The sequence below is a fragment of the Abramis brama genome, assembly GCF_963993115.1.
Source record: "Abramis brama genome assembly, chromosome: 10".
In the NCBI taxonomy this organism is placed as follows: domain Eukaryota; kingdom Metazoa; phylum Chordata; class Actinopteri; order Cypriniformes; family Leuciscidae; genus Abramis; species Abramis brama.
In genome coordinates, this window is record NC_139972.1 from 22,002,231 (window position 1) to 22,072,172 (window position 69,942).

Genomic DNA, 69,942 nt, shown 5'->3' on the forward strand with positions numbered 1-69,942 from the left:
ATGCCTTGCAAAGATGCTTTTCATGCATTGAATCATGTCATTCGATGTTGTATGATGGAGCTGTTCAACTTCAGGATAATTGGAATAATAATCGATAACCACCAGATAATCCTTACCATTCAACTGGAAAAGATCAGTTCCTACTTTTTGCCACGGTTCAGTAGGATGAGCAGCTATCATCATAGGTTCTTTGGCCAGTTTATAATGATGACTTAGACAGACGTCACACTGATTGATGTATTTCTCAATGTGCACATTAATTCCAGGCCAGAAAACAGCTTGTCTAGCTCTTCTCTTGCATTTTTCGATACCAAGATGTCCCTCATGAATTCTACGAAGCATGTCGTGGCGCATTGATACTGGAATGACAATTCTGTTAATTCTCAACAGCATTCCCTCAACCACACTCAGTTCTGCCCTTAAAGGAAAGTATTGTGGACACTTGCCTTTGATCCATCCATGTTGAAGGTGTGCAATAACCCTCTGCAATTCAGCGTCCTTTGCAGTTTCCTCTGCGATCAGCTTTAACATCTCATCTGAAACTGGTAACGCTGAATACACCATACTCACATGTCTCTCAACTTCGTCCATTTTGCTGATCTCCGAAGCTACTGGTGCTCGAGACAGTGCATCAGCCACAATGATATACTTTCCAGGTGTATAGACAAGATTCAGATCATATCTTTGTAATTTCATCATCATGCGTTGAATTCGAGGTGACATATCATTTAAGTTCTTTTGAATGATGGAGATTAATGGTTTATGATCCGTCTCTACTGTAAAAGTAGGTAATCCATAGACATATCCATGAAATTTTTCACAGCCAAATACTAAACCCAAAGTCTCCTTCTCTATTTGTGAATATCGTCTTTCAGTCTCTGTCATAGATCGAGAAGCATAGGCCACAGGTCTCCAGGAATCCTCAAAGGCCTGAAGAAGCACCGCCCCCAATCCATCCTGAGAGGCGTCTGTAGAGATCTTAGTTGGTCGTGTGTGATCAAAAAAAACAAGGACAGGTTCAGTAGTAAGAGTCTCCTTTAACTGCTTCCATTCTTGATCATGTACTGAAGTCCAGACAAACTCCTGATCATTTTGTAACAACTTTCTCATATGGGTAGTTTTAGCTGACAAATTTGGCAGAAATTTTCCCAGGAAGTTCACCATTCCCAAAGCACGCAGAATTCCCTTCTTATCCGTAGGTGGAGGCATATCAAGGAGGGCTTGCACTTTTGCTGGATGTGGCTCCACACCTTTTGCAGACAGCTTGTCCCCTAAGAACGTGATCTCTGTGACTCCAAATTGACACTTTTTCTGATTGAGCTTTAAATCATGTGCTCGAACTCTTTCCATCACTTTTACTAATCGCTGATTATGTTGTTGAATGGTGGACCCCCACACCACAATATCATCAATATATACTCGAACACCCTCTAGACCTTCAATAAGGGTTTCCATGGCTCGATGAAAAATCTCAGGAGCTGATTTGATTCCAAAAGGAAGTCGAAGAAAACAATATCTCCCAAAGGGAGTATTAAATGTACAATACTGGCTACTCTCAGAATCCAATCGGATCTGCCAGAATCCTTGAGATGCATCTAATTTGCTAAAAAACTTAGCTCCTGACATGTCACTAATGATCTCTTCACGGGTGGGTATCTGGTAATGTTCTCGTTTGATGCTATCATTTAGGTCTTTAGGATCTAAGCACACTCTTAAGTCACCATTAGGCTTCTTCACACAAGTTATAGAATTTACCCAGTCTGTAGGTTGTTCAATCCGTTGTATTACTCCAGATTGGGTCATGCGATCCAATTCCTTTTTCAAGGCCTCACGCAGAGGTGCAGGCACCCGCCGAGGAGCATGTATGACTGGAGAAGCATCATCTTTCAGTTGTATTTTATAGGTAAATGGCAGTGTGCCTTGACCTTCAAAAACATCTGGAAATTGTTTGACAATGTCAGTTATATTGTCACAGACAGGCTGTAAGACTACGGTTTCCTTGTTGACTTGATACACTCTTTTAACCAAATGAAGATCTTCACACGCTTTATCTCCTAAAAGAGATTCATGACCATTGGGAACTACAACAAACATCAAACTCTTCATCTTTCCTTTTACTTGTATGTTTAGTCTGCATATTCCTCGCGTTTCAATTGGTTGTCCATTATAGGCTTTGAGGGGAACTGTACGTTTTTTAATTAGAGGTTTTTCTTTCAGTGCTTTCACATCTCTGATGTTAATTAAATTAACTCTTGCACCCGTATCTAATTTAAAGGGTACTACGGTCCCATTAGCCACAAGAGGAACAATCCACATCGAAGACTTGACTGAATCATCACTTGATACACACGTTTCAGCATCCGGATTTACTTTCTCTTCAGAAACCATGTTCACATAAAATGAGTCGCTCAAATCACTGTCATCTGCCTCCTCCACTAAATGCACTTTATTTTCCCTCTTCATGTCTTTTGAAAAACACATTTTTGCAAAGTGGTTGGGGCCATTACACTTAGAACATCTTTTTCCGAAAGCTGGGCACTGTCTGAACTTATGTTTGGTCCCACAGCGCTTGCATGAGAATGTTTCATTGTCATTATCTCTGAAACCTCTTGTGTTACCTCTTCTCTTGTCTCTGAATGAAATGGCGTCAACTTCTACACTCTGAAATGACATAGCGGCTGTATTAGTCCCATCAAACTGCTTCACTTGCTGTCTCGCTACTTCACTGGATTGGCACAATTTGACAGCATTATCCAAGGTGAGTTCTGATTCTCGTAACAATCTTTCTCTCAGTTTCTTCTCATAGATACCAAAAACAATCTGATCACGAATCATTGAATCTCTCAATTGGACATATGTGGTATTTCCGTGGTACTCCAGGTTCATTTCCACGAATAAACTTAAACTATTAAGTAACTTACTTACTTCGTTTTTTCTTTTCCAATGTTAGTCAGCGAGTTTAAAAATAAATAAATAAATAACTTAATTAAACCTTTTCAAATAACAAACTGGCATTTTCTTTGGTAAACACGCTCGCAAAATAATCCAAGCAGCATACACTGAAAAAAAAAAAAAAAAATTAAAAATATATTTTTTATATATATATATATATATATATATATATATATATATATATATATATATAAGGATATAATTTACAAAAAATAAATACCGAAATATATAAACGCAAATTAAACCTTTTCAGTTGCTTAAGGATTACTTTTTTAAAAATATTATTTTAATTATAAAAAAAAAAAAAAAAACACAAAACAAAATGAACAAATCTACATTTGTTTAAATAAACTATAATCAAAATGTTATTACACAAAAAATTAAACATGAGGTTCCTAACAGCTTCTGTCAAACAAAATTATATATCAGCTGTAGCAAAATATTCTGCTCATTTTACATTGTTTTTTTTGTGGCAATTTTGATATTGCAACCTTTGAATTAGCTAGTTTGGGATACAATTTTAGTTTGTAGCGTTTACTAAACTTAAAGAACAACATTTAAATAATAATAAAAACAATAGTTTCATTATTTTCTCTTAGCTACAACACGAGTCACAGACTAAATGGTTGAGCTTGATGAATGCAGCGCTGAAGTTTCTCTATGGTGAGAAAAATGGAATGAGATTATTTACTTGTTTTCCAGCCATGTTGTATAAAGCGTCCAAATACATATTTTGTAATGGTGGAAAATCATGTGATAAAAGGACTGTAAATAAAAACTGCCATTACATGTTTGACAACTAAAAGAGTTAATAATTAAAAATAGTTTTATATTTAAATTAATTGAATAGGACATTTGGTCTGAATAAAGTTGTGCCCAGCCCCTCCAAAGTCTATTTGTCACATGGTTTAATGGTTGTTGTTGTTGTTGTTTTATTATGTGGACTCTTGTTTTGTAGTATGTTGTATTCCTGTTTCTGGTTCCTGGTTGTTCCCCAGGTATGCTTTTCACACTATTCTATTTGGAATACTTTATCCGCAGTGGTTTACAAATGTTTTATGGAATATGCTTTTTTCAGTGTGTTCTCTGGGAGTTAAATCCATGACACTGATGTTGCAAGTATCATTGTCACTAGATCGTTGTTAATTGGTCTTGTTCATGTGTTTGTCCTTTAAGGCATTTTACTTTTTCTTTGGGGAGTTTCAGTTCTTGTGATTTTGATATTTCTGATTTCCCATTCTGGATTCTTGTCTTGCTTTGTTTAATAAAAAAAAAGAAGAAGCTTCAAACAGATTCTCAAACTTTGCTCTCTGAAATTCCAATTTGTGACATTATAGTGGTTATACGTGATAGTGCTGCCATGGTCCTTGTTTTTTTCTTTTCTTTTTTCTTTTTTTTCTTATGCAATGAGAAATGTTTCAGTATTTTTCCAACTGCTATGACTACTACAGGCCTACTTTATTTGATGGCTTTGCCCAATAACCTTTCAGACTTTGCCCTGAAAGTCTAACTTCTTTTTAACTTTGGAATTGTAATAAGGGTGTGTGCCACTTAAGTCTGAAGCATAGTCAATCTTATTTCAGTAAAGCAAAGGTAACAAGGTTGAAGTCCATTACAAGGTAACACATTTGCAACATATCTGATTCTGCAAACAGCAATAGTAGTTACCTTGTAATGGACTTCAACATTGTTACCTTTGCTTTACTGAAATAAGATTGACTATGCTTCAGACTTAAGTGGCACACACCCTTATTACAATTCCAAAGTTAAAAAGAAGTTAGACTTTCAGGGCAAAGTCTGAAAGTCTGTGTGTGTGTGTGTGTGTGTGTGTGTGTGTGTGTGTATGTATGTATGTATGTGTGTATATATATATATATATATATATATATAAATGAATATGATAGTAAAGTATATATAATACATATATATAATATGATAGTAAAGTATATATAATACTATCATAATCTTTACTATTATAATCATGAACACTAAGGGAAAATTTTAAAGCAAAAAAAAAAAAAGATGTTGTGCAACATCTGCCCTCTTGTGGCTGTAAATTTTACTGTTACATGAAAATTACAATGAAATGTGACTACCCTTTTGCCACAAGAGGACAGTAACCTTGCGTAACCTCCACAGCTGCACTGACTTAAGTAAATACAATGTTTCTTAATAGCTTATTATCAATTCCAAGAACGTTGTTTTTTTTTAATAGTGTGGATGCTTTTACTGATATGGAGCAATTACTGCATTGCTGTTGTGTTGTAGTTCACATAGACAATGTGGATCAAAATATGAAGAGAGTTTGAGGACAGAATAAAAATGTGTATTAAATTTAATTGTTAGATCTGTATTTGGTGTGTTTGTCGTCTCTGCAACCTTTCATTCTGACAGGAAACACTGGACAAAGAAGCAGCTCTTAGCTCATCTCAGTCTCTTCGAGTGCTTCCATAATTCACCCACAAGATGGAGACTCTTGTGTGTGTCCCAATCTGACAAACAAATGATTTTATATTTATTATTCTAGCTGAGGCTGATATTAACAATGTTTAGGGAGTAACTCAGTATTCTCATTGGGTTTATTAGTTGTTTATTTGTAAAAACAACTCGATAATGATTCCTAAAAAGCTAGTTTGTGCCAGATTAATTATCAAATACCCTCGTCTCCTTTTAAACCTGCATAGTGCCATGTTGTTGCTCATAAATAAATGTGGAATTGAATGCCAGATGTTGCCCAGTCTGGCTAATTCTTAAGGTTTTTCTGTGTTAGTTGCAGAAACAATAGTGTGGGTGCTCTTCATAGAGAAGGGGGCAGATGGGGTCCCCTCTTCAAACAATGTGCATTGCGTGGGGGAGGGTGTGATGCATTGAAAGTCATCCTTGACGTGATATCACCCTTTCACTGGTGTGACAGAGGGGGAAAACTGCAAAGGTTTATGTGAAAGCTCATAAACCCATATTACAGGAATGGAGAGCTTTAGCCACCACCATCTGTCCGAAATTAACATTTGCATGCAATGAGTTGCTGGTAAACAGAACGGGATTTTTGTTTTGCTTGTTTCATGGTATGTAAATATAGACTTATGAAGTCTATTATTTATTTGTCAGATTGGGTATATATATATATATACGGTGCATATGAGTGTACATATCACACAGATATATTTAGTTTAATCTTCAGGAAAATAAACGAGTACACTTTTATATATATATATATATATATATATATATATATATATATATGTATATGTGTGTGTGTGTGTGTGTGTGTATATATATATATATGTGTATATATATATATATATATATATACATACATACATACACTTTTTTGCAAGGATTAGAGTAGAATAAATGAACTAAATATATTTGCCTTGTATTTAGTTCATGCAGCTCATGAGGTTCCTCTGAGGGTTTTTCTTTCTTTTTTTTTCTTTTCTGTGGCATCTGCTTATATCGGTTAAATGTAACACGGATAAACCATAGCATATGTGAACATGCTCTATGATTCTAGTCTGACTACATCCCATCCCTGTATTCGGCTGGATCCGTGGAAGCACACACCATTTTCAAGCAATGGTATCATGTATCCTAATTCTCACATTACTAAAGCTTTGTAGTTTAAATAAAATAATCACCCATTTTATTTCCTGAGTAATGAGCTTTTCTCGAATGTGACTGGTAGAATAAACAAAGCAACTGAGTTTGATTGTTTCACATTGATTGCATTTCATGGATGGCCAGACTCAAAAGAACACAAGTGTTTTATAGTCATTTATTTTGCTCAATTTTCCCGCTTTAAATAGGAGTCAAATGTCTCAGTATCGGCCACATACCTCCACTCACACTGAGCATAGGCCTATGTATTTCAGAAGACACTGGCGCACTGCTGAGTTTTTCCACAGAAATGTGAAATTGCGTGAGGGTGGCTCTTTGTGTTCATGCAGTAGACGGCGCAGCATCACCTCGATGCGAATCTGGAATATAGAGAAGTGCTCGCCTCCGGCCCTGATGTGTTGACACAGGAGGAGTGTGAGTGTGTGACAGGAGGATACAGAGACTCTTACTGGGCACTGAGGACACTATATACTGTAAAATATGTATTCACTGTGTTTGAACAACATCCTTTAGTCCATCCAGTTAACATCCATTTATTTATACTCAATTTTATTTTAAAGTGATTTTTATTAGTAATTTAAATTCAAAGTTGTCAAAAAATGTGTAACCATTTCTTTTTATCATCTTTTATCAACCATTTCTTTTTATCGTAATTGTTGCTTAAAATTGTACAGATTTCAGCTTTAGTTAAGTAGTATTTTGTTCATTGGTACTAAGTTTTCAAAGCTCAAATACTGCAATAATGATAATAATAATAATAAGGTCAAATTAAATAAATATAAAAATAAAAATGACATTAAAATTACATTAAAAATAAAATAAAATGATGATAATAATAATAAAGTTATAGTTAATAATAATAATGATAAATAGTTATTGTTAATAACATATGATAATAAAATTACATTAAAAATATTCCTAATATAAAATATTTATATAAATACATGTACATATTTAAATATATATTCAAATATAGGCCTATATATAAAACATTTGTTAACAACAACAACAATAATAATAATAAGGTAAAATTAAATAATAAAAAATAATAATAAAACTTAAATATTAAATAATGATGATATAATAATAAATAGTTATTGTTAATAATAATCATAAATAAAATCATAATGATGATGATAATAGGTATTGTTAATAATAATAAAATTACATTAAAATATACCATATAAAATATATTTTAAACATATATATTTATAAATAACAACAACAACAATAACAGGCTAATTATACCCTAATAATAATAATAATATACTGTGGTAGAATTCTTGGGTGTTAGACAGAGACGAGCTGCGCATTTAGAACTACGACTATTATTTTTCACAACCCTGCGCCTATTTTTCAATGATGCTCTCGCATTTTTATCACCACCACCTCCTCCTGTCTGTGTTGTCATGTGACAAGCAGGATTTATACTTCGCTTCGCAGGAGAAAATCAAATCTCGACCAATCGCAGCTAGAGGGGGGCGTGTTAGTTCCTCCACATTTGACAGGCGCGCGCTCGGCTTCGCATGACGTCACCCGCGGCTCCGCGCTCCAGCAGCAGAAACGCGCAAAGATGCTCTGAAAGCAAGACTGCAGCATCTCCGAGTCAGAGCCTACAAAAACATCGCATCTCCTTCAAGCGCTCGTCCAGCTGGCGCTTCAACACCGTCCAGCTCTATCTGCAGGGGTTTGTCCACCTGCATGCGGGATCCGCTGTTTTTCCCTCTCGACTCTTGCACATTTCCCGTTGCTATTTATTATTCGCGCATCTTCCCAATTTTTAGCAGTGAATCTTTTGAGTTCTGCTGACCACTGAGCCTGAGGTCTCATATTGTTTTCAGCTGGAGAGCGCCATCGCAGAGCCACGAGTGAGGACGTTTCCCACATCACTTGTTATTAATAATATCAGTAGCCTACAGCCTAAGCAAAATCGAGCCACTGGATATCGATGCGTCTTTCATTCTGTATCTAGGCTGCCACGGAGGATCGACGCACCCCAAACATTCATATCATCGTGGTTTCACATTCAGAAACAACATATCTGCGTATCGCGTGTAGGGGAAACGAGAGCGAGCCTAAAGCTTCTTTATAAAAAATGATGGCCGGTGGGGCAGTGCAGCAAAACGGGATTTTTTCCAATCCGCATCATCACAATCAACCGCCGCACATGGAGTCTGATCCCCCCGATTCCCGCAAAAGACCCCTGGAGACCCCGACGGAGGCCAGCAGCACCAAACGCACAAACACAGGAGGTAAGAGCCAACTGCTGTCTACATAGGCAACTCACTTGGCAATGAATTAGCGACTCTTCCCAAAGACAAGTGCTTTGATGTAAGTCCCAATGGCAAAGATGAAAGCAAAAATCGTTCATGGCATATTCATTCATTTTCGATTTCCACGGAGCATCTCACCATCTAACGTGCTCATGCTTCACCAGACACGTGCATCTGAGATTTTAAATTCATATTTACAGTTCGCGTCCATTTTAAGTGACCCTGAATTGGTGGTTGCGTCTACTTACGCACTTACGACAGTCGTTTACCAAACACATCCTCAAGTATTCCTAAATTAAAGGCTTATGTATGGAATAAACGGGTTGTGTATTTCTAAATATAGGCTAATATCATGAGCACGTACCCAAACATTAGAAAACATGGCTCGTTCACGCATCCTTTCTATCACCACAGATGACCTTGCTCTGGTGCCTTGAATCTACGTATTCTTTTATTTTATTTTCCCCTGAAAACTCAAATTATGCATGATAAACGATAATATAATATTTGGATGAGAAATACAAATATAGTGCTAATAATTGTTGTATCAATTGTATTTATGAATTTTATTACCAGTTGCAATATTTAATATAAAATGTTGCTCAAAATTTGGTACACACTTGCATGCTTCACCTGCATCACTGATATTCGAAATTTCAGACTGTATTCAGTGCTTGAATGTGCACTCGATCCTTCAATATTTGACTGTAGTCTATTGTTTATAGCCTACTGGACCCATGCTTGCTTGTTTATTATGCATTCCGGCAGATGCCATAAGAAGTCTTGTGTGCACTACACATGTCTGCTAAACTGTTATGCAGACTAGTCATCGAATTAATCAGTTAAAAACAAAATAAGCTTTAACTCTTAACTGTTTTCGGCCGATTGGTAGATCTTAGTTTTTTAGCAGATAAAAAGTTTAAAACATTGTTTTTCTGATCTGTGATGATTAAATCCCCATCAAGCAGGAAATCTTATAAATCTTATTTAGGTCTTTTTGAACTCTGTGACATATTAGGAATATTAACAATATCTCAACTGATTGGCTGAGGTCAATATTTATTTTCATTAAAGGCCAACATTTGTTTTGTTTTTTAAGTGCAAGAATCTCTTATTTCACTTGCTAAAGGGTTTATAAAAAAAGAAACAAGTATTTGTAGAGTTATAGGGTTAATAATGGCGCATAGATGAAGTGATTGGCGGATGTTTACATGTGAAAGAATCGATGCTGAAAGCGTAATGAATTGTCAGTCAGAAGAAGCATGCTGGACCCGTGGGAGGCATAACCTGCAGATCCATTTGCTCAAATGAAAAGACTTTGATGCTTAAGAGATCTAGGCTTCACTGGAATTTATTTACCAAGGCATATTATTCTATGGGGTTCTCACAACTATGGAAGGACAATTTTAATATTGTCATTTCCAGGGCTGCAAATGACCAAAAAATTTATAAAATCTTGAAATGTCATGGAAGGATAATGGAAATTTCTATTGGTAATAATATACAATTTTGTGTTGTTATGCTTAGCTATCAAAGATCACCTGTTAGAAATTGTTCTTTGTCCATGCAATCTCTATAAAATGATTTTTAAAAACCTTAGCCAGTTACGTAGTATAAAAGCTATTGAAATGTATTAACCAAAAGCTGTAGAATCCCTGATTCTATTCAAATACTCAATTCATTTATTTCAATTTATTCAAAATAATGTATTTATATTATAGGATGTATAGGATGTATTAATATTAATATTATAACGGTTAACTTAATTTAGTATTGTAATATGACATGTTTAAGCATATTTATATTAATTAACTTACAGGAAAATTATCAAATGCAAATGCTGAAATAATTTTTTATTATTAATTTAGTGTTTTGTATCTCTAAGAGTTGGTAAGGCATGTTGATAAATATGTGGAAGGGAATTTATATTTATATTAAAAAAGAGTCAAATTAGTTATGGCATGTAAAAGAGATAAATATGGCACGTATTAACATACGTTTAGAGTCGACATTTTTGTGGTTCATATTTAAACACCAGCAGTTAAACAGGCAGATCTTTGGCCAAGTTAGTGTGAATCTGAACCATTTATGTAGTTTATTTTTTTGGACTATATTTGAGCATGGCGTACTGCATGGATCCAGCTTGGCATGCTGAAAACGGGAAAAGCAACTGACAACAACAGTCCTACAACACTAATAGGTCTAATTTGTTTTCTCTCATTAAACATTTACTCTTTGATTTGAATGTTTTCATACATGTAGGATTAGTTTCATATTTTGTATGACTTGCATATTGTTGGAACTTTTTTTAGCGGATTAAATCATGATGTGGCAGAAGATGAAGGATTTTATCTTAAAGGCTGCCTGGAAAGAAAGTTATAGACATTAAGATGAAAGTCAGTTGGCTTAAAAACAATAATCATTATCCTGCCAACTGATCGTTAAGGCTTCGACGGCTTCAAGTTAACCAAAGAGCCTCTCTCCGCGTTCCCGAGCTGTCTCATAAGATGTAATGTTTTAATTTTGTAAATGGATGAATTGGCACAGGACAGTGCTTCCATTTACAAAAGGTTGTTTTAGGGCATATATGTCCTAGCTGGACGGCGTGAGGGGACTGTGACCCTCTGAGGCCGCAAGAAAACGTGGAAATGTGTGTGTGTGTACAATCCTGTGTTGTTTTTACTATATAAAGACATTTTCGGATGCTGCTCGGCACCAGTGAGTAGCTTCTTTTTTAGATTCTCTCGCTTGTGCATTTCTACCCGCAGGATGAAAAATAGACGCAGGATCCGTCTTCGAAGGGGTCGTTACGTAAACATGATTTGCCAGCTGTGTTTGAAGATTCAGGCATTTATACGGGGGACCAATAAACGATTCTTCGCTGTCGCCCACCTTGTTCTCTCACATCCTACAATGCAATACTCCCACCAGTTTTCAGATTAAGTGCACAGTTTTTTGATTGGCTCAGCAGAAAATACATTTAGGGTGCGCTGCGTTGTGCTCCCCCATCATTTGTTTGTTTCGCCTCTAATCATGATTATGGGTCGAGGCAATCGTTTCTTCCTCCTTCCCGGGTCCATCTCTCCCATCTTCCATCAATAGCGGCAAGCCATTGATTATCCATGCAACCCTCAGCCTATTGATCACCGTACGATCACTTCAAAATGAAGGGGGCGCTGCTTCAGTTTTTTCTTTAATGCACTGCGTCAAAGAAAAAAAAAATCTCATGCAGGATGGCGAGGATTTGGGAGGGCGTTGTGAAAGGCAGCCCCACATTGGACGATTTGCTCGCCTCTCTCAGCTCGTCTGCCGTGGAATGGAGGAAGGGACCTGAGATGAATATGGATGAGATGAATGAAAGAAGCAATGCGAAAGCTTTTCTTCGAGCCTTCGCGCTCGTTAGAACAAAGCATGCTGCTTTCTCTCACGTGCAGCAGAAAGCGAGGAGTATGTTTGCAATGTTTATATCGGAAGGCATTTTTGGTCAGGCAGTTGCTTGGACAGCCATGCAGGGAAAGTGGTCCTTTCATCGCTCCACTAAAATTAGATGTTTGTTATGCTTAAGCAAAAATGCTGTCTAACCCAATGATGCATTTGAAATCTAATGCAGTATAAATCTATTTGTCAAAGACTAAAAATCAAAAGCAAATGAAAACAAAAAATTCATTGCTTTGTGTCTGTTTTTGAAAGGCCCCCAACATAAGCTCTCAGGAACCATTAATCCTCAAGGTGACGTTGCTTTTTCTGAACCACAGGTCTCTTGGGAGTCTCTTGCAACCAATGATTTGTATTTACACCCACTGGTTTATTATAAATAATACCCATTTGTGCTTTTTTATTAATTATTCTGACTTCTCAGTGTAATCATAGATACATGCAAGATGAGAACTTAAGATATGAAGTAAGTTTGAGGAAAGAAAAACAGCATACCAACTTGTTCTTGTTTTGTTCCCGGTGTAGCACAATGGGAGGGACTCATTTCCCTCAAAGGCACTGCTACGGATATGCGTGGAGTGTAATCCACTGATTTTTCTCAGCCAGGGCTTTTGTGTTGACAAGTGACAGGAAATATGCTTGATCCAACTCAAACTTGGGCTGTAGATGCTCCATGTTTTAGAAGAGAATAAAATGAGAATGCCTTTTATTCTGATGTACTGATTATGGTTGATATATAAGTTCAAGTTAAACTCAATTGACAGCATTTGTGGCAATATTTTGTTATTGACTGGTTCCTAGTTTTCTTTTCTGTTTTAAAGAAAAGAAACAAAAATCAGTGAGGCACTTAAAATGAAAGTGAAGTAAATTTAAAAGCAGAAACATGCTTAACAAGCTTAATATAAAAGCACTTACATGAGTTCTTGTTTCTCTTCATTTTTACAGTTATTTTAGGGCTTTAGACATTTCACGGCAACTAAGTTGAAAAATTGGAAATAACTGTATACATAAAAGTTTAGTTAGGGGTTTTTCCCACACTCATGTTTCCCACACTTTCATGTTAGTACGCATATTGTTTACTTGTGGCTAAACAGTGATTATATCAATGTTTACAGATTGGCCCTCTTTACTAATTTGTTTCTTTAAAAGAAAATTAGTAATAAGTTAATCCATTAATTTTTGTGGTAATCAACATTATGCCACAAGTGCTGTTGTTAATTGAGTTTAACGTGTATTGAACCTGGAATAATCTTTGAATTTACAGTGCCATTCAATGTAGAACAATTCAATGCCATTGAACATTGTTATCAGGTCAGAAAATAATTGGAAACCAAGAAGTCATTATTTTAAAGTTCATGATTACAGCATCTTGTATCTTTATCCATGACGTAAACATTCACAATCACAAATTAGAGCAGGAGGTTTGAAGGTAGACTCTTGTCATTGACTCTGTCATGTTTCACTTTGTTTTGTTTTTCTATCTGACATTTCCACAAAGATTAATTTTCTCATTCACATTCTTTTAGAGAGATGCAACCAACCGGCCATCCATGATCCTCCATTTTCATCAGATTTTGTCGGATTTCACGGTAATGTTTAATTTTCTGCCCAAATTACGTACAGATCTTGTTATCTGCAAACCAGAGTCTACCTTTAACTCTATAATGTTTATTTCTTTCTTTATTTTTTACTGCATAATTGCCACACTGCTTTGTAATATTTTGCTGCTCATAATTAAAGTAAAATATGTAACCTTTAAAACAGCCTAATATTGTTATGAAAATGTGATGCTTGACATAATATCTCGTGTCTATTGTGTTACATTAATTAGAGTAGATAATGTCAATTATAGCCGGTCTGGATGCATCCGTGATCCAGTTTATGACAGACTTTTGTTAGATGCTTTTTGAAGAGAGAATACTTATGTATGCATGATACACATTATTTATGAACCCCACGCCATATTAATCAAGGTTAAATTTAGACTCATCCAAATCAAAAGGAGGACAGTCTTAGCTCTGTGAGAAATCTGGGTCATTGCAGAAAAGCATGTATCTGTAGTGTTCTGTAGACACAGTTTGAACCGCCTATTCATAATGTGTGAAAACAACAGCAATTTTTAGTACGCGAGTGAAAAATCTAGACTTGTCATTTAGAGCTGTTCATGAGCCTAGTTCTGAGTACATTTATTTATGTCGCAGTAAACCTCCATTATTCCCTTGTTGTTTATGTAACTCATAATCTGGTGGCATCCAGCACTAGTGTGGCTAAATATGAGACTATACTTCTTTAGTTAGAGATCCGCTTCATTACACGTCCAGATCCATTGGCGTGTGATTCTAACGAGATTATCTCAAGAAGACTTAAACATTGTTAAAATCAACCCATTGCCTACTTTTAAAGGGATAGTTCACCCATAAATAAAAGAAAATTCTGGCATCATTTACTCAGCCTCATGTCATTCCAATCCTGTATGACATTTTTTCTTCAGTGGAACACAAAATGTGATTTTAGATATAATAAAAGTAAATGAGGACTGTGATTGTCAAGTTCCAAAATGACAAAAAAGCACCATGAAAGTATCATAAAAGTGGTCTTCAGTCTTCTGAAGTCATAAAAGCTTTGAATGAGAAACAGACATTAAGTCATTATTCATTAAAAATGGAATTTGCTTGTTTAAATTATGTCAGAATCATTAAGAATCATTCTGCCAGAGTCAGATCTTTTCAATTATCAGTAGATCAAGTTCACAAAACCAATCTGAGTGATTCCTTCACGAATCAGATTCGAATTCAGTTCTTTAGCCTCGTCAGTTACCAGCTCAGTGGAGGCGTCAACTGTCAGTGAATTACGAATTCAATTTCGCCACACGAACCTGCGCACAAATCATATGGACTACTTTTATAGTGCATTGTTTTTCAAGCTCGAAATATCTCCGGTCCCCATTCATTGTAATTTACATGGAAAAGAGAGATCAGTACATTGTTCAAACTTACTCCATTGTGTTCCATGGAATAAAAAAATAAAAATCATGGTAATGAATTCTTAATTCGTGGCCATGATATACATCTATATATTTGTCCACATTTCATGTGCAGGGCTCCGTAATTAGGTGAGTAAATAATGACAGAATTTTTATTTTTGCCTGAACTATCTCTTTAACCTTAAACCAAATCTGCTGTATTAATACTAACCCTCTCTATGGTTTCCAGCTCAAAACAATCTGATCTGTGACGTCCATCTTGTTAACAGAACACTAACACTTCTCTTATTTTGGCTCACACGTAACTACGGACATGTGTCATTACTTTGTCAGTGATGCGGTTAAGTCGGGCCTTCGACCAAAACATGCCACGCATCCCCGCCGTCGTTGCTGTTGTTAGCTTGTTTGCTTGTCCAGCTGCACTCTGAGATTAATACTCCATAGTCTATATCATTTTTACCCAATCATCAGTATTAGGCTGCAACTGCATGTAGTTTAGCCTAGCCATCAGCCTAGCTTGACAAGATAAACTGCTTCTCCAGAATAACAATCTAATCTAAAGCGGCCGTCTTCTGGGAGCCGACACAGATTAATTGTGGTGGAATATTAAGCGCGTACCCAAGCGGCCCAGGCAGAGGGATACAATGTCATGTTAAAGTCACGGTGTAGGGACCATGTACTGTGCTTCTGCTGACCTGGATATGCTGCAGCCAGGTAGAGCCCAACAATAGATGAAGCACTTTACTGCCCCACCGCTGCTCCACTTTCAAGAAAACCTTTGCTGACCTTCCTCTAGAGAGGGAAGGGAAATCAGGATGTCTTGTGCTATATTTTATGTGCCATGCTCTTCACTTGCTATAAATGGCTACTTCTACACATTACAATGTCTACGTTGAAATGGCGTCTACTAATACGTCTTTTGAAATTCACCCTCTCTTGCATTTATTTTGATTGACGTTTAACAAAATGTACCCTCATCCCTTTCCTACTTGCATAGCTTCTAATTTTCTTGTACCTGCACTGGAGTTTTTGTTCTGCTTTTGACTGGTAGCAGCCCTGCTTAACTTAAGCATTAATACGTGTGGTTCAGCTTTAATTACAACTCGTTAAGTCCACTGATCTTATTATAGTAGTCTTGTAGTTCTTTGCTGGTCTAGTATTTCAGCTTGACTTTTATTTATAGCTACCTCGTCTGATTGCCATTTAGGCAATATGTGCTTTTTCTCATAAGTCAGGCATTAAAGTGTCTAGCAAAAATGTGAATTGCTCTGTGCAGCCATATTTTATAACCATGAGGTCTTCACTTCAGTTTGCCAACTTGGTAATAGTTGGATATTTCTGATCAGCATATGGTAAAACTTTATGTCATACTTTCTTTTTTTCAGATAACAATTCGATGCTTTAGGCCATAGGAAATAAAGCTATTTAAGAATTCACTACCAGCTAAAATTTGGATGCACTTTCTCATTCTTTATTACTTTATTTTACATGTCAGAATAATAACAGTAAAGTCATTAAATCTATGATGTAGCACAAATGGAAGCATGTGAATTATGTAGAGGCCAAAAAACAAAAAAAACAAAATCAAAATGATCTTATTTTAGCTTCTTTAAAGTAGCCACGCTTTGCATAGATTACAGCTCTGCACACTCTGGGCATTCAACCAAATTCATGAGGTGCCACCTGGGATGCTTTTTAAACTGTATATATTATTAAAGAAGTTCCCATGTATCCTAGGCATTTGTTGACGGCCTTTCCCTTCACTCTCCCTGGTAAAATTCATCCATTAAAATATTAGGTTGTAGACATAATTTATATTTGTCTACAAAACTGATTGCATGCATTTAAGCGCATGCATTTTTTAAATCTCAAATTTAAAAGTAAATGTCAGATTACATAAAAAAGTTTAAATCCATTGCAAATATTTATTATTATTGTAAATGTCAGATTAATGTTTCAAAAATGCTAAAATCTATTGCAAATATTTATTATTATTATTATTAGTAGTAGTAGTAGTAGGAGGAGGTATTGTAAATGTTAGATTACAGGAAAAGTTTTATTTTTTTTATTTTTATTTATCTGTTGCAAATTGATATTTGTATACTTGTTTGTTTATTATTATTGTACGTGCCAGATTTTGGTAAATCTATTGCGGAGTTAATTTTTTTCTCTTTCTCTTTTTCCAGAGGAAGGCGAATATTTCTTAAAGGTGCTGATTCCAAGCTACGCCGCAGGCTCCATCATTGGCAAGGGTGGTCAGACTATTGTCCAGCTACAGAAAGAGACAGGGGCCACCATCAAGCTGTCCAAATCCAAAGACTTCTACCCGGGTAAGTCTCCTAATTCCAGAAAGCCTTGAAGGGAACCCTCATCAACCTCCTCTTGTTTACTGCTCTACTCTAACATCCAGTCATTAAACGGCACACATTTCAAAGCACCTGGATTGCTTTATATCTTAATTAATCTATGCTATCAGTCTATGCTAATACATTACCAAAGGTACCTCGTTCCCAAAGTCACGGCGACTCGTGCTTAATGAGAATCATATGGGACGCTGTCACCTTTGGGCTTGCGGCCACACCATATGGCCTTTATCGGAGCTCAGGTTGCACATAGTGCCAGATCAAGTTAGGACAATGAGCTGAGAGACTCAGAATGGAGTTCAATGTCTGAATGCTCCTTTTCTAGCACTATTAATATTTAGGGAGAAGAAGAGAGATGTTTTGTGTCTGTGTGTGTTGGAATTCTTTCAGATGCTTTTAGGGAGGGGGTGACAGAGGAAACGAGAAGTGGTGGGGGGCTTCTGGGCTCTTACTTAAAAGGGCTTTGTGCGATTTGCTCATCCTCCCATCATTGGCATGTCCAACAGGGTACCTCTGTCCCTTTTCCCTTGGGATGTAGAGCACAGAGCGATGGCCAGCCATGGCAGATGCCAAATGCAAGACACCTCCTACCCACCCCCCCCTTTTCATTGGTTTTGGCAACCTTGAGTGCTCCAATGTCTAGAGCGGGGGGTTGTGATGGCTACTGAATTCAGCGAGAAGTTGCCGGTGCTGTGCTAGGTTGTTCGAGTGCTTAATGGGGGGTTCTTCCTCTCCAGTGAAGGGGGCATCTGTATGGAAATTAGCTTGAGCTTTTCCTTGGGTGCGAGTCAAAAGATCCACCTGCTGTGCTGCTCTCAGGGTGGGGAAGGAGGGAACTCTTTCCCTTTTCAGGAGAGAAGTGTCCGGTATAACTAAATCACTAAACTGTTTTAGGAAGCACATCACATCTCTGAAGACATCATCTGTGATAGAAGCCGCACTGGCATTTAATTTTGGACAAAGCAGCGCTGGCCAGAGACATCCATTATTTCTGCAGAATGAATTTATTAGTTGTCTTCGCTCCAAGTTTATCTCCTGCTGCATTTATTGGGAAACAGACATATTTGACAACAACCTTGCATCTGTAAAGAACACTGTTCCATCTTAAAGACACCACAAGATGATATTTTGATATCAATATTATTTGATACAATGATATCTTCATTGTATGGACAAAAACAGTTAAAAACATTCCTCAAAATATGTTCTATTCGTATGTTCTTTTGTTATCTACAGAAAAAAAAAGTCATACAGGTTACAGAAAAAACAGCACAAGGGTGAACAAATGATCACAGAATTTTCCTTTTTGGGTTAATTGCTCAAAAAAATACTTTGAATTTAAAGGCTTATGTTCCACAGCCATTTGCATGAAAAAGAAAACTGCTCTAAAAGTCACATTTTAATGCACAAGACTCGCTCGATTTTTCTCACAGCATTTTCAGATATGAGTCCAGAGAGTTGCATCATCCTTTTTTTCTTTATGATTGGCCAGCGCTCTTCATCTCAGGTTTCCTGACTGTGTGTACATTCTGACTTTTCCATGTCCAAGTCACTGATCCCCATCCAGCCTCTGTCCCTTTCAGCAGTATGCAGCACAATATTAAAGCTCGCTCCTAATCTAGCACCGTGATTGCAGTTTTCAGTGTTTAATACCCAGAGAGCCATGCTGCCCTCCCCCACACATTATCAACATTACTGATTTCTCTGCTGTGTAATCTGCTTAAGACCTAAGCTTTGTGGCCAAAAGATGAAAAGCCGCAATATTACAAATCTAGGGGTAGAAATTTGATTTCTGTGTGTGTTTATATTATTTGTTTTTGCTCCCTTTCTTCAGTCTCATTCACTCACAGCTCATACTTTTATTTATGATGAGCTTAGTTTAATTCAAGCTGATTTATCTTGTGAAAAATAATTAAACTTTAGAATTCTTTTACAAAGAGTACTTAGTACGGAAATAATGTACTTTTAAAATAATTTACCCAAGTGAAAACTGAATGTAATATTTACAGACACTTGACTGCATGTTATTTTCAGTTAAATTAATGTCTTATACATTTAAATTAAATGCAATTAATTCAAGAGTACATTTTGACACTTAATTATGACTTACTTAATTAGTATATCTTTATATATAAATTCATAATTATTTTTGAAATAATTGTCTTTGCAATATGGTTAAAGTGTAGCCTTCTGCCAAGCATTTATAGTCAACTAAAATATACTTAAATGTAGTAATGTATTTTTTGAAATAAACCATTTTTTTAAGATGTTGCTGTTTAGTATTTACTTTAAATGTAATATTGAATAACACACTACAATTAAAATTAAAATCATGTACTTTACATGTGTAGTATGTTAGTCAACACATCAAAATCAGTGCACTTTAAAGTATGATAAAAGATTGTTAAAACAATGCACTTTAGAGTAAATCTTTTAATTTTACATTTTACAAAGTATTATTAATATATATTATTTGCGAGGACGTACACTATTGGGCATTTATGTTTTTTGGATGGTGTTTCTACAATGTAAATACCATGATTTATATCAAAGTACCTTGTAATTATCATCACTGTGGATACCACCACAGAATGTTTTTGTAAGGGATTGCTAACACTCAAGGTTCATGATAGAGTTAGCCTTTATTGCTAATAAATTAGCAAATGTTAGCAAGTAATTATGTGACTTTTTTTGTGTGTGTCTTGATTCGGCCTGTGGAAGACGGATAAACTTAAAAGATTCACACTTGAGGAGTGTTACGTTTAGAAGGTGAAGTCACTCACTATGCTAGTTGCTCAGTATGCTACTTGAAATTGTCAACTCCTAAAATGTCAATAGGCCTATGTCCTAAAGCTTGCGTGTTCTAATTAATGATTCAACACATTTTAGTGCTTGTTAATCAGTCTGTCTGTAAACTCTATTAGTGCTATGTGCTAGCCTACATGCTAATTGTCTTTAGCATGTAAAAGAGCCATTGTCAGAGGCGGTGGGATAGTCGGCATCTGGGCTGTGGAGGAGAGACGAGGTACCCTTAATCCCTGTGGCTTTGTTTTCTTTTTCAGGCACGTGACGTCATCTTCTGTGGCCGCTAGCCCTCAGTGCCAGCCAGTGCCTGAGACTCACACAGTCAAACCGTCTTATACAAAAGAGCCTTGCTTTCCAGAGCCAGTTTGACCGAGTCTCATCATAGACAGAGCGATATAGAGAGAAACACTTAGCGAGGGGGATGATGGGAGTGATGGCGCAGACAGTGATCTTGAAAATGATGAAGATGCTAGGACATCAAAGTACATTTGTGATATAATTAGCATGTTGCCCACTTAGCCTGCTGACGCTTCCAATTAGGTATGACTAGACCTTTTTCAGGGATCATCAGGAAGATCTTTAGAATGTGACTTCTTTCTTTCTTTCTTTCTTTCTTGTATTAAATTGCAACTTCATCATAACAAACATAATATTACAAATATATTTAAATACAAGACATACAACTAACTGCATTTAATATATATTAAATTCTAATACATTTTTATTGAATTTCACATAATAATTAAGTGTCCGAAAAGTATATTCTTTAAGGTATGTTATTTAAGTACTCTTTTTTTAGAAAAGCTAATGTGTAGATCTTTTTCACAAAGGTATCTTCCTGGATACCCCCTCTCTTTCATTTCTCTTTCCTCTTGGGTGTTGTACTTTTGCTTCTGTAATGTGTGGCTTTTCCGCCAGATGTAATAAAAAACCTCAGAGGGACTTACCGTTAATAGAACACTGCAAATTTATTCCAGGGATCAATTTTTGCATCATGGGATTGGTGCCGTGTCCTTTACTCCACCCTCCCCCTCGGCCGACCACCATCTCTAGTGCGTCTCTATGAGGCTTCAGTACAAATACTATTGATCGATCCTGCCACTGCAAATAGACAGGATAAAGGATAAAATTCACCATGAGAACTGAAGAGAATAGCAGGTGCCTTCCCTTCAATTTTGAAAAGCCAATCTCCTTCCACCCAGGAAGTACACTGACTAAATCATTTTGATAATTTTTACCTCGATTCAGTAGCGCCGAGAGGGGATGCGTGTAACAGAACATTAAAGTGTGATCTTTCGCATTACTGGTTCAGAAACACTGAGGCTTACCTGCAAACCCACACTTCAAAAAATGAAAACTCTGTCATTATTTACCTACCGTCATGTCGTTCCAAACCTGTATGATGTTCTATCTTCTGAGGAACACAAAAAAAGATAATTGAATGAACATTGGGAAGTAAAAAAAAACTATTGACTTTCATTTTATGGACAAAAAACACATTCTTGAAAATATCTTCTTTTGTGTTCCCTAGAAGAAAGCCAGTCATATAGTGGCCTACCGATATGCTGACCGATATTTAACTTTTTTTTTCACATTGGCCAATACATTTGTCTGGATGAACTGAGACTTTTATTTTGACAGAGCTAACAAGACGCACAGGATTTTCCATTCTCCGTCTTCATTAGTTTACTAGAATCAAGAAGTTACTATCCAAAATGTAAATCTTATCTATTTTATTGATTTTTTTTACATTTTTTTATTCAAATATATTTTAAATATGATTAATTTTCAAATTATTTCTAATTTTGTAAATATAATGTAAAATAAATATACATTTAGTTGCAGCATTTGTTATTTACTATCTTTATATTAAATCGTGTGATATAATTTATATCGGATGGCCGATATGATGTAGATCATATCATATGATATCGGCATACATATTGGATTGGATACATACAAAAAACATATTGGTTGACTACTACTGATATGATTATACAGGTTTGGAACAAGACAGAATTTTTATATTTGGGTAAACTATTACTTTAATCTTTATTTTTTCTTCTGAATTTCAGCACCAATTTTGACTGATTGACTGCTGAATTGAAAATTTGTTTCAAATATGTTAGAATCATCAAATCAGTCAAAAAATGTGAAATACACACAGCTTTCTGAATATCGACCTATTCAGATCCTCCACCGGGCAGCGACTGCATACGGTCCTGCTCGTCCGGAGCCAGTATTTCGCATAGCGCTTGTTATATTAGACATTCTCATCATGCAGCTTGTTTGGATTGTTTTTAATAGTCTCTCATGGAAATGGTAAAAACAAATGAGTTGATGTCAGTTCTAGAAACTGAAGCCAGTTATGAGATAACGGTAAACCATTTTGTAGATCTGAGAGCCTTTAATCCAGCATTCCTGTAGGTCTCAGTGGCATTCCCTGTCTGTCATCCCTCAGACTGTGCATCATTAGACCAGGCACCGAGTGGGCGAGAGCTTATGGGCACAGAGCTTAGGACCTCAATAACTGTCCCATGCTTGGGCGATGTGCAGAATAGTGGATTCTGACAAGGAGGATCTTGGATTTGAGAGCCAAAAATATCCCTCCAAATGTTTGACCCATCTGTAAGTCCTTCCCATGGTCTATATAATAACCTCTGACACTGAGCTTACCGCCTGCCACTCCTGTCATTTCTCATATTAGACTCGAAGTTGTGAGTGTTTGTGTCTCTGTCTGAGTGTATCAAGGGATTTGATATATTTATGACGGTGCAGTTATGTCTGGTCCCTCCGAAACACTAGGACAAAAAGATGCAGACATGGAAAGAAGTTTAGAGGGGAATGACACAGTGAAGGGGGAGGAGTGATTGAATATCTAATTGTTTGAATGGTCAATGATGGGTCTAAACTGTGTAGGACAAAGAGGAGTGGTGGGCCACTCATAATGACAATAGAAGCTTTTGACATTGTTGACGACACAGCTCCTCAAGTTTGGGGGGAGGTGCAGGCGCGCAGGCTGGTCTCCCATCTGCCTGAGGAGGTGTTAGTGTGTGTGTGTGATGATGCGGAGACAAAAAACAAGAGTGTATAGGAGACTGGCAAAAGTGAGAGTGCTGTGCACCGTGTAAATCTCAGTTGACTGAATTTGTTTAACACGATGTACATATAGCAGTTTTTAATTGCTGATTTCGAGATTAACAGCATTATTATTAAATTATATGTAATAAATGTTATTTATTTATAGTATATATCCATATGGTTTATTTTTATATAAATATATTTTATTAGATCATTATAATATAATATATAATTCATTTCGGAATACAAATCTCAACATATAATTGCCATCATTAAATGATTATGCATACATCAGCATCTTATCAGACATCGACCAATCGTATCAATCATATTGAATAGCAAATATCTGTTAACTCATAGTAGTGGTAGTAGTTGTATCGAACAAGTCCCTTTTTATGTAGAAATGCATCCAGTGTGTCAGTGGGAGTCCTGACGTGTTACATAAGTGGGCCTGTCTCTGTGCTTTTGTCTGAGTCTGTCAGTGGTGTAGAGATGATGAATGTGTCAGTGGGAGACAGCCATCCTCTTCTCTCGCTGCGTTCACTCTGTCATCTGCTGCACATTTTATGATGAGCTCATCAGTAAAAGCCAACCCCCCACGCTCAAAGCTCAGCAATGCAGGAGCTTAACAGATTTGATCTATATGCATGGATATTTACATAATTTTGCCGAGAGAAGCTTATGTGCAACTTTTGGTAAAAGTGAGTCGCTTTGGATAAAATCATTTATAAATGTAATGTAAATGTATATCGATTTGGATAAGTGGATATATTTTTTGGCACGAGTACAGGAAATTGATTTAGTGATACTATATATATAAGGCTTGTAAATTTTAATTTTTTTCTTCTCAAATATGTAATACTTAAATTTTTTAATACCATTTTTTTTTTTTTGCTTTACATTGGTACACAAGTCCCTACTTTGTTATTGTAAACAAAAGCTTTAAATTGTTCAAATAAATTGTAAACAATTTAAAAACAGCATTAGATTTTCCAGCCATGTCTAGATTGTGACTTTCATGTCTTATAGCTGCACGCAAGGTGCACAGGATCTGTCCCACGAAGGTGGGACCTCTCCTGGGGTTTGGTGCAGAGCTGACGGGGCCGACACCCCCCATCCCCCTTTGTCACAGACACGCCCTCCTCCCTACGGGTTCTCACTCCCCCCTTAGAGACAAAGCATGCTTTGTTAGTCTCTACACTTGGTTGCCTAAGAGATGGGAATTAAAGTGACGGCTCTAGAGGCAAGAGGTTCCCCTCTACCATCATCATTATAGCCGTCTTTCTCTGTTTCCACAGCTACAGCAGGCAGGTAGACAGGCGACAAAGATGTCTCTCGCTTCTGTGCCGATGGTTGCCTCTGGGCTTAGGGCGAGACAGAAGCGTGGTCTGAGAGAGTGAGAGTCAGCCGCAGTAAGGATGGATACTCTTGCAGTCCAGTCACGTAGAGAGGCCTTAGACTCCGGCAGCCAATCGCATAATGGCATGGCCTCCATTTTGAAGTTCCCGCGAAGGAGAAAAAAGCGGTGGCAGATGTCCTGTTGCTCTCACTGGCCGATTAAAGCGTAATGCAAACACCAACCGTATTAAAATAAATGTAATATTTTTTGTTGTAGCATTGATATATATATATATATATATATATATATATATATATATATATATATATATATATATATATATATATATATATATATATATATAGAATAAAACATTTTTTTTTAAATTTACTTGACCAAAAATAATATATTCAACAAGGTTCTCGTTAGATTTCTGAACTAAAATAATATAAATATTCTCAAAATTGCCAATAAAATAATTATAAATATGCAAATAATTTTGAGTAACATTAATATTAATATATAATTAATAATAAAAAAATATTCTGACACTTAATCAACAGAATAATTATTCAGAAGCCATCTTTAATCAAAACTCAAACATCACCATGTTAATAAAGCCATTTGATTAATAATAATTTTTTCACTGAAGCACAATCAAAAGACACAAAAGCCTCCAGCACATTTCTTTAATCGTAGATCCCCCATCATGACACCTGGCTTGCCGGTTGCTGTGGCATGCCCTCCCGTTGCATAATGAGGTTATAAGTGCAAAATCATTTAATGCCTGTGTCCTGCATTTGGGGCAATTTAGCATTTGTGCTGAGACATTTGGGGCTTAAATGAGAAAAGCCCCTTACATAAGATTAGGACAATGGAAAGCTGCATTGTGTAGAATAGGGGGGCACCTTTCCTCTAAAATGGAAGGTGGTGAGGGATGACAAAGAAGAGTATTGAGTGTTGGCGGTGGGTTTCTTTTTGGAGCAGATCCAGCCTCTTCGCAGAGGGGACAAAGCTCCCCCTCTGTGCCTCAACAGAGCCTCTAAAGGCTCCGCAGCTGCCTCCCGCTCCGCCCATTTGCCTCCCAAAATCTCTAATCCCCACTGAATGACCCCCCAAACTCCCTTTCCCTCTCTCATACACTCGCTACCACCTTGAGCCCACCAGACTAGTGATTCATTTCTCCTTCGTCCCCCGTCAGCTGTCGGAACGTTCCCTTCAACACACCGGCTGTATGCTCGTATTAATTGCAACAGATCGGCCATGGCTAATTATCTTTGACCCCTTTAGTCTTGTAGGAGTAGTGTGTGTCTATGCGTCAACTATGGGTTAGAGAGGATACAATTGGGAATTTGCATGCACAGATATCTACATGCAAGACTGCTATTTGATATATATCCAGAGAGATTGTACAGCCTATTTGATCATCTTTGGCACTAAAGCATAGGTTGCTAGAGCTGTTTGTGGGTCAGCTTTGGATCTGGGGAGAACAGTTGTTCCTCAAGGGGACCTCTTGAGATGGTCATGTGATCATGGCCTTCTAGAATTATGTAGCATGAGGACTGGGATGGGTGCTGCCTATTGACATCAACCAATTGTCACTTTGATTTGATATCTTTTGTTGTTCTGAAGATACAGCTGTGTCTGTAATTTTTTCCATCAACAAAGAAATCATAAAAAAGAAGTAAATTATATATATAATTATATAGTTAAAAATATGAAATATAATAATTATATAGTTAAAAATATGAAATATATTTGGTTGTATATTGTTTTATATGTAATTGTTTATAATCATTGACAAAATATTTTTTTTTATATATATATATATATACAGGCCGTGCAGAATTATTAGGCACGTTGATTTTCCGATAATATTTTATTCCCAGGAACATTTTGCCAATTCCAAACAATATTAATCTTAATAACTACTATTAATTTTGTATTTAATCATTTATAAGTGATATATAATTGTTCATGAAGGCTGGAAATGAAAAATACCTTATTTTCAGGTGTGCAGAATTATTAGGCAAGTTTTCTTTTTCAGATAAAATAAGCCAAAAAAGAGATTTAACTCAGACTTTCACAACACTTCAGCTTGTGATTCTTATTAAGTGGGGATCATTTTTTAGGATTCTTTGCCTAACCCAAGTCTCTGAGACCCTGACACCTTGCACTTCTGGAGACTCCAGGTAGGTTGGAGTTCTGGAAAATGGTGGCGCTGAAGACTAAAGGGTTCCTGATGGTTTCACACTTAATTCTTCACCTTAATTCTTCATTCTTTTGCAGTTAACATGTGTCTTTTCTTCTCCACCTGTTTTTGTCTGACCCTGCTGACCCAATGAGCATTTCACTGTCCAATGGTCATGCCTTAACTGCAATCTCTAGTATTGCATTAGTATTGCATTCTTCTCATGGGGATTTAATAATTTTTGACTTTTCAGTCTGAGTTAAATCTCTTTTTTGGCTTATTTTATCTGTAAAAGAAAACTTGCCTAATAATTCTGCACACCTGAAAATAAGACATTTTTCATTTCCAGCCTTCATGAACAATTATATATCACTTATACATGATTAAATACAAAATTAATAGTAGTTATTAAGATTAATATGGTTTGGAATTGGCAAAATGTTCCTGGAAATAAAATATGATCAGAAAATCAACGTGCCTAATAATTCTGCACACACTATATATATATATATATATATATATATATATATATATATGTGTGTATGTATATATGTGTGTGTGTGTGTATAAAATTAAATATTTTTTTCCTTTGGTCAATGATATAGCCTATATATGTATATTTAAAATCAATGACAAAAGTAAATATATATGCAAATGTATCAGTGTTTTTTTTTTCTAGTGAAACAAAGATGCAGATTATAGTTTGCTATTCTTGTTGCAACCAGGCTGTATGATGTTGCCTTTTCAGTCACATGAAACCTTCGACCGCAGACACAAAGGAGATTGCTAATTGCTATTTTGCTGATTGCTAATTGCTATTTGCTTCTCAGCTATCGCCAAAGCCAAATGTTCCCCAAAACATTTAGTTGATGCACCACTTGGGCTTTCCCTAAAAAACTTCAAGTAAATAAGCAAGGATAAAACACATTAAAAAGATTCCTGTTTGTCTTTAACTACTAACCTCTCAGTTTTCAAGACAAAACTGGAAGCAGAGGGGGGAAGATCCACACGTGCACTGAAGACTTCACAATCAGTGCTTTCAACCTTCGTACCCACTGTTTCACCTCCCTTGCCCACGCAGGGCAGGTGCAGGCAGAGGGGGCAGCGTTTCAGAGCCTCCTTTGTCATGAAATGTTAGCACTTTACTGCACAGGGTTTGGCTGGCCAGTGCCAGGAGCTCTATGCCAAATTTCAGGAAGGAGGATGAAACCAAGTCAATTGTGAAGACACCCACGCCCTTTAACCGAAGAAACAAGCGTAATGCTTCTGTGTTCCTAACGGGGAGCTTCTTCATTCGGAATGGCGTTTGCTAACTCCTGAAAATCCCTCAACAGAGCTGAATAATGGCTCTGGTTACGTATGCATTTTGGCAGCCGCAGCTAAATGAAACTTCTCCTGACAGGCAGTGCTGATCACGTCCTTTTAGACATGAGCTGTAGGTTTACCTAAGGCGGCCTAAAGGGGCTTTGGAGCTGAATCCTAATTGTACAGTAAGTAAAGTGACTCTCGGTTGTGTCTGTAGAGCTGCACTAGCTGACTGTCGTAATGTTGACCCAAGGCAGTGTCATGATTGTCTGTGCTGCAGGGTTGTGCATTGTTCACAGTTAAATTGAGAATGCCTTTTAAATTCTTGTTTACTTTCTAAATTTGAATTGACTTGAAATTGAGGTAGCAAACAGGATGCACAATTGCAGTTCAAATCCAAATGTAAGGAAGTAGGTTTAAAAAGAAGTGAAATTGAAGCTGGGTTCTGGAAGTAAAAATGCCATTCATTTTCTCCAAAGGGGAATCGATATTTTACAATAACATAAACTATTAAAGACAGACCCACTATGAGTTATGAGGTTGTTAATTAACGGTATATGCTTTTGTTGAAGTCATGTATTTTTGAAATAATTGTTTAACAGCTGGCATCCTGGTGAGAAACTACATTACCCATGTTTCTGCAAAGGAATCTCTTCCAATTAGAGAATAGATCAAATCACACCAAGGCTGCATCAGAAATCGCATACTTCCCTACTATATAGTAGGAGAAAAACAGTATATGACAAAAGAAGTATGTCTGAATTCATGGTACTCATAACAGAGTTGGCAGAAAGTACCCGGATGATCTGCTTCTTCAAACCAGTATATATATATACAGTATATATTTATATTTATCCATCATTTTTTATTTGATTGTCATTTGCAATGCTTCATGGGATTGTAGTTCTTTCCCTCATTGAAGCTGTTAAATACACATTCTTGTACCTTTGTCTCTTCAATTACTTTTTTGCTTCAAATCAAAGTTCGTTGTGTTGTGATTCACCTCGTAACTGGTAGGTTTGGTTCATCTCTTTAGCAAAGACTTTTTAAAAATTAATGTAAAGAATACCGGAACTGTTCTCTGTTCTGTTCCGGAACTGTTCTGTTCTCTTCTGGTCATTCCAGGTCAAATTTCAGTTCAGCTTCTTGTGCGGTGTAGCCAATTCATTTCAGATTTAGACTCAGATTTAGTGACGTGGCTGCTACTTGGACCACCAGCTCTGTATTACACAAACGCCTTCTGTCTGCACATCTGCATGCACATGCGAGATCCATTCATATGTTGGCAATTGCATTCAGTGCATGTTAATTTCAAGCACTCTTTATTTCTGCGCGCCTGTCAGTATATTCTCATGGTGCTGAGAGCCTTAAAAGGCGGTGGGGGTGTCTCATTTTCAGGTCGACTTCTCCGGCCTTGCTTGGCTCCTTAACCCCATTGCCTCACTCGAATTCCAGCTGTACGAAATGGGGAACAGATTGTGTGCATGATGTAAAACGGCAGGCATTCTCCCGTTGCTATGGATAAGGTCAACTGTTGAGTAAACTCAAGCAGATTAATACACATTATGAAAAGTAGAAAACTGAAAACATGGCACTGGAGAATAAAAACAGAAAGCTCTTCTAGTGGTCTCTTGCAGCAGACAAATAAATAAATAAAATAAATTAGTGGTAAAGGGTTGCGATAAGGAGTGGGCTGGAAACTGAATCTTGGCTCAGGGTTCGGAGACACTGAAAGCGCTGATAAAGAACCAGAGCAGAAAGCTGGCCCTGGACCTTCAGGCCTCGGCGCCTCAATCGGCTCGGAAGAGATGACTCACAGGCCAGTGGAGGAGGCCCAGACCGGAGAGGACTCTTAGCAATTAGCAGTGCTTGGACATGACAGCGTTGGGGGAAGCGGCAGCAGGTTTGGATGGTCTTGTTGTAGGTTGTTTGGGGCAGCCATGCCAGCTGACTCAATCTGCCTATCGTTCAGGCGGGCAATGTTTAGACATCTTTGATGGACAGCAGGCAAGCCGAGACAGGTGTGTGTTGGGCTCCGAGCACTTGTGTGGAACCCAATACCTCCGCAGGGAGATGCGCTCAACGAGTTGAGGACACGGAGTATGTGGACGGGAAAAGCATTTAAATGCAGATTTAAGAAGGAAGTGTTTTGAGAGTCGCAAACAGGCTATGCTATGCTATGTTAGCATTCTGATATTGTAATAATAATGCCACGTTTTCCTGTTGCTCACCATAATCTTACTCTGTTAGCTTTTCTAATTCGATTTTTCTGATCCCGTAAACTTAATCCTCCTCCACTCTCATTAACTTGCACTTTATGGTTAGCAAAATGGACTAATGATTCTAGTGCACTGCTAAGTGTTTTTACTAAGATACTTGGTTCAAAATTCAACTCATTTTGCAAATGGAGCTCTCTTTGTTTGGTGCTTTCATATAGTCTCTCTTATATTATAAGGCACAGTGTTAATTTTCCAAGTCACAGTCCCAGTTACACATTAGCAGCATACACCTAGTTGGTTTTCCCTCCAATTTTTGTCCTTAGATGATCATGTACCTGATTATGGAAACATTGCAAATTAGAAATATTTGAAAGGCACAAAAATCTGTAAGTAGACAAAACAGAGGGACTGATGGACATTTACCAAGCGCCCCGAGAGTTAACTGGAATGTGATGACAAAAGCATTGTGACACAACCTCTCCAATATCTTGCTCAGTTTTCTCCTCTCTGCAGCTTTCTTACAGCTTCATTATTCATATTAAAGGATGGAAAGAGGTAGAGGAGGGATCTTAATTGCGTCGTCCACACACTATGTACTGAATTATGGGGGCCAGTGGGTTACTTTCTTCTCTATACCCTAATGTAGATGACCATCAGTCACTGTTTGAATCATTTGTGCAAGCCTGGAATTCACACCAGCTCCAGTTACCACACCGGCCTTTAGAGATTGCGAATGCACTATGGGTTACCAGGGAGTGTACATGTGTGAGTTTGAGCGTGATAAAATTCCTGCTCTAATGGCTTAATTCAAGCACGTTTTGAAGTGAATTGATACATGGTGAAAAATGAAAAGAGTTGTTGTAGGTGTGCGACAAGCAAACAGTGTATTACTGTATGTGCATGTTGACACGCGGGTCAGGCATTGTGCTCTGGTTACCGTGCGTTCAGTATAACAAGCCGTTAGACGTGTGTTGGATCTGGCTGAGCAGTTTGGTTGCTCGTTACAATAAGTAAGCTGAACCAAAGTGCCAACTTAACATCCACAAGATCCTCTTGAGGATAGATGGTTTTGATAAATCTTCACAAACAGATCCAATGGATTTGTAATAGAGTCTCAGTCCCAGTGTTAAATGCACATGACTAGAAACAAATAAAAAATGCACATAGTCCCTCTCAAGTGTGTGGAAGGTCTGACTGAAAGTCTGTGTAACACTTGAAATCATTTCAGCAGTAAATTCACTGGCTGTAAAGCAGGGTCGCCTCTAACAAGGAGCAAACACTAAAGCATCTATGGATTTTACACCTTCTCTCCGTTCCCCTGCAAGGCAAAGGCAACTGGTTTGTTTAAGCATCAGCAGCCATAAATCAGGAGCTGTAACTCTTTCGAAAAAAGATCTGCTGAAAATACCTTTTGATATTTTTATTAGAAGACATAACTCATGCAGCTATCGATGATGTTTCGCCAAAGTCATGAGTGTTAAGTGAAACGCTGCTCAGGTTAGTTTATTAAACTTTCAGTTTGCGGGTTCGAGTTGCGAGTCAGAATGTGAGGGATTCGTCCAGAAATAACATCACATTCTTATTTGACTTATAGGTTTGTATGCAACAGATTTATGACAGTAAATAGCTGGTTGTGATCTTCAGGGCTTAGGTTTGCGAAATCTGAGTTTAAGAACCGAGTCACATAGGATTACAGACTGAAATGTCTTTTGAAACGACCCATTTTGGCAGTCGTGTCCCTTTCTTTCTTCTGTCCCTTGAGATTAGCCATCTCTAAATGCAGTTCCCTCTTCAGAAATCTGCATAACACACCCGTGGAGTTGGCCTTGGTTGCCTCTCGAGTCATTTCCTCATCAACAGTGAGTCAGTGTCTAAGCTCATGGACCCAGTCTTTATTTTTATTCGTTTCATATGTGAAATGTAAGAAATATATCCGGGAAGTCACTCGGTAAATTTGTTTAATGGAATTAGTTACATGAAACGGCAGTTCATTTTTTTTAATGATCACAAGATGTATTTGCACAATTCAAAGATAATTCAAAGACATTACATAACATTACACATTTATTTAGATGTTAATAGATAAACACTACCATTCATAGGTTTGAGGTCATTAAAAAGTTTGGGGATAGTATTACTTTTTTTTTTTTTTTGGGAAAGTACTTTTCTATTGTTACAAATATATATATATATATATATTTCAAAGAATTACAAATTCTATTTCAAAGAAATCTGAAAATAAAAATGTATCAGGGTTTCCATTAAAAATATTCAGCAGCATAACAGTTTTCAACAGTGATAATAATAATAAGAAATGTTGAGCATCAGATCATCATATTAGAATGATTTCTGAAGGATCATGTGACACTTAAGACTGGAGTAATGATGCTGAAAATTCAGCTTTGCATCACAGGAATAAATTCCATTTTAAAATGTAATTAAAAGAGATTGTTTTTAAGTTGTCATCAATTTAAAATTGTAATAATATTTCACAATATTATAGTTTTTACTAGAGTTTTGATCAAATAAATGCAGCCTTGGTGATCATAACATAACATTTAAAAAATCTTACCGACCCCAAATGCTTGAACAGTAATGTAGGTAGGTTGCAAATTTTTGAAAACAGTGATATCACAAACTATTTTGTATATTAAGGAGATTTTTTTCAAATAATTTTTTAGTTGTTTTTAATTATTTACGTTTTGCCATATGCTTCGTTTTTCAGCATCTCGCACTTGAGCACCACTTTGAAGAACATGTCTAGAGATCCTTGCTCTCTTTTTTTTATTCTGTTCTATTTTTCCCAGCTACTCTTAAATGCAAGAACATGCTGTGTATGATTCAAGAACATACAGAGGATTTTCAAGCTTGTATTACTCCAATAATGAATTTTATGGAATGGTCAGGGGGGCGTGACTAATACATTTTTTATTACATTTCTTAAATTGACAGCCCTAAATATATCACAACACATCTAAAATGCACAGATTACAACAGTTGAGGAAAATATCCTTTTTTAAGCCAAAGTGGAAAAGCTCCCCAGAGCCTTTGAAACAGTGTTAGGCACCTGGCAGGAAAGTTCAGACCCCCCTTCCCATCTCCTACCTCTTTTTTCATTCTTCATCTTTCTTTTTAGAGAGTTTAGTTTCTCTCTGAGTAATGTTACCCCCTCTTTCCTCTCTTTATTGATGGGTTGGACATATTGAATAAAGAATCTCTTTTGCTTTCCCTTTAATCGCGTTCCCTTCCTCACTGTGTTTCTTTCTCGCTCACTGCATGTTGTTTTGTCTCTTGCTCTCTCTTTGTCCTTCTGTGAGGTCTTGGAGGGGTGTGCAGGAAGGTCTTGAGAGGGTGAGAGAGAACATTAGGGAAAAGATGAGGACAGGATCTCAGCCCAGTCCAGGCATCTCTTCAGCTGTTTGCACGACATGGGCCCCGTATCCATGGCGACGTCACTATAGATGTGGGGGGCTGGGGACGGCTTAGGTCAAACTGAGGAAAAGGGGTGGACAAACCCAGCACTTCTCAATAAGAATGACATCACTGAAGAGGAATTCACTCTTTCTTCCAGATCCTTTGTTATTCTTTGGAGACCCTTCTATCCTTCCTCTGCCGTTTAAAGAGGCTTGTTGCATTGGAAAGGCAAAGCCGAACTGATCCAAGTTCACTTCGAAATTTTTATTCTGTCATCGTTTACTCACCCTCGTGTTGTTCTAAACCTGCATGACTTGCTCGTTTCTGCGGAACACAAAAGAAGATATATTGAAAAGATTGTTTGTTTGTTTGGTTGTTGTGTTCATACAATGAAAGTCAGTAGGGCACCATGTTGTTTTGGACCCCATTATCTTTCATTATACGGACAAAAACAGTTGAAGAATTCTTCGAAATAACTTTTGCTGTGTTCCACAGAAAGAAAAAAAAGAAAGTTATAAAGGTTTGGAACAAAGACACAAGGAACAAAGGTTTGTTGGGGGAACTATCCCTTTAAGAAGACTTGGAAAGTGAGATTCCCATCTGCCCTAGTGACTGCTGACATGGGTTAGTTTAGGCCCATAAAGAAACGTCTGGATTTGGAGTGTCCATCCAGCCTGACAGACTATAAAATACCGGTTCAAACAGCATAAAGTGATTTGAATGGAAACTCTTTCCGAATTTCCAATCCCCATCTTTCTTCTTCCTTTTTACTGTTCATGATTACATAAGCACATGCAACACCCCTTCCTTTCTGTTTTAAAATAAAAACACATTACGTCATTAGCAGCTGCCCCACAATATTTTCAGGGTCTGCCAGTTGCTGTGGTGATGTGTCTTATGTCATATGTCTGGACTGGCCCTATCCCAAACATTCATGTAGTTATTAACATAATGGTGCACACTGACACCAACAGGACCCAGGTGTCCCCTGTTTTAATTTGCTCGTCTCTTCAGTCAACGCTTCATCTTGTAGTGGGTGCTCCATGCTAAAACAATGGCCCATGTGCTCCTAAGGGACTCGTACGTGGAGGCTGCAATCAGCCGCCCTTTGATGGGCGGACAGGAAAATACGAGTCACCGAGGGAGATGGCTAGGTTTTTTATTCCCCCCACCTCCCCAACTCATTCTTCCTCTCGCTCTCGTTTTCTCTCCCCCCCCCCCCCCCCCCTTTTTTTTTCTTTCTTTCTCCTAACACCAAAGCCAGGAAACATCTGTAACCTCGTCCACAGGCAGGGCCGTATGTTCATGAATTCTCTGAGGCCACTGTTGGACTCTTTGGAGTGAGGCAATCAGGAAGCTTGACAAAATTTGCTCATATTGAGATATGGCATAGAGACGTTTCTTGGACAAGCCCGTACGGTGTATATTCTGAAAGATTCTCCATGTGTTTCCGGCAGCTGTTCTCATTTGTCATGTGGTACGCAGCAGTTTAATTGGTTATTGAGCCTGCTGTGGACATTTCTATGGGTTCAGAGCCCAATCTGGATCTTGTCAATCAATGGGTCAATCCGTCTAGCAGCTTTTGGTGTTGTGGGACTTGTGATCAGCATTTGTGATCTACATGACACTGCACTATTCTTCCAATTGACAAGCTCTCAGCATCTGGTTTAGGAAACATCTACCTGCTCATGAATTTTTGGTAACACTTTAGCTTACGGTCCAGTTCTCACTAGTAACTAGTTGCTTATTAGCATGCATAAGGATATTGGCTGTTTATTAGTACTTATAAAGCACATATTAATGCCTTATTCTGCATGACCATATTCTACATCCCTTAATCCTACCCAATACCTAAACTAACTATTAATCAGTAATTAGGTAGTTAATAGTTAGTTAATAGTGAGGATTGGACTCTAATCTAAAATGTTTTTTTTACCAATTTTTTTTTATAATTATATATTTTTTGAATAGTTTAGGAAACATCATCTACCACTTTAAGCCTAATTGTTTTTTAATCACTTTTTTATAATTTTGTGAAAAAACATATACCGCTATAAATTTGTTATAGTACCATATTTGTTATAGTTTTGGAAACAAGAAATCAAACTACATGCAAAAACTTATTTTTTGGGGGGGTTGATTATGGTGTCATTTTCAACCGTATGCAACGGCAATTTGCACCAACACTGACTCTCCATCCGTGGCAGCAGCAGCAGAGATTAGAGGGCGTTTACACAGGACGCTTTCTCCTTTTCAAACAGCTAGACAGAGCTGGATCAGAGTGATGTCTTGTGACACGTTTCTGCTAGACTATTTTTAACCTGACACACCTTAAAAACAACGTCTGTACATAGACCAACAAAATAATGCAGATCTATACGCCTCTTTCCGCCGTCCTTGAGCACTCATAAGATTTATCTGTCTAGTACTCAAGTAAACAAAATGACCAAAATATCCATCCTTGCTATGAGCCACCATGTTTCTGTTCTCTCTCTAAATAATTTGCAGGATCTAGGCATTACCTCATATTACTGCACAGTTTACCAGGTTGTTTAATTGGCTCTTCTTTTTTTTTAATGAGCTCACATTCCATATAGTAGGCTACATGTTAATGTTTTGTTCATGCTCATGTGGTTTTGTTTAGTGGCCCTTATAGACTTACATTGTATGTTTTGAAGTCATGATAGAGTTATTCTTTAGAACAGTCTTCCAGACACTCCATCACTCACGCAACTACAGAAAACAGGGCCCTCCTCTGTTTTACATGCTTTTGGGAAAAAGATTGGCATTCCTGTGAAGAAAGGATAGCCCATGCAACAACAATAATAATGATGTTCTCAGTAGCTAAATCACCAAAGAGGAGCTCCATCTAGCAACAAGAACAAGGAATGAATGACTCATCGACTTAACAACTGTATAAAAACAATTTAGTACAAGAGTGAACAGCCAAGCAGGCATTCCCTAGGCAACTATAGAAAACACCTCCGCACTGCCCAATACCTTTTCTTAGTTTTAATTCTTGGTCTGTATTGAAGCTTATTGTGTTTCCATAAACGCTACTAGCACAAAGCTCACACATATTCTAAAATCAAATGGTCTCAAATAGTCTCTGGGCTTAGAGACCAAACCCTTAATTTCAGAAGTTGCACAGTGACTCACAGTGGTCCATCAGAAATCATTCTAACATGCTGAATTATGCTCAAGAAACCTTTATTATTATTATCTTATTATATTATTCTGTTGAAAATGTTTCTACTACTTAATATTTAAACTTTGATCATTTTTTCAAGATTCTTTGATGAACAAGAACCATTTATTTGAAATAGAATCTTTTCTATTACTGTGAAATTATTTATTGTCACTTTGATCAATGTAATGCGTCCTTACTGAAAAAACAATTATTTAAAAAGAAAATTGAACGGTAGTAGTTGTATGTATGTACGCTCCATTCCAGTTTTTGTTTGACCAATTCTCTCTCATTTAATAAGTAAATGTTGGTAAATTTTATATTGTCAACCAAACAATATAAAATATATTGTGTATAAATATACTATTGCCCAGCCTTACTATGTGGTGTGTCTTAATGAGGAGGCAGAGCGCTGTTGAGGGGGGTGTTTATGTGTTTGGATGGGTGGTAAAGCAAACTGCCCATCACTTTCAATGAGCTCCATGAGCAGAAACTTAAACGTGTGTCAGAAAGTGTCCCGTCCATTTGCAAGAGGAAAGAAGATCCTCAGTGACCTCTTTCTAAACACTCCCCCACCCCACCCCTTTCCCATACCCCGCTGAGTATCTCACAACAGACACATCACAACCTCTCCAGGAACTCTTCATCCAGACAGTCAACACATCACATAAGCTTTCTGCTTGTATGCTATAACCTCGCCTGTGCAGCTATTTGGTATTTAACATGTTGAGTTCAACTAATGGTCATTGTGTGTATACTGTATAGTACTGTGCAAAAGTCTTAGGTATGTTAATACCCCCCCCCCCCCCCCCCCCAAAAAAAAATTTGGTTTTAAGTCAGTTATTTATATCTTTTGCTGTAGTGTGTCAGTAGAAAATATCAGTTTACATTTCCAAACATTCTTTTTGCAATTAATTGTAATAATCCAGTGAGATTTGTGTATGCACAAGGAATCTGACAACAGCCAGGATGATCTGATCTCACCATCATCGAGTCCGTCTGTGATTACATGAAGAAACAGAAAAAACTGAGACAGACTAAATCCAGAAGAACTGCGGGAACGTCTCCAAGATGCTTGAAGAAACCTTCCTGCAAAGCTACCTGAAAAACTATGCGCAAGTGTACCTGGACAAAAGCCGTTTTAAATGCAAAGGGTCGTTACACCATATATTGATTTAAATTAGTTAATAGAAGTTAAATCATAAATAAATTCAATGTGTGATTTTATTTTTGAAAGCATTCTCACTTTACAGCATTTTAACACAAGTGCCAGTACTTTTCACAGTGCTGTAGCTTTGCAGGAAGGCATCTTGGAGATGTTCCCGCAGTTCCTCTGGATTTAGTTTGTCTAAGTTTTTTCTGTTTCTTCATGTAATCACAGACGGATTCGATGATGGTGAGATCAGATCATACCGGCTGTAGTCAGATTCCTTGTGCATACACAAATCTCACTGGATTATTAAAGGGATAGTTCATCCAAAAATGAAAATTCTGTCATCATTTACTCACCCTCAAGTTGTTCCAAACCTGTATGAGTTTCTTTGTTCTGCTGAACACAAAGGAAGATATTTGGAAGAATGTTTGTAACCAAACAGATCTCGGTCCCCATTGACTACCATAGTATATTTTTTTCCTGCTATGGAAGTCAATGGGGACCGAGATCTGTTGATTACAAACATTCTTCCAAATATCTTCCTTTGTGTTCAGCAGAACAAAGAAACTCATACAGGTTTGGAACAACTTGAGGGTGAGTAAATGATGACAGAATTTTCATTTTTGGGTGAACTATCCCTTTAAAATTAATGGCAAAAAGAATGTTTGAAAATGTAAACTGATATTTCCTACTGACACACTACAGCAAAAGATATAAATAACTGACTTTTTTTTGGGGGGGTGGGTGGGTGGGGGGGGGATATTAACATGCCTAAGACTTTTGCACAGTATTGTATATACACCATAAACATAAGTCATGTTTCAAAACTAGTCCTCCATCTCTGACAGTTGTTTGAATGGTGTTGTCCACACCCTACCCCCTCGTCTCCCTGCCAAAACAATGGTGATCTCTGCTCTAATAATCTACCACCCCGATTGGTCCGTCAAAGATTACTCTTGGGCCGCCAGCTGTCGGGAGCTCAGCAAAGCTTTTTTTTTCTTTTCTTTTTTTGTAAGATCCCATCCATGATCCTGAGATTCCTCAATTTGAGTGTATTAACACGGCTTCATATAGCTAGTCTGGGACCAAACCCAATTATTTTCATGCTAAACAATAGAAGGTTAAAGGAAACCGGAAAACCCTACTGCGCCATGCCGATAAGGGCCGATTCTCTTCCCAGCCTCTCGGGAGCCAAGAGATTCTGGCTTCGGATCAGTCTGGTTGCGTTTTTTTCCGTCTTCCCTTCTACTTTAGGCTTTTGTCTTTATTTCTGAATCTGAATGGCAACGTTTGACTGTCTCACTTATGGTGCAATGTGATTTTGTGTGGGTTTTGTAGGATAAATATCCCAGAATATAAATATCCTTTCAGGCAAATTGTTATAGTGTAGAAGATTAGTAACCAATCAGAGAACCGCAGTCGGCTAATTCCTTTAGAGTCTGCACCAAAACACAGTTAATCAATGGTGATTTGTATGTGTGTGCATGCACTGAACCTCCTCATGTTTTGTAGGAGAGATGGTGGAACTGGAGTCGAATTGCCGATATTGTATCAGAATTAATTGAAAGTGGAGACTTTGGGGCGTCTAATGGAAGGCTTTCTGTGAATAGGCTGCCAAAAATAGTAGCTTTGCCAGGCGACTGTTATTGCAGCTGCTCCCATAACTTCAGTCTGCATGTACATAGATCCATGGTATTTACATGGGCAGATGCTTTAATGCTGCTTGTTTGCCTCCTAACACAATGTCTGTAGTCTCTCGTGTAATGTGATTGATAACTGACGTATTCACTCTCTGATAACACATACTACTCTGAAACTCTGTATGTGCCTGTCATACAAACAGTGCACTATAATATTATATCATTTAGTTGAGTAAAAACAGAAAGTACGTTTTCTATTATCAGCCATTTCTGATTTTGTCAGCTGATGATATTTTATGCTGCTTCCATGTAAGGAAAAAAGCATTCCATCACCGTTTCAGTTCCAAACACCATCAATCGCAAAAACATGCTGTACTGACGTCTTAAACCAGAAGCAGTAAAACAACTATGGGTTACTTTAGAAATGGGACATAATATGGGACATGGGACATAATATGCTTAGAAACATTACTAGGGAGCTTAAAAAAGGTGACGAATGAAATTTTTAATTTTTTTAAGTCTTCAGTGCACATTATCCTTCAGAAATCATTCAAATTTGCTGATTTGGTGCTCAATAAATTTTTCTTATTATTATCGATGTTAAATACAGTTGTGCTGTGTAATATGTTTGTAGAAACCTTGCATCCTTGGCCTTGCTGATCATACTGACCCCTTTGTACAGTAGTGTATTATTCATTGGTCATCTAACACTTCACTAGTCAGAATTTCAAAAGATTTGGCCAATGTCAGTTTTAATTAATTTTAATTAATTTTAATTTAGAATAATTGTTTACATATTTATGTATTATATTTATATTAGTGCTGTCACATCTAAAATAAAAGTTTCTGTTTATGTAATATGTGTGTATAAATATTATTATATTTATATATATGATATGTAGTATGTATGTGTGTGTGTGTGTGTGTGTACACACCCATTTATGTATGCATACTATATATATATATATATATATATATATATATATATATATATATATATAGTATGCATACATAAATATATGTGTGTGTGTGTGTTTGTGTATATGTATATTTATGCACACGCACACACACATATATAAACAAAAAATGTTTATGTTAGATTAATTGCGATTAATCGATTTGACAGCACTAATATAAAATGTTATGTTTACATGTACATATTTCAGTGTGCAATAATTCTGTTGGGGTGGTTTATTATATTATATTTTATTTGATGACATGGCAATCGTCTTGGACGACTTGTTACGCACTAACATATGCTGACATTACTAATTTAATCTGGAAGAGAAAGCGTATTTAAAAAGTATTTTTTGGCTGGTCATGTGATCTAAATATGGCTGGCTAAGGTAACCTGAATGAATGTTTATTTTCAAAAAATCATTTTAAAAACAATTATTCATTTATTCACTTGTAAAACATTTTATAATGAGGAAAAACATGCTCCTTTGGCCCTGTCCTCATCACAGCACTGCGATTTTCTTAATCATTTTACAGCACTCTTTGAACAACATCTGTAAATCGCACTGAGGTTAAACTGGAGTTCTCTTTGTGTGTGTCCTTCAGGAACAACAGAGCGTGTCTGCTTGATCCAGGGCACTGTAGAGGCGCTGAATAGCGTCCATGACTTCATCGCGGAGAAGGTGCGGGAGATGCCGCAGAGCGCTCAGAAAACAGAGCCAGTTAGTATACTTCAGCCACAGACCACAGTCAACCCTGACCGTGTCAAACAGGTGAGGCTTCACTTCCTTTAACTCGCCCATTTCCTGTGTCTTTTCATTTCCAGTTTCCTCTCTATCCTTGCAGAATTGCAGATCACATGCACAAGATTGTGAACTTCCTTTTTATTCATTCTATATTTAAATCAGATTTTTTTTCCGCACTTCTGATTCCCATTTGATAAGTTGTAATAAAAAGCACAAGCAAACAGACCAATGAATATAGCCACAGAATGAAATGAAGTGTGAGGAAGGACATTTTGATTATATTATCCTTTCTAATAAACTGTGTTAACTCAGTCAAACAGGCCCCACTTGGTTTGGCCTTTGTATTATACAAGCAAACAAACTCTCGAAAGATTCGGAGTGTGTTCCAATTAGACAAGTCATTGATTGTGTACCGGCTATCTGTTTAGGAGATTATCGCCACCGGTCACTTCATTATTATGGTCCATTGATCTGCTGGGCTCCTGCATTGTTGTCATCCACATCAATGATTCTTCTCCTTTATTTATTATTTGCTTAATTAAATCACCTTTAGGACAAAGAGACAGAGTTGGCTGTATTCATGAATAATTTACGACATGCTACCGTTTTCTGCTCTTAATTTTTAGTTAAGCCTGTCCATTAAGGAAGCTTCTTCTTTGTGCTTATTGAGCAGTTTCTGTGAAGTCAGGGCCATAACCTGAATTCCTAGAACATAAGTCCAAGACGCTTACCCCTGCAGAGTTGCCGACCTAATTATTTATGCATGTAATTATAGAGCTTATCAGCGGAGCAACACAACTCAATTTAGTGCACACTATTGTCTCTGCTGGGACAGCATCACTGCATTCTGCTGCACTCTGCAATATGACAAACTATATTTGTATGATTATGATATATATACGTACAGGGTTGCAGAGAGTTTAGATTGTGGTGATATATTAAAAATGTTCAATATGAGGATGTACAGTTGAGTCATAACTAACTGTCCTTGAAAAAATTGATCAAACTGTTGATCAGACCTTATAGATAGACTGATGGATAGGCATTGGTACTTCAACATATCGTTTAAATATATATTTTTTAGTCATATAATGAAATATATTTTAATGAAATATATATATATATATATATATATATATATATATATATATACATAATATTAAGTCATTCAATTTTGTACATTTTTATGTCAATATTTTGTTTATATTTTATTTCGTTTGGTACTAGATGATCTATCTTACTTTTCGCTGGTCAGAATTTTGCCAATGCCAGTCCGGTTTTGGCCACAGTGAGTTGTGATCGATGTCATATGATCTTGCATTGCCTTTGCGTTCTTTTCCAATTGTCACCACACGTGCAGCTGTCATGGCATGTATCTCATTGCAGTGCACACTGATTGAGAGATAGAGGGCAAGAATTAAAGTCATATTAAGTGACAGCTGCTAATTTCGGGTCAGGAACATCAACCGCTGATCCTGCAACCAAATGGTCAGGGCAGGAGCACGGCTGACACCTAACTTAATCCACCCACCCATCAGCACAGGAAATCAATCTGGTCATCTAGATGGCTGATTGTTATGGACGCCTCATTGTTTCCAACAGAGTTTGACTGAACTCAAATGGTGAAGTGCCAACCTTCAGTGGCTTCCTCTTGTCAGCACAGGTTTCCTCTGATCCTTTCCTCTGCCTGCTTCCCACATCCTGTTTTTCCTATCTACAAAGGAAATGAACCATTAATGCAGAGGAATGCAAGAGTTCCTAATGTTGTCTATAGGTAGACACAGTGAATCAATGCAGTTGGCCATTTTCATCGCTGAAGAGCTGGCAGATGCTGTATATGTGAGCAAAATAATGCACTTACTGCATACCCAAACAAATCAATCCCAATGTAATTTATTCAACTGAAAATCTATAGTAGTGCATATTGCAATTACAATAATTCGCTAAGCAATAAAGAGAAAAGAAGCGCATATTCTGGACTTTCATTAAAGCTATGAAATTAATTGTGAAGCTTATTCACATAGTATTTATTCACATTTTGATTTGGCACAGGAACACCATCAAAGGTTCCTCCTGCTTCGCTTATGACTTTGAAAAATGGAACAATTTCTCTGTAATCTCTATTTCTACATCAAAGAGAAAAGAGTGATTTTCTCCATGCATCACTGGCCTTTTTCATAATAACCCACAGCTTTACTTCTATTATATTGATCAGTGGGATTGCCTTAAGTGGCTGTGCTGTTTCAAACCATCCTTTCCCTTCACGACACCACCAAAGCCAGCCTATTTAATTATCCTGCATCATGAATCTAATAAAAGTTCTCATTGGAGCACTACGCCCGCACACACACATAGAGACAGCCAAGCGAAACACTGCTGTGTTCCCTGCTCATCTCCTAAATTAAAAGCGACATCAGGAAAATTGCTATAACGTCTAAAATTGAAGAAGAAGAAAAAAATCTCTCGCCCGATAGCCCAACCTTCCCTCCCCTCCCTGCTCCGGTCTCTGGAGGGATGATGACTGGCTAAAATATTTTATGCCTTTTTTAACCTTCAAATCCATCAGCCGGCCAGGAAAAAGGTCACTGTCTCTCCACGGAGGATCGATCTAATTTCCAGAAGAGCCAATGGAGAGGGAGAGTCTTACACAACATTGGTTGTTGGACAAGGAAGTACATCCTCTAATGCTGGGCTCAAATCTCTTTTGGGTGAAAGAAAGGACAGATGCTGTCTGTGTTGTGTGTCTTTAGTATTTGCAGACTGGCAGTTTTGTTAGATGTTTGTTTATACAGTCACGGCGTGTTTGTGGAAAGCATGTGTGCAACTTATGCACACTTTCTTATGATTTCTACAAGGTTCTCACAGGGAAAATATCAGGGAATTGTGGTTTCCAGGTCTTGAAAAATCATGGAAATATTTATAATGATTGTTTTTTATTTATATAAAATAAAATATTTAATTGGCCAAAATGCCTTTTTTGTGAGTGAAATCTAATTTTTCAGCTTTAAAATGGTCTAATTTTAATTTCAAGACATAATTTTATTGTTATTGTACTCACAAATTGCACTCAAATACCAACCCAAATATAAATTCACTATAAAAATGTCTTCCTTAGTTTGGGATCTAATCATTTCAAAACATTATTTTATAACCAGAAACACTAAAAAGTCTCTTGTCAATCTACAATATATGCAAAATCAAGCTCTGAAATCACATGTCCGATGATACAAGAGGATATTAATAAGTCAGAATGTTGAGCATTATTATCAGGGATCATATTGGCTATTTCAGAAGAATTGACATGTCTATATCAAGTCTCACAGCAAGTGTCACACCTACCTTAAATACAGGTCGCCCCGTTGATATTGGACTGTGGTGATCTCATATTGTCTATGTGTGAGAGGATGTTGTCTATCCGTAGCTCGTACATCTCTAATCCTGAGCCAGACCCCTGGAGATACGAGTTGTAACATTCTTTGATGGATGCAGGACTTGAGCTGTCCGAAATGGCATAAAAATCAATAATAAATTAGATCTTCATTAAATATGCATTTGTAAGGCGCATACTTAATTTGGTGTTGCTCTGCGTTTGAGTTCTGAAGAGATCTGTGATGTTTCTGTGTCAAGACTAGATCATAATGTTCAGATGTTTTATGTAGAAATCCTTATTTAAAAATCTAATCATATTTAAACATGCAAATAAGTGATATATGAGCTTCAAGGCATAGTTTACCAAATTCTGTCATAATTTACTCGCACTCATTTCGAGAAGTCGACCGATAGTGGATTTTAAAGTTGATTTTAAATGCACTGGCCTATAATCGATTAATCAACCAACAGTTTTTAAAATGGATTCTGAATGAAACCACACATAACACATAACATAGTGCTGAACTTTATTTTTAAAAAAAATTGTAAACAGTACTGAACCATGAAAATGTAATGTACTTTTTAAATATAAAAAAAATTATCCTTGATCATTCATATTAGTTCATATAGTGCATCAACTAATGTTAAGTTAATGGGATCCAATGTTGTTTAGGACCCCGGTGACTTTATTGTATTGACAAATTTATGTTACAGAGAAGAAAGTCATACTGGTTTGAAAAAAAGTAAATGATGGCAGTATTCTCATTTTTGGGTAAATTATCCCTTAAATAAGATTTCAGAATGTTTGTCACCATTCTGAGACTGTAAATATTAATATTTATTGTTGAAGAGAGCAGCACACTGGATTTTGGGGAAGCCAAGGACCTTATTTTAGTTTAATATGAGTTTGGCCATTACGGGATAGACTGTAATTTTTGGGAGCATCACTCGTGTGATTTGGGGTTATTTAATGCTGTCTAAAGAGCTGATAGTTACAATTATTTGTTTATATATGAAGTAAACTGGTATCTTGCAGTCATAAATACATGTTAATTGCTTTGATATGTCTCAAAAAATATCCTTATTTTAAGCATCATCATGTCTAAAAGTAGAAAAACAAGAAATTGAATACCAGGTTAAATGAGTTCCTTGGCACTACAAATTCATTGAGAAGCTCAAATGGCGTAATCCCTTGCCCGTTGCATTTTGCTCTTGTGCTCAAAATATAAAACGACTTGCTGTGCCTGAGCCTGACAGAAAGAATTATAGGGAGTGAAAATTGAGAGTGTGACCACTCATACAGGACCCTCGCTAGCAAACAACAACCTCTCACGACAGTGACCAAGGTGAGAAGGAGGAGGAGGACAGAGTGTTATTTTTAACTCGTATGGAGTCTTTTTTCTTTTCTTTGTCAATGCCAGCAGCCAGAGCACACAGGCAGATGCTGTACAGAGATGGGCGGCTAAGCCCGGGATCAGGAGACAGGCGATTAACCCAAAGGCAAGCGCTTAAGACTTCAAAGTGCAAACAGCTACGGCTCTAGAGTCAGGCACTGTTTCGGGGACAGAGGTTGGGAGGGGGGAAACAGTTGCTGTGTGCCCGAGTCGGGTGGGATGCGCCAGGGGTCATTGTTTGAGACCCCTTGTCACCTTCAGGACTGGGTACATTTTGATGGCACATCAGTAGAAAGCAGGACTCCACGATATACCGAAATAAAATCGCTATCGCGATATGGCTTAGTGTGATAGTCAAATCGTGCAGACTGCAATTTAATTAAATAAATATATGCGCTACCGGCTCCAGAGTGGCACTGCTCATCCACATCCCATGATGCAGTGGTTCACAGGTCCACGAGCTGCCCGCGTGCAAAGTGCCGAGTTTCCCTCTGAAACCGGCAGCGCATACATCCATTTGCCATTCAAAATAAAAGTTTGATGGTTTTACGTTTGAAAATGGAAAATGTCAATATTAGTACTGTAATTTTACAGTTGTACTGTGAAATAAAACTATTTTTATGAAATATATTAGATTTTCTTAGTTTATGATACAATATTACAATTATATTTAGTTGAATGTTATTTAAAGGGGACATATCATGCTAAATCCACTTTTTTAGCCCTTATATGCATTTTGTTGTATATTTGGAGTGTTTAGAAGTACAGAAAAGATGAAATTATTCTCTTCAGGTGCTTCGTTGATATCTTTATATTCTGTTTTGGTCATATTTTTCAACCTGTTCCGATTTTTCTGTTCTCTATGACGTTTTTTGAACTATTACGTCACAGTATTTGCAGCGGAACTGCCAAATAAGGACATTGACTTCCGGCCCAACACTTCGAGCAATCCGCCATTTTTATTTCTCGCTGCAATTTTGTAGTCCAAGCTAAAGGATGCAGAAGTTACGAAGGGGTAAGTTAAAATGTTCGGTTGTTGGATGTAGTAACCCACACGCTTCATTACACCGTCTAATGTAGATGAACTGCCGCGCTTGTGAGCAGAGAGAGAGAGACCCGGTCGCGCGCGCGCTCACTCTCTCTCTTCGGAGCCAGGCGAAAGTGTAAACAAGACATCACCGTCTCCAAACTAGACGCTGTCTTGCTCTCTCTCCCTCGCACATATTAATCAAAATAAATCGACACGGTGGTAAAGGTCGGAAGACCAATGTTTCATGTGTAAATACAGTTACACACCAATGCGATACATCCATATGAAGACGTTGTTCTGCAGGTTCGTCGTCTTCATTTTCATCTCGCTCCTGCTCCGACTCTGGCTCGAACATGTAAGGCTGGCTGGACAAGTCTTCCGTTGTTGACATTTTGTTAATAACGTGTGAATAAAACGTTTCTGTGCCGCTAGATAATCGTATCTCTGCTATCAAACTACAAAAATGGCCGAACGGGGTGGAGTTGAACCGAGTGTCACCTCTGCAACCTGGAGAGGGGGCGGGGTATGAAGTGTCTCAATTGTATTTAAAGAGACCGCACCAAAACGAGTTGCTCTCAGACGCACATCAGAAAAGGGGTAGAAAAGGGGCCTGTGGAGCTATAATAATGAGGAATTCAGACCCAAGCATTGCAGTTCCGCTTTATATAGACTACAAATGTATGATTTATATGTAAAAAGGAACGATTTAAAAGCATGATATGTCTCCTTTAATAATAATTATAATAAAAATCACAAATATTATTTAAGTACTTTAACAGTACAACAGTTACAATATTACAATATCTTTCTTATTTAGTTTAATATATTATTTAATAATAAAAAATAACTATTTTATACTGAATTGGTCAAAAATAGTGGAAATGTGCCATATGCAAACTCAAGTGAAGAGATATATATTTTTAAACTGTTCACTTTATGTTTACTGAAGGCTTGTGTTAGTTTTTGTAAATGGTAAATCCAAGTGTGAACACCCGAATTAAATTATTTATTTATTTATTTATTTTTATCCCAAATCGTTCAGCCATAAAAGTGTGCTTTGCACTAAAAAAAGTATTCAGGATTAAACAAGAATTTTCCAGCTTTTTAAATTTGCATTTATTCATATTGCAATATACATATAGCAGAAAAAGTAAATATCGCAAAGTTTTTTCCAATATCATGCAGCCCTAGTTGAAAGAGTTTAGAGGAAGTTTGAACTGCTTTTTTTTCAGTGGCAGAAGGTTTTTTATAATGCGCAGCCGGATACGAAGACTCCCGGGGCCTCATCTGCCCGTTCAGCAAAAACACACACAGAACGAGACTGTATCCTTTGATTAATTTGTGTCTTAGATGTTGCTCTCATTATTATTTTATTTTTTATTTTTTTTAGCAGGAATAGAACAAAGTAACACAGTCTGCATAAGGAGTGCATACATGTCCTTCATGGCTGACCAATCTTTCATTGCCCATTACCCACAACCCCCTGCAGCATCCTCCCGACAATTCATCAAAGGCTTCTAGTCCCAGATGACTGGTGGCGCAGCAGCAGCAGGCGTCTCTCTCTCTCTCTCTCTCTCTCTCTCTCTCTCTCTCTCTCTCTCTCTCTCTCTCTCTCTCTGTCTTGCACTCTTTATTTCTCTGTCTCAGCCTCCTCTTCCGTTCACTCTTTTATAGATAGACGAAGCGGGCATCCACCTCCTCTAGCTCAGCACTTGGATGCATTCAGTCAAATTAACTTGAATATGTGTCGACGCTGCTCGGTTCCTACCCAACAGGCTCGATTCTATCAGCACTTCTCCTGCCAAATGCCATCATAGCAAATTATGGCATCATAAAGAAAGAGGAAGGAAGAGGAAGGAGCTGGATCTGCTAAAAGTAGCAACAAATGCCACTTAATTATGCTAATAGTCATCTGTGTCATATGGATATATTGATCAGATAAAGTAATTAAACATTTATTTTCAGATACATTTTCTTTTCATTTAAGCATTTTCTGGTTACATTTATAATGTTACAGATTTACAATTCCATTTTAAAGTGTATTAAAGTGTATTGTTTTTAGTGAGCAAAGAGACTTTCAAAAACATTTTACAAAATCATACCGAGCCCAAACTTTTAAGCGAAGTGTGTATACATAGGCATTATTATCAGTCTTTTTATTTGGAATTTTTTTATATTTATTAATTTCATTATTTATTATGTTCAATATTTATTAATTAATAGTATACATACAGTATACGTATTTAATAAAAACGTTTAATATGTGAACATTTGGGATCAAGATCTGGAGTTTGGAAGTGTAATTATTAATATATTAATGATTTTTATTAGTGATTTTTTTTTAAAGACCACATTAATACAAAATCTAATTTAAGGCTGGCAAAAAGTTTTAGGATTTTGACAAAGTGACAAAAGAAACAAAATAATATTTCAGATTTCGGGGTCACTAAACTATTTTTGACATTATGTGAACTCCTTTATACAAAAGGTCTAAATTTTTAATCTGCTAATAGATCTGCTGACTGATGTGTTTTTTTCACTTTCGGACTGCACTGTATATGAACTGATCAATCACAGTACATCTCTAGTGCCAAAAACAATCTGCTTTCCAATGCATTTAACGATAATTGTGAATATGATTATTTTGCTCAAAATGTTCTCTAAACAAAGTTCTGTGTATTCTAGCAAGATAAAAGGTGAATGTAGGAGTCCATGAAATTACCTGTCGGCAGTTTTTCATTTCTATGCTAATTCAGTTGAGCTGAATGAGAATTGGAGCTACAGTGGCAAGGCTAAACAGCCTCTGTAAAGACATGTCTGTGGGCAGCGAGCTTCAGCAGACCTTGAGGCAAAGAGTGAAAAGAACGAAGCGACAAAAGAAACAAACGTAAAGGCTGAGCCGATCACCACCCCTCCCCAACCTCTCTCTCCTTTCCTCTAGTCTCTCCTTGGCTTTGTTCGTAAATACACACACACACACACACACACACACACACACACACATACAGAAACACGCCCCCACAAACACACATCCTTCTTCACCCACATCTACCCGCTCCTCTCTTCTCCCCTTTTTACAATTTTCATCTCTCTATCTGTCATTTTGACAGTGCAAATATTCTGAATCCAGCATTGTCAAAGCGCTCTCTCGGAGGGCTGGAGCTTTTCATTATACAGAGTAATTAACTGTCAAAGCGAACACCACACCGCATATTTTGTTTTCTCACAATGCTACAGTGCGTAGATGTATCCGGCAATGATCAAAGAGATCAATCGCTAATTTGTCAGTTCAATTAATAAGTGAATATGTCAAGTTACACAAGTGAAAATCAAAAAGTGTGTGTTTTCTTACAGAATTGTTGGTAGTGTATGAGCATACGCACTGTTGTGGCACAAGTAGCTGGTGTTTTTAAGTGAATGGTTGCGAGCATGTGAGGTGGGGGGTGGAAGGGTGGTTGGTTGGTTGCTATGCATCATTCCGACTCCCTTTCAGTCCCTCTTGAATGCTGGAATTGAGTTTCCATGGAAACACTGACCCCTGGGAGTCGATGCTTTTCAGGAGGAGCCTGTTTTTACCTAGTGATTCACTGCTCAGGAAGTACAAGAACAAAACACATCTTTATATTTATCTTCTAATACATAATTTTCTGGTCTCATCAGTGCTGCAGTATTTTCTTCTTTTGTAATGTTAACTAATATAATAATATTTATATTTATTATCTCATATTTTCTTATATATTTCAGAAAAACCAGTGTCAACTCAGTATTATTTATATACTATTATATTTATAATTTGAATGAGCTTTTTTTATATCATTCATTCAAATTAATTTTAATTTTAGTTACATTTTTTGTAATTTTGGTATGTTTTTTATTTCACTTTTAGTTTTAGTAATTTTAGTAAATCAACTTATTTTATTCAGTTAGTTGCAACATTTCTTAGCGTTTTTTAAAGTGTTTTATCTAATATTTATATTTTATTTTAGCTTTATTTCAATTAGTGAAAAGTATTTTTAATAGTTTTAGTTAACAATACCAACACTCAGCTAAACTTTTTATTTATTTATTTTTTTTACAGATTTTGTATTTTAATGTGATATTTTGCAGCCTACACTCAAAAATAACAGTATAATTGATTGAGGATTGTTCAGTTATTCAATTCAAATACGCAAGGGATTATTCATTTCAATTTGATGGAATTTTATTATTAATTTAATCTAAAAAAAATTAAAATAAAAAATGTTTTGAGTGAGTGTGATAAAATAGTTAAAAATTTTAGATTTGGCTAGACTTTTAAAAAAAATACTCTTTTAAACCAAATGTTTCTAATCCTTTTATACTATTTTACAGCTTTTGGTTACTACGCAGTTAACAGCACCTAAAATGGAACATAGAAACAAATTCAGATTTTTTTTTTGTTAGGCAAGAAAACATTTTAACCACCACATTCAAGGGTGCTTTTTTCAACATTTTAACAAGATCAGTATGTACTGTGTAAAGCTTTGGTAAAAAGTACCAGTGTGAGTCACTGCTTGATCAGAGGAGCAAGCCTTTCTAAGTTAAGGAAGAAACCATGGTAACCACTGTTTACAGTTTTTTTTCCCCCTCTATTGATACTTTGCACGTGACGTCAGTTGTACTGGCTGGCGGGCAAGAACTTCATTCTCTAGCAACGAAAACCAGTAAACTAATCAAGGATCTTGCCAGGACGTTGCCAGTTTTAATATACAAAAGTTGGTGTTTTGAGGTGTACACGACATGTCAGATAGTTGTTGTGCGATTGGATGCACTAACCGCGTTTGTTGCCCGCCAGATATCACGTGACTGCAAAGTATCAATTAAAGAGGAAATTGTTTTCGCAGACATTATCAAAAACATACTCACTGAGAACACTATTTTGCTGTTGCACTAAATTACAAGATAAAGCTCTTCTGTCAAATGTAATTTGATTAATGCTTTAATGATACAGCAATTGATGAAATGGCAACTTGAAGCAAAATAATTACTGTAAAGTCTAAAAGCCAGGCTTTGGTTTAAACACATACAGGCGCAGTTGCCGCAAAAGTAGTTGTTTGTGTTCAAAGACATTGGTTGGGCTGCAACTAATGGGCTCCCAGTGGATAAAAAATAAATTCACACTTTCTACTTTTAAATCACAAAAATGAGAAATGGCGCTTCCTAGACTACTAGAGTGACTCATTAACTGACACCAGCCTCTCTGCTTATGTTTCCTTCAGGCCAAGCTGATAGTGCCCAACAGTACAGCAGGGCTGATCATCGGCAAAGGCGGAGCCACCGTGAAGGCCGTCATGGAGCAGTCCGGTGCCTGGGTCCAGCTCTCACAGAAACCCGAAGGTATTAACCTGCAGGAACGCGTTGTCACCATCAGCGGAGAGCCCGAGCAGAACCGCAAGGCCGTCGAGATCATCGTCCAGAAGATCCAGGAGGACCCACAGAGCAGCAGCTGTCTGAACATCAGCTACTCCAACATCTCCGGCCCCGTGGCCAACTCCAACCCCACTGGTTCTCCGTACGCCAACTCTGCAGAGGTGATGCCGGCTGCTGCCGCGGCGGCGGCGGCCACGGCCTCAAGTCTCCTGGGGCAGGCCAGTCTGGCTGGAGTGGGCGCTTTCCCCACCACCATGTCCAGCTTCTCAGGGAATGACCTGCTGGCTATCACGTCCGCACTAAACACGTTAGCCAGCTATGGATACAATACCAACTCCCTGGGTCTAGGGCTAAACCCTGCAGCCGCCTCAGGAGTCCTCGCCGCTGTGGCTGCAAGCGCTAACCCTGCTGCAGCCGCGGCCGCCAACCTGCTAGCCTCCTACGCCAATGATGCGTCCACCGGCGCCGGCCACCCGGCGGCCAGCCTGGGAGGTTTCACGCTAGGCTCGCTCGCCGCCGCCACTGGAGCCACCAATGGCTACCTGAGTGCCGCTTCCCCGTTGGTGGCGAGCTCCCTACTGGCCACTGAGAAGCTGACAGAGGGGGCGAAAGATGTGGTGGAGATTGCAGTGCCGGAGAACTTGGTGGGCGCCATTTTGGGGAAGGGAGGCAAAACGCTTGTGGAGTACCAAGAACTGACGGGAGCCCGCATTCAGATCTCAAAAAAGGGAGAGTTTGTTCCTGGCACCAGAAATCGTAAAGTTACCATTACCGGATCGCCAGCCGCTACACAGGCAGCCCAATATCTTATCAGCCAGCGAATCACATACGAGCAGGGTGTGAGGGCCACCAATCCGCAGAAGGTGGGCTAAAAACAGGGAGTATGAAAAAAGGAGAGAGAAAGAGTGGGGGATGGGGAAGATACAGAGAAAGATGGAGGGCGCGAATAACGAAGAAAATCAGCCACATTCTTTGTGGGAAAAATCTCAGTATTAAAAAAAGAGGGAAAAAATTCCTCTCGACGTGGAAAATTTGAAAAAAGAAAAATGTGTAAAATGTAAATATGGGTTTATTTCTTAAGTTTGAATCTTTTTGGAATTTTTATTGGTTGATTTTGTTTTGTTTTTCTTTCTTTTTGTTTGTTTTTTTGTTTTGTTTTTTTTGGTGCATTTCTCTGGACAGCAGTGAATGGCATTTCAACCTGGCATGCTGCCGCGCTGCAGTTCCCAGCAGGTGGGCAAGGTGGTCGGATGGGGGACAATGGGGTGGAAAAATCCCAGGAAACGGCCCTTTCCCCACCCCCATCCCCTCCTAGCTGACAGATTTTTGTTCTTTATTTTTAGTCTTTAGTTTAACTCCCTCCCTTTCGCCCATGCCTCCTCTTTAAGAGGGTCTGAGACTGATTATATATCCCCCCCCAGTCTGTGACACCCCATTCCCACCCCAGCCCCCTTCGCCTCAGCCCTCACGATCCCAGCCGGCCTGACCCTGCTCCGTGCTGGGCAGGATAGGGTAGGGGATGCGAGGCTGCTGAAGGGGTCTCAGCGTCACTAGACATTGACCTGGGGTTCCAGTTCGACCAGGTCCATTGCCACTACAGATGTTGTTAGCATAAGGGAAGCTTGTAGATCATGTTGCGGACATAGGCCAGGACGCAAAATGCACCTGAATCTTTCGTACCAGAGCTTCTAGAGTTTGTGGCATTTCTCTATGGGATTCGAGGTCTGGTGTTTATACAAATACTATTATCATTATTATTATTACTACTACTATTATTATTATTACAAATTATCATCACCATCAACGTTATTTATTAATATGATTTCACCCATAAGAACTGAGGTATTTCCTTTTTTTGTTTTTCTTAATCTGTGAATTCAGGTTGACATGAATGTAAAGACAATATTTTGGATTTAGTTTTTTATTTAAGTAGATTGAATCGTGTGTCCATTTAATATATGTCTTATTTAACGTCCAGTGATAACTGCACCGTCGGCACCAACAGAGAGAATAGGGGCAGATGTACTGTACAGTGATATTAATACAACAAAACACACACCCTCAGCAGACTATTACCAGATTTAAATGCTGAAAACACAACTAAGCATACGCAGACTTGAAATCACAGTGGGGACTAGACAATTTATTCACATATCTACTGAATGAGAATGTAGGTCTTTGCACAAGTCCAAGGGAGTGTATCAGAATACGACTTTATATAAAAGCCAATCTCTTTCTGTAACGTCCCAAAACATATCCCCGTCTTTACTCTATGCTGCCCTTCTGCAGTGCGAGACATTGTGCACTTTGAGCCGCTGCAGTTGAATATCTGCACAAATGTGCTGGAAAATCTGCGTAGATATTCCTTATCAAATCAGAAACTGGCCCTCAGAGCTCTGAGGCGTTTCATGAACACATACTACTGAACGACTACGAACAAATTCTGATCGGCACAGGCTGCTTAGTAACATGGTCTGCACTGGAAGTCCCAGGTTGTCTGCTCTATTGTGGCTAATGTGATAGCCTCAACATTTTTTAATAAACGTCCCAAGTCACCAGTTCCAATTTGGTTCTGGTTGCATTATACTGAACAGGCTGCCCATGTGAAGATCTTCCTGTGCAGTTCAGAACCACCCATGTGCGACTTATGTGCTGCTAATAAGGTCCTATTTTCTTTTTGTTTTAAATCTGAGTACACTGAATTTCGTCTTAATGCACTGTGAAGTGTGGAGGCCGTGATGGAAGGCCAAAAAAAGTCAGGGTTTCTATATCGTTATCGTGTTGATGCATCACCATGATGGAATGTACTCAAGTGGAACGTCTCATATTTAAAACAGCCTCCATGGAGTCAATGTATCACTTACCGTACACTCTTAAAAATAAAGGTTCGAAAAGGGGAGTTTTTGCAGCGATGCCATAGAAGAACCAGTTTTGGTTCCTCAAAGAACCTTTCATTGAGCAGGTCTGAACAGAACCATTTTTTTCCTTAGTGTGAAGAACATTTTAATAACCAAAAGAACCTTTTTCCACCATAAAGAACCTTTTGTACAATGGAAATGTTCCATGGAAGTTAAAGGTTCTTTATGGAACCATTGATGCCAACATAGAACCTTTATTTGTAAGAGTGTAGGGCGGAAAGGAAGCCTGGATGGTTTGTTAGGTTGAGGTCAGACTCTTCTGAGCAGTTTTTTTTTGGCATCACGTTGCAGTATCCAACCTTAACTTTCCAAGTGTGCACTAACTAACCGCCAGCCGACCGTGTATATTTATCGTGAAGGGGCAGAGGATGGTATATTTTGTATGTTTAAACTATGTGTCCTCCAAATCTATTCTGTGTCTAAACGACTGCTATAACAACATATTGATTCTTTACCGACTGGAATGAGCTTAAAAATACCAAACTGATCCTCATTAACCACAAGACTTGTATACGTTAGCACAGAGAGCATTTCCCAAAGAAGAATTAGACCAACAGAGAAAGACAGAACTGTGCTCTCTCTCCCCCTGGCTAAAGTTATGATTCTTTCCTCTCCTTTGCTATTGGAGCACCAAGGAGAGTAAATCTGAACCGATTGGTAAGGAGGCTTCTTTATTCTCATCTAAAAACCATCACCTCCCCTCACCTCTTCTCAACCCCCCTTTTTACCTTTGTGCACCCCCATTCTGACACATCAACCCAGAGACCCTCTTTTCTCTCACATCTCTCCATGGGTGGCGATGACTGGTGTAACAGTGCATGTCTGCTTGCCCTTTGACGAAACTGACAATGCGAAAGGGAAGATGCGCCTACAGAGTAGAACTAGAAGCTTGCCGTAGATCACGTTCGAGCACATCACACCTTCAACAAGGGACTTACTACGAGCCATCAATGTTTGTATGGTGTGAATGTGTGTGTATATGCGTGTAAAGTTGATGCATTTGCATAGATATGAATTTGTCAAGCAGTTGTGCCCTAGGTGAGGAGGCCTAACAAGCGTTTGAAACAGCAATGACTCCAAGCGCTCCGAAAGATAGTTGCACGTTTTTGAGGTGCAATGAGCGTTTCTTTTCAAATGAAGGGACACTATTGTTCAGACTTGAAGATCAAGACGAGAAAGCGATGATAATCGGGCGCCTCCGCATTTTAGAGTGCATCTGTGCATTCGGTTTTACCTATGATGCAGTACTTCATCAGACACTTCAGAGCTTGAACGAGTGGTAGATCCCCCAGATAATTATGTTAAGAAACGTTACATGACCGTTCAATTTGATTAAGACACATAAAAAGCAAGATATTACTGTGACAATTCAATGTGAAAACTATAAAAAGGTGCCAACATAGTGTCAAGGAGCAGCTTTCTGTTTTGTTGTTTTTGTATTCAGTACTGAAAGTACATATGTTTTTTTTTTAAGTAACTGGGAAAATAGATCAAATGTGATGAGTACTGAAAGCAATATACGTAGTAGCATGTCGTCATGTCTTGTCCTTTTATTCTGTCTGTGTAGGAGCTTTGGATTTACCTAGATGTTGAGTAGATTTGCATATACTATTTTTTAAGTTGTGAAGATGCTGCTATTGAATAAGTGATGTACTAAAATTTAAGATTAAAAACATATCTGATCAGTCATTTAGCAGGATGTGGTAGTTGTAAGAGGTGTAACTAAATGCTACATTGATAATGAAATAATTGCTATATCAATGGATTAAATAAACCTGTGCCAAAATAGATCTTTACAGATTTAAATGTGATTTAAACACCATTAGTTAAGAGCAGACATACTTTTGTAATTTAAAAAAGGTGAGGAAAAAAAAAATGTGAAAAGTGCCAAACAAGCCACAGTTAAGATATAACTAGTGGAGGTAAAGTGACTAGAGAAGCAAAAAATAGACATTAGCACTATAAGGTTGAGAGTTTTCTGCCCCTTAAACAAACTAGTCCTTGTTAAAAAGAAGGGATGGATTCATCTCGCAGGCCAAACAAAAGCAGGGTGCCATGTGGCCATTAACACACATCCCCGGGGCTAGAAGACTGCCGAGTTAGCTTAGCATGGTTAAAGTTTTATAAGTTATCAGCATTCTTAAGTCAGCCTTTTATAGTTCTGAAAATGTATTTTGTGAAGATAGATGTTATCTTTTTTGCACGTTGATATTTGCATGATACCAAGTGAGGCGTGGATTTAAAAAAAAAAGTGAAGACAAAAAAATCATACAAAAAAATTAGGCAATGTGCATTCATTTTGAGGACAAATCTTTGCATGGCACCAACAGTTCGAGCTATTAAATTAGCTTTTTCACATTTTTAACTTATTCTTTTTTAGTTTTGCTAAGACCAAGCTGGAGTTTTGTTGTCCTGTGAAAACTAGGCCACAGAAACCAAAATCATTCATAGCCATGGTCATATTCAGCGTCATAATAAGAGCACTCATTTTGTACAGACTTATCAATGTTTTGTGATAATTTGTAAGAAAAACAATGGGAAAAGTTGGAAACGGAGGGTTAATTCAGCGACAAACATGGTTTCAGCGACAAACATTCAAACATGGTCGTGAATGTATTCACCACTACATAAGTTTGCATATCACTCTTTCGATCATGATTTTAGGGCTTGTGTTTGCTGTGTCAGTTCTAACAACATCATTAGGCTTCTGTTCTTTAGCTTGTTCTGCCATCACTGCACATAAAGCTTGACTCATTATCACGAGAATATGCACTTTATAATTCTCTCGCGCTTCACGCCACCCCAGATAAGAACAGCCCCGTTTCTGAATGAGAACAAATGCAATGACACCGCTAAACTGCTTGAATCCTTTACCTCAGATCACCACAAATAAAGGAAAGGGACGGGACTTTCCGATGACGTCACAATGCAATGATGCGGCACTACTGTTTGCATGAGAAAGGATTGGCCAGTTGTTCGAAGCTGACCAAAAACAGCAGAATAGTTTTTACAGAAATTGGAAATGTTGTTATTTTGACAGTGTTTTTTTATTATTAATATTAATGTTAATAAGTGCCAAAAAGGGCATGTCTGATATGATGAATATTGTTTTTTTTCCACTTTCTCTCTCTTTAAGGCCATCAAAATTGCACTGTGCTTAGTCATGGTTGCTTTTTAAGCTACGTTCCTGTGCACAGTTGTGTTTTTGTGCATGCGCTTAGCATTTTCGCGCCCACTTTCCTCTCCCAGGTCACTGGGTTTGTCACACGCTGTTAAGTCGAGATGAATGCAAACTTATGGTTTAGATGATGTCGAGGAGGTCATTGCTTTTATGTGGGCGCATGGCTAGAGCTCGTCGCTCTTCCCAAACCCCACACGCCCCCCAGTCCAAGCCCCCCCCCCTCGCCCTCGCCCCGCCCCCCACGCCATCAGAAGATGATAACCCGGGTCACTTTTGAGCTCGTACCCATTGAAGCACCAGCAATGTTAGAATACATTTGTCATATCACTGTTCTGTTCTCTTTTTTATTTTCCTGTTTTTATTTGTACGACACTCTCTAACCTAGACCAAGTATAACAAAAATGTCATTCATATGTATCCTGTTTACTCTCCCTTTTTCTCCCTTTTGCACTTTCACTGCTCCCCTTTTTTCCAACCACTCCCCACTCTTCTGCCGACCTCCCCCTCACACCCTCCCAGACTTTCTCCTGAGTGCCAAACAAAAACAGTACCATTCCAAACTTTTTGAGTTCTCTTGTATGTTGGACATCCATTGGACGCACCCATGAAGCCAGCATGTTTCTCCATAACATGATGTCAGTCATGACGCCTCAACATTACCCAAAAAGCGAGCAGTAAAAGCAAGACCTGGATTAACACGGTAAAAACACAGCTGGCTACCTCTCATAAACTGCTTTTCCTAATTCTCTGTCATCTCTTCAACCTCCAGGACATCACTGATTGTGTGCCATAATGTTGGGGGGCACTGTCACTCTCCTCACCCCCGAGTCTCTCCATTTGATTTTCTCGATGGAAAACATTAAGCGCAAGCAAAGAAAATAAATCCATTTTAACGGCAGGTTTCTTTTTGTTCCTTTAACATAAAAACATGCTCAAAAAAGCTGAGGAGTGTGTAAACGTCAGCCGTGCAGCCATCTTCTGTCTTCTGAACTTTGAACTTCTCACCCCTCATGAACTTTATTGACCTTCTTCCTCCCCTTCTATGTTCATCAAATGTTTGGACTTAAAATCTCCATTCCATCTCCAAACCTTTTTGAGACTGTGCAATTCTAGTTGAGATGATTGGATTTACTTTTCTTTCTTTTTTTCAATTTTTTTTTTTAAGTCATCATTGGGGACGAAAAAATTATAATAATAAAAAAGACACACACACAAACATCAGTAAGATCCAAACTGTTTCCTCCACGATTTCATTATTTTCTCTCATTGTAAATATCTGTCAGATTTGGTTGAACTGTAACCAGAAACATGTTCATCGTAATGGGGCTGGCAGCATAAATTCGCTTTTGTGGAGTGCTCTTATGAGCCGGCGATATGAAGTTGAACTAAACTAAACTAAAGCAGCTCCTTTTTTTTTAGAATGATTTAGTCTTGTTGAAGATGATTATAGAGCCACATGCGCAGTACTGAGACTGAAATCCGGATCCGGCCCCTCCAAATAATGCATAATCACCACTAACCGCTAAAGTAGACTAAGAATAGCTTGAACTGATGCTAGTCGCTAATCTCATTGTACATATCAGACGTGTTGAGTGTAAATTGTGATACGTGTCGATTAGGTGTCTTGACCATTGCAGCATCTGTTCACGAGACGAAAATGTTTTTCTGTGATGCCGAACGATCATTTTCATGCGTCTCAACCATGCTTGAGCTCCACATCTAATGTTTCTATGCTGCCAGCTTTGTTTTCTGATAACCCTTCATGAGCTTATTTATTTTCAAACTACTTTACATTATTAATAAATGGCATCAAGAAACTAGACAAAAGGGAATGACTGGAAAGATGAATTACTGTTTTGTTTTTAGTATTTTAGTGTTTTAACATCATCCATTAACTGACTTAAAAAAAAAGTATTAAATATTTAATGTAACTGTAGCATTGTGTTTGTACAAGAAATAGTGAGTTGTGTTTCTTGACTTGTGGATTACCAGTGAAGTCAGCAATTTAGTGCTAATATCTATTAAGTCGTTCCTTTTCTTTTTCTCTTTTCTTTTTTTATTTAAGGGTTATTATTTTCCGACAGCAACAGCAGTCATTATAAATGTTCATTTTACCATCACCTGTCTTCTGTTGTCTTATTCTTCACCTCCCACTACACTCAGTTTCATCAAATAACACATTGCAAGTTCGTGCCTGAAACCATGTGCTCGGTCTTGGGGGAGGGGCCATGCTGCGTGAGTGAGTGGGCGAGCGAATGAACGAATGCGACTGCTTGCGAGAGGCTTGGCCGGGTGGGTGTTATGTCTTCTGTCCACCTAAAGCTAAAATCTGTTGGGTTTCCATTTACCAATGGAACCTGCTGATGTTATAGCTGAATCCCATCATGTAAGCCTAGTTGATTTTGATCGTTCATAACTCCCCTTCCTCCGTTTGCCAACCACTTTCCACCACTACCTTTTCCCTCCCCCCCCTTACGAGCCATTCCCTCGCCACACCACGCCATGTGATGTTCTCCATCGATAACATACTACTCGACCAGACCCACATTAACTCTGTTCTCATGCCTGCAAATGAGGCGGTTGCCAGTCAACTCACCCTCCACTCATGATCCGCCACCATCCCTTACCGGCTGCCGGGGCCAGGCCCAAATTATTAAAATAATAATAATGTTTTTTTAAATGAGAAAGAAAAAAAAAATCAAGAAAATACAGACAAGTGACTCTCAGGGTGTTTACGTAGTCTACCTTACTCTGTGATCTCACAGAACCGCAACCCAGCTCTCTCTCAAGCTTTTAAGGAGCCCAAAGACAATTTACCATGTATGATTGCTTATCAAGTCTTCTTCAAGAAAAAAACAACAACAACAGAATGATATGCACCCAGTTAAAGGAGCAAGCAAAATGCTGTAATGTTTACAACCTTAACGAGACCAACGCTGTTGAAAGAATGTGTAGGAGTTCAAAGACAATTCTTTAATAATTACGTCCTTTTCGAAGTGACTTCATTTTAATTGATCATTTCTATGTGATATGGAGTTATGTGTTAACTGAGGCATTCTGGAAACATTGCATGTTCCTCTTTTTTGCAATGACTTACATTTTTTTTAAATGTCAGAATGGCTGGTACAGTGTAAAGTTAGAGCTACGTTTAGTTGCTAATAATAAACTACATTGATGTCAGTGTTCATCTCACATATTTTGGAGAAAGGTACCGGACTGTGGTCCAAAAAAAGAAAAAAAAATGCGTCACTGTATAGAATTTGTTCATATTTGTATATGGTGGCAGTGAAATAAAGGATATACTGGAAGTATCAGGGACACGTGGGTAGAGTTTGAAGGGCCACTGACTGTAAAGCTCGCAGTCATGAGGTAAGTTACATGAGGGGGGAAACAAAATCAATTTTGTTTTTTATATTTACAGATATTTATGACATTAAACCTTTATTTAAAACAGTATATGAATATGAAATACATGACATAGATGCTTTAATGGAACTGGCATCTACATGTTAAGTAAAGAAAAAACATTCTAATTTTACATTTCAACATTTTAAACAGTGTATCAGTGAAATAAGCCTGAAGAAATTATGTTTTTCGTATGGGTGTCTTGAGTGTGACTGATATGCAAATGCAGCATGTGTGATGTAATCCAATGCAATTTGCCATCACATGCTTGGTAAAGCAAAGCCACTGGTCGTTTTGCTCATAATGCATGTGGTTTCAGGTTGAAGTCAATTCAAGATGATCTCAAAAACATGATAAAGTCTCTTGATCATTGTCATCCACCCACTTTTTCTGTGCACTAATTCATCCAACCTGCAAAAACCACCTTCACCTTCCCAACATGTCTCCAAAGCCAACACCAGCTAAAAGCACCGTGGAAAATCCCAATATAGTCATCGGTCAGCGGGCTTGACTGGTCTTCATGTTGGCTTCCAGCACATTGATCTGTGGTGGAGACCCCAGGGAAATTAACATTCACCGCATGATTAAAACCTGTCTCACCAAACCAACCATAAACTAAAGAAGTATCTCCAGTGTTCAGACAAAACGGCTCAACTTGATTGTTATTTTTTAGTGATGGTCTTTTAGACAGCGTTCAATTCTAATAGGGTTTTGCAAAAATATGATGCACGTTGAGGGATTTAAAAGTGTTTACAGGCAGCTTCTAGATGTCTCGCTCTGATAAAAAAATAAAAAAAATAAATCAAACGTAGGAATGTTTCTGCACCAGTCGTCATGCATAAGTAGTGATTTCATAATCTAGCCATGATCCTATGATATCTATATCTGCATCCATAACTCGGCCCAAAGCTCCGAGCTCCTTTTTAAACATGGAAACTGTCATGATGAATAATTAGGTCTTTCAAGTGGAATCATCACTCCCTCTCTCTGTATCCACTGGGAATGGTGAGCTGGTGTAGCCGAAGCTCCATCATTTCAAATGTATCCAATCTCGCTAATTGTGCACCTTTACCAGCCTTAGGCCATGATTGATTTTCCCCGCTCCAGCTCGGTTCCTTCCCCTCACCTCAAACCCAACCGGCTCGTTGCAGCCCAGCTGTTCCAGAAAGCAAACCTAATTGTTTCTGCTCCCCTGCTTTTCTCGGAGGGGGAGAAAGAGAGAGAGAGAGAGAGAGAGAGAGAGAGCAAGAAGCAGACAAGAATATGCTCTCAGCTCTCATAAATCCCTAGAGTTGGAAAGCAGACCTGTGGAACATGTGCAAAGATCTCCAGTCCTTAGTCCAGCACTTTTCGAGGGAGAACACGTATACTCTGTCCTGAGATCATTTCGTCCTCTCAGCTATTTTTATTAAGGTGGACTGTCTTTACCTGTATGTGTATTTGTTGAATGATATCTGTTGCAAATTTTTAAGTTGGATTATTTCTAGTGACCCTAAAAAGCATTTGGACATTTAAAACACACTTAAAATATATGCATTTCTATACACACATATTATATAAACAAAAACTTTTTTATGTTAGATGTGATTAATAGTGATTAATCGATTTGACATCACTAATATATATTTACAATATATATATATATATATACATACATACATAATTACTGTAGTCTTCAGTGTCACATGATCCTTCAGAAATAATTCTAATCATTCTAATATGGCGATTTGATACTCAAGAAACATTTCTGATAAATAGAGTTCAAAAGAACAGCATCTATTTAAAATAGAAAGATTTTGTAACATTATAAATGTATTTACTGTCACTCACTTTTGATCAATTTAATGCATAACAAACTATTGAACGGTAGTGTATGTTACAGAACTTTCTATTCATCAAAGAATCCTGAAAAATAATTGTACACAACTGTTTTCAGCATTGATAACAATCAGAAATGTTTCTTGAGCAGAAAATCGCAATATTATAATGATAAGAATGATTTCTGAAGGATCTTGTGACACTGTGAAGTAGTGAAGTAATGATGCTGAAAATTCAGCTTATATATTATATTAATATTAAATATTAATATTTTAGCCTATAATAATTTTCTTTAATAATTGAAAACTTTTGCAAGATGTTTTTATTTTTATATTCATCATAAATTATCATTTTTATTTTTCATCATTTTAACTGGGCCTAAGTGTCCAAATACTTTGTGGGGCCACTGTACAGTGTTTATAGATTTGTATGACATCAAAATGACTGAAGTACTACATTTCTACAGATGCATTAGTATAAAATGCAATTATGTGCAGAAAAAAAGTTGAAGACTGAAAAAAGAAATGCAGAACATCTGTCACTACAAATGTGTATAGTAAATCATTTTGATTTGCAATCTGAGCAACAGCTTTCTGGCTGCAAACAGGCCTCAGGAATGCATGAGCCGTAGATCTACACAAACAACGCTGTCCCTCTTGTTTCCTCGACTTCACAACAGGTTTCTGCCTGTGCGGTGGTGCTGAAGTCAACAGCACGAATTCAGCAGGAAATCTGTCCTTTTATTAGGGCTGACTCCTTGAAAACAGCTAGTATACAGAATCAGTCAGTGTGACGCAGTCTAATCAATTTAAAGCTAGTGTCTCGGATACATGAAGGCTTGTGCTGATACAGAGAGTAGCTGTCACGTCAAAGCGAGGTCTGGCTCACACGAAGACTATAAAACTAAAGTCAGCAATCTGAGAAAAGCACTTTGTCCTTGTTTTCCCCCAGATTACTTTGTGTATGAAAATATATCAACTGAATATACAATATATATATTCCTTTTTGTATAATCAGTGACTAATACTAGTCTTCAATGTACATATTTGACCTTAAATACTGTTTCTAAGACAAAACCAAATCAGATGGTGGTAAACTAACTGTGGTCCATTAGAATATGTCCTTTTATCAGCAATAATGTTCGAAACTTTATAAGCTACCTTTTTATGGCTTTGATATATTTATTTGAATGTTGCAACATGTATTTTGACAAAATAGTACAAAAAGTGACAAAAACAATTGATTAATCACTCCAATTAATGTACATTTCTAACACATTTTTGTTCATCAGCTTGTTTTTAAAGAAGTGCAATTTAAAAAGCAAGAAAATGCTTTTTCATTTGAATATCCTACTGTGAAAGAAAACTGCAGGCTTCCTAGAAGACGTCATCATTGGTATTTAACCCCCCCCCAACATTTCCTAAAGTGGGACGACAGTGTTTCGACAGACCAAAATATCCATCCGGTTCCATTTCACTCAATTTAAACTGGTTTCACGGAAAACACTGAAAATGATTGTAACAGTTTTGTATGGTTTTTTGTTTCTTGCTGTTGTAATATTTCTAACAAATGAAGCTGATAAATTATCCTAGAGATCGTTCGTAATATAAGGAATAACTTTTAACATCAGTGTTTTATGAGTATATGTACATAAGATAAAGAAATAAATTAAGAAAGTTGCAATGCAAAGCTGTGATTTTAAAGCACTGTAGCGTGTACAGTGATTTGTTTTTTATCAATTTTATGGTACATATGATATGTTCTGCATTTCTGCAGTTGTTGTTTCTTTTCTTTATGTTCATGAGCATATGCTTTAATAAATATGTTTTTTACAGTATATTGCTGAGGCCCAAGCCATTCTTATGACAAATTACAGTAGAGTGAGTGAACTTACAAAGCAACCTGCATATAGGTCATGCTTTCCTTATCTATATCCAGTGTGTATTGTTTTCTAATTATCCATGAATTCTTGCTTCTATCTGTAATTAGCTTTTGGTGCTGTCGTACATGGAAGTTTATCTCAAAAGTCTTTCTAGGTGATGTACGTTAGCGCTGATGAACCCTGCTGGGCTAATGAGGGATATAAATGCACAAGTTCGAGTCTTAATTGGGTCACTGCTTGCCACAGATATGACTAGTACAATGAAGACAACAACTTATGCTCCCAAGACGCAAGATAAAATAAGAAACATCTTAGTTCTTGTATAAATCTCTCCACGCTTTCTGTGTAGGTTGACGGTGACTGAGACACCCGGCACGCAATGATAAACCTACACGCCTGTGGAGGAGGGTCTTTGTGATAAAAGACTTTCTGGAACTAACTAGATAGAAAACTTTAAATTGAAATCAAAGTGCATACCAAAAAAAAAAAACAAGTAGTGGCCAAAAGTGATGTCTGCTTTTCAGGGTCTATTCAAACTATGAAACAATCAAACTATGAGGAGTATGTTATATTGGGAAGAAGAAAGGTATTAAAATACCTTTGCCCAAATGCCCATTTTTAAGCATATAATTAAAAATGGGTTTTATTGTATTATGCAAAAAAGGCATAGAACAACAAAAAGCTCATATGCAGGAAATAAAGCACACATTGACAGAATACAATGTAATCAGTTATTAATATTTTGTTGGTTCTCCCATTCTCCTGGGCACTGACTTACAAAACCTTGTGCAAGTGTCGTGCATAACTTCTTTCCAATCCTGTTTTTCCCAGAGTTGAGCTTCGTTGGAAGACTTGTATGACTAATCAAAATTCAGGTTTATAATGTCCCAAAGGTTTTCAATGGTTGTATTGTGGTTGAAAAAAGAAAAGTCGGGTTCTGACGTCAACCCGACTTTCATTTCCAACCAAAATGCAACCCCTGACTGACGTTACTTTCTACTCAAGGGCCTTGACAAGGGCCGTGGAGTAAAAAGTATGATATTTGGACAACCAACACAGCCATTTCCAGATCTGCAAACTAAAACATACTGTAGGCTGAAATAAAAGTATAGATTCATAATAAATGAATTTTGCTTAAAGCCATGAATGCAGTAAACAGCATGCATCAGTAACGCAGCAAGCTATTTTTTTTAATCACCATAGAAACTGGTTCAAGCCTTCTGACTGAGCACAATATGTCCTCTGATGATAAACTCTCATTGTGATGTGGACACTCAAGTCTCTGGTAAGTGGCCTACAGTAATTTTAGCCAAGACTCACTGATAAAGCTCCAGCACTGAATCTCTTCCAGCATCTGTCTCATTTTCCTAAAAGCTCATAAACTGAGCTTTTAAACACCTATTTGAAAGAGTTGCATTAAACAAACATAACCATTATTTCTGACACTGAGGTGAAATGCTGCTCTACACTCCGCCTCCCCATCTCCTGTCCTCCAGAAGAAGTCAACTGCCAGGGTGACACCACTGAAGACAGGCCGAATGCAGAGGGGAACCATTACTCTCTTTTACTTGGCCACAAGGGGACAAAATACATGTCTTGTGACCTTTCAAAGCAACTCACCGCAGCACTTTGAAAGACCATAGAAGGAACATTTTATGGTGAGTTGAAAGGAGGAAATCGCCCTTGAATCTGTGAATGTATGTGTGTCCCGTAGCCCTTTATGGTGAATTTAAGTGCCAGAGTATAGCTGTGGAAATCCAAAGAACAGTAGGCCACAGCTTGCAGATCAAAAAAGCACAAGTAGCCTAAAGTGCTTACAATCAGTATCAATACATGCAGTAAATTGACAAGCTTTATGCAAGTACCTTAAAAGCAAACTTCCAGCCTTTAGCCTACTCGTTTTTAAAGTCAACATATAATCAAAATTGACCCCATTTATTTTCTTAAGGCTAACACACTTAAGGCTGTTAACACCAACGACGATAACTTAAACGATAATGATAAAGATATAGTTCTAAAAATCGTTCTAAATATAAAAGAAAAGCAGAGTCCACACCACAAATATAACGGCAAAGAGAAACAGAATCGTTGGAATCACTTTTAGAAGATTTTTTCCAGCTGATAAACAATAAAAACATTGAAAGCCAATCAGAATCCACCCACCTTTAAAGAGCTCGAGCATTTAAAGCTACACTGTGTAGGATTTTCTCCCATCTAGCGGTGAAATTGTTTATGACTACCAACTGAATATTACTTTCTAGCCCCTCCCATTCCGAGGGCGTTTTAACTCCTACGGTGGCCATATTATTTCAAATCTGCCGGCAGTCGCGAGTAATCTCCCCCTCGCATTCGTCACAGTGCCACTGAGTGTAAGAACACAAAAGGCAAAGCTTGAATTTCCAGGTATGTCCCTCTTTGGCTAATGTATTTTCAAGATGGAGGCGCAACATGGCTGCCGCCATTTGAGCGACTCGCTCGTATGTATTCTAAATGGCAGATTCTACGCTTACGAGAATACTTGATTAGTTGGTAGAAGTAATTAATGAGCACATATCATTTTGAAAGAACAAAGTGTTTTTTGCTAAGAATCAATTAAAAAAAATTACACAGTGTAGCTTTAAAGTGGCAGACGATAAACCCAACTGTGCAGCCTATTAACTCTTTCCCCTCTATTGACAGAATTTTCTGTGTTTTCACTGTTACATGGTAGGGGGCGCTATTACACATCTTCTAAAAGAGTACAGAATCTGAGGAGCAAAACACAGGCAAAAAGGAGCAGAAACAAGCGTTAAAGCATATGCACGTTGTTGTCTTTCTCAGTTTTTTGTTACTTTTTTATGAAACTTGCCCATATTCAATTAAGTGGAGCAAGCAATGTGTGAAGCAAGAATAAAACGTTTAAAAAAAGCAGAGGCTCTGTTCTTTTGATATACTGCATGTTCAGATATTCATACAACAAAATATTCTGGGGCCATGCAAGTTTTGTGAAAATTATCAAAAATGCTGGGGGTGGCAGGTAACTTTAAAATATAAAATAAAATAAAAACCGCTGGCAGGGAAAGAGTTAATGTTCATCAGAATCAGATGTGAATTTCTTTTTATTTAGGCTACATCGGAGCCTTTCTACAATAGCAATAGCTCACTGTAACTTTAATGTGATAAATCCATGCATTTTCACAATTCAAAAACTGTTTCTAAATGATAAATTAGAATTCTACTTGAATATCCTATTAATATCAATAATATCAATTAAACATTGAATATGTTTAACTCTAATAGGCCTAAATGTCGCATTACAGAAGCAAAACAGGTTTGAGAATGCTTTTTCTAATTTCTAATCTTTTGCTTACCAAATTTATGAATAACCCTGAAAAGGTGAATAAATGCAAATGTAGTAGTTTTATTCTACAATACAGTAAAAATGTTTTTATTTTGAAATACTGTAACATTCTGCAACGCAAAGACACTATCCTACAGACACAACTATAGGGCTGCGTTTCCCAAAACAATCATATGTAGATTGTTGGTGCCAATGGTTTTGGTATCAGTGGTTTCTACAATTTTAGGCTTGTGATGCTTTTGGAAAATACTGTCCAGATATATATCCCAATTCACACAAATGACAGAAAAAGTAAAAATTAATCACACTCCCTAAGCAGTCTAAGCAACATTTCTGTACACAGAGAGGGAAACCCTGTCAATTTCATTTGAATCACAAATTTGACTTCCAATTAGCCTACTTTACTAACATCTTCCCCTCGTTTTTCCACAGTTTTAGCTACAACAGCTAGCACCTGAAGGTTAAATCTAACAACAATTCCATGAGGTTATAAAAAGCTCTAGTGACCCAGTTTCCATCTGCACTCCCTCCTTTTATCTCGACAAGCCAAAAGAGG

General features: G+C 37.6%; 1 protein-coding gene across 2 annotated transcripts; it reads left to right on the forward strand.

Moving 5' to 3' along the window:
* Positions 1-8,098: 8,098 nt before the first annotated feature.
* On the forward strand, positions 8,099-53,877 carry nova2 (NOVA alternative splicing regulator 2). 2 transcript variants are annotated; one of them, XM_084126142.1, is made up of 5 exons: positions 8,105-8,822; positions 13,805-13,867; positions 17,448-17,591; positions 41,522-41,688; positions 52,692-53,877. In XM_084126142.1, the coding sequence occupies exons 1-5, from the start codon at positions 8,666-8,668 to the stop codon at positions 53,712-53,714; spliced, it is 1,554 nt and encodes a 517-aa protein (XP_083982268.1). In that variant the 5' UTR covers positions 8,105-8,665; the 3' UTR covers positions 53,715-53,877. The 2 variants fall into 2 exon arrangements, with proteins under 2 accessions (XP_083982269.1, XP_083982268.1); XM_084126143.1 differs by lacking the exon at positions 13,805-13,867 and having other exon boundaries at positions 8,099-8,822.
* Positions 53,878-69,942: the final 16,065 nt, after the last annotated feature.

What these genes read in the sequence shown, in the direction of transcription:
- nova2 (XM_084126142.1), top strand. Translation starts at nt 8,666, where the DNA reads ATGATGGCCGGTGGGGCAGTGCAGCAAAACGGGATTTTTTCCAATCCG. An exon ending in ATCCAAAGACTTCTACCCGG is followed by an intron (nt 17,592 to 41,521) that starts GTAAGTCTCCTA and finishes TGTGTCCTTCAG; the next exon opens with GAACAACAGAGCGTGTCTGC. An exon ending in ACCCTGACCGTGTCAAACAG is followed by an intron (nt 41,689 to 52,691) that starts GTGAGGCTTCAC and finishes TGTTTCCTTCAG; the next exon opens with GCCAAGCTGATAGTGCCCAA.